General features: G+C 51.2%; 1 protein-coding gene across 4 annotated transcripts; it reads left to right on the forward strand.

The window, feature by feature from the left end:
• The first annotated feature begins 771 nt into the window (after nucleotides 1-771).
• RBM5 (RNA binding motif protein 5) lies at nucleotides 772-45,568 on the forward strand. 4 transcript variants are annotated; one of them, XM_075321691.1, is made up of 24 exons: nucleotides 772-876; nucleotides 3,667-3,736; nucleotides 36,430-36,595; nucleotides 36,703-36,867; nucleotides 39,468-39,537; nucleotides 40,047-40,120; nucleotides 41,355-41,438; nucleotides 41,527-41,587; nucleotides 41,733-41,798; nucleotides 42,183-42,361; nucleotides 42,436-42,533; nucleotides 42,709-42,796; nucleotides 42,908-42,979; nucleotides 43,048-43,185; nucleotides 43,297-43,396; nucleotides 43,476-43,567; nucleotides 43,642-43,821; nucleotides 43,902-44,048; nucleotides 44,128-44,208; nucleotides 44,314-44,496; nucleotides 44,581-44,655; nucleotides 44,736-44,833; nucleotides 44,910-45,039; nucleotides 45,173-45,568. In XM_075321691.1, the coding sequence occupies exons 2-24, from the start codon at nucleotides 3,720-3,722 to the stop codon at nucleotides 45,296-45,298; spliced, it is 2,490 nt and encodes an 829-aa protein (XP_075177806.1). In that variant the 5' UTR covers nucleotides 772-876; nucleotides 3,667-3,719; the 3' UTR covers nucleotides 45,299-45,568. The 4 variants fall into 4 exon arrangements, with proteins under 4 accessions (XP_075177806.1, XP_075177808.1, XP_075177807.1 ...); XM_075321693.1 differs by having other exon boundaries at nucleotides 42,201-42,361; XM_075321692.1 differs by having other exon boundaries at nucleotides 778-876; nucleotides 3,670-3,736.
• Nucleotides 45,569-71,196: the final 25,628 nt, after the last annotated feature.

A 71,196-nucleotide genomic window follows, 5' to 3' on the forward strand; every position in this document is an offset into this window, starting at 1 on the left:
TCTATAGTGGAGGGCCGGGATTTCCGCAGGTATTTCCGCAGAAATACTTGACATGCAATTACGTGCGGCTGTGTTACATCCGCAGCATATTCCACAGCCGCACATACCACAGCATGGACACAGACACTCCCCATGTCCCATAGGATAACATGGGGAGTGTCTGTACATGCTGAAACCTGCGGATTTATCTGGAAAATCCAGAAAATCCGCAGATTTTCAGCAGATAAATCCGCAGGTTTAATCTCACGTGGGCACATAGGTGTGTGTGTGTGTGTGTGTGTATGTATGTGTTTGTTTTTTTTTAATCTCTTTAAACAAACCCTGGAGCCGGCCCTGGTTACCAACATCTGGTGAGACATTCATGTTAATAGCACCTTTAGAAATATATGTATAAATTGGTGACTTGTTCAATAATTATTTCACCCACTGTATATACTAGAACTACAACTGCTGACTGAGGGGTTACACTGATGATTGGGGGGTATTGGGATTACATTGGTGACTTGTTATTTCACATGCTGTCGGTACACTACAGAATAGAAACACAATTAGTCAGCGCATCTAGCTAGTAGCTTGAAGTTTTGCAGCAGTGCAGATAAGTGGTTCCTGATATTTGCCGGCCCTGTGACCCCTGCAAGGCCGTGACCGCGGGAGCCGGCGCCATCACCCTCCAGCCTGACAGAAAACTCCATCTCCCATGATGCTCCGCGGAACTCAACCCTATTGTGAGCGGGTAGCGCAGGCGCGCCAAGTGTGGAATCTTCGAGGCGCTGAGCCGGACGCGCTGCACTCTGGGTAGGAGACGGGTGGAACCGCCGCCATTTCGTGCACACTGAAAGAAACTAGAAGACGCCGCTACCAAGGAGCGGCTTTATTGTGAGTGCGGCCCTGGTGGCTGTGTGCATGAAATACAGCTCTATACCGAGGTGTATAGTGCGGGGGGGGAGAAGTATATACTGAGGGGTATAATACTGGGGTGAGGAGGTATATGCTGAGGTGTATAGTGCGCGGGGAGAAGTATATGCTGAGGTGTATAATACTGGGGGGAGGAGGAGGTATATGCTGAGGGGTATAATACTGGGGGGGGGGAGGAGGTATATGCTGAGGTGTATAATACTGGGGGAGGAGGAGGTATATGCTGAGGTGTATAATACTGGGGGGAGGAGGAGGTATATGCTGAGGTGTATAATACTGGGGGGAGGAGGAGGTATATGCTGAGGTGTATAATACTGGGGGAGGAGGCGGTTAATACTGGGGGGGGAGGAGGTATATGCTGAGGTGTATAATACTGGGGGGAGGAGGCGGTATATGCTGAGGTGTATAATACTGGGGGGAGGAGGAGGTATATGCTGAGGTGTATAATACTGGGGGGGGAGGAGGTATATGCTGAGGTGTATAATACTGGGGGGGGAGGAGGTATATGCTGAGGTGTATAATACTGGGGGAGGAGGAGGTATATGCTGAGGTGTATAATACTGGGGGAGGAGGAGGTATATGCTGAGGTGTATAATACTGGGGGGAGGAGGAGGTATATGCTGAGGTGTATAATACTGGGGGGAGGAGGAGGTATATGCTGAGGTGTATAATACTGGGGGGGGAGGAGGTATATGCTGAGGTGTATAATACTGGGGGGGGAGGAGGTATATGCTGAGGTGTATAATACTGGGGGGGGAGGAGGTATATGCTGAGGTGTATAATACTGGGGGGGGAGGAGGTATATGCTGAGGTGTATAATACTGGGGGAGGAGGAGGTATATGCTGAGGTGTATAATACTGGGGGAGGAGGAGGTATATGCTGAGGTGTATAATACTGGGGGGAGGAGGAGGTATATGCTGAGGTGTATAATACTGGGGGGAGGAGGAGGTATATGCTGAGGTGTATAATACTGGGGGGAGGAGGTGGTATATGCTGAGGTGTATAATACTGGGGGGAGGAGGTGGTATATGCTGAGGTGTATAATACTGGGGGGGGAGGAGGTATATGCTGAGGTGTATAATACTGGGGGAGGAGGCGGTATATGCTGAGGTGTATAATACTGGGGGGGAGGCGGTATATGCTGAGGTGTATAATACTGAGGGGGGGAGGAGGTATATGCTGAGGTGTATAATACTGGGGGGGGAGGAGGTATATGCTGAGGTGTATAATACTGGGGGGGGAGGAGGTATATGCTGAGGTGTATAATACTGGGGGGGGAGGAGGTATATGCTGAGGTGTATAATACTGGGGGGGGGAGGAGGTATATGCTGAGGTGTATAATACTGGGGGGGGGAGGAGGTATATGCTGAGGTGTATAATACTGGGGGGGGGAGGAGGTATATGCTGAGGTGTATAATACTGGGGGGGGGAGGAGGTATATGCTGAGGTGTATAATACTGGGGGGGGAGGAGGTATATGCTGAGGTGTATAATACTGGGGGGGGAGGAGGTATATGCTGAGGTGTATAATACTGGGGGGGGAGGAGGTATATGCTGAGGTGTATAATACTGGGGGGGAGGAGGTATATGCTGAGGTGTATAATACTGGGGGGAGAGGAGGTATATGCTGAGGTGTATAATACTGGGGGGGAGGCGGTATATGCTGAGGTGTATAATACTGGGGGGGGGAGGAGGTATATGCTGAGGTGTATAATACTGGGGGGGGGGAGGAGGTATATGCTGAGGTGTATAATACTGGGGGGGGGAGGAGGTATATGCTGAGGTGTATAATACTGGGGGGGGAGGAGGTATATGCTGAGGTGTATAATACTGGGGGGGGAGGAGGTATATGCTGAGGTGTATAATACTGGGGGGGGGGGAGGAGGTATATGCTGAGGGTATAATACGGGGGGGGAGGAGGAGGTATATGCTGAGGTGTATACTGGGGAGGAGGAGGTATATGCTGAGGGGTATAATACTGGGGGGGGAGGAGGTATATGCTGAGGTGTATAATACTGGGGAGGAGGAGGTATATGCTGAGGTGTATAATACGGGGGGGAGGAGGAGGTATATGCTGAGGTGTATAATACTGGGGGGGAGGAGGTATATGCTGAGGTGTATAATACGGGGGGGGGAGAAGGAGGTATATGCTTAGGTGTATAATACTGGGGAGGAGGAGGTATATACTGGGGGGGAGGAGGTATATGCTGAGGTGTATAATACTGGGGGGAGGATGAGGTATTATTATTTATAGAACACCATTAATTCCATGGTGCTCTACACCATATGGTATGTATGGTATATGCTGAGGTGTATAGCACTGGGGGAGGCATATACTGAGGTGTATAGTGCTGTTGGGGGTGTGTGGTGCAGGATTATCTGTGCCTCGTGGAGCATAAAGTGCTGATTCCCCGCAGTCGCCTTTTCGGGGGAGTGAGCTGCGGTTGCTGCCATGTTGCATTGTCCTGCTGCTGCAGTGTTCTTCTGAGCAGCTCCAGGTTTATTGCCGGTGTCTGCCTCCGGATCTCAGGGCTGGCGTTCTTCATAGCTTCTTATGCAGGATGCTGACATATTGCAGACATTGCTCCCGAGTATAAGCTTGGCACAGTTTCCCCCCCCCCCCCTGTAGCATGCCACCTATATTCTGCTGTTGATGTGCGGCTTGTGACACGGTTGCTGATGCCACAACCACACGTGAATATGGAGTTGTGGAAAGTGACATGGGGCAATCTTCTTCTTTTTCATATTCAGTAGATCTGGTGATAACCCCGCTAGAATCCAGACTGGACACGTGGAGGCCTGCCATGGGCTCAGACAAGCGGTAAGTCGGATGCTGTGAAGCAATGTTAATTATGATCTTTAGCGACAGAGTATTTTCCATCACAGGACAATTCAGATATATTGATTGCTGGTGAATTTTATCCTCTTGTACTCTTCTGGTCTCCGGGCTGCAGCAACATTTGTGTATAGGCAAACCCTGGGTTATGAACTAGATAGGGGGTCTGTAGTTTTGTTCATAACCTGAATTTGTATGTAGGTTGCAATTGGGCCATGAGGGAAAAAAAAAAATACTCCTCTCTGGCCACCCTAGTGCTCTGTGTCACATGCCGCATCCCTAGCCTCGTCACTATAGGCCAGGCCTTCTCTCCAGAAGTCACTGTGCATGGTCAGTATTGGGATGCAGCATGTGACAGCTGAATGAAGAGGATTGGGAGGCGAGCAGTGAGGTGACTATTAATTTGTTTTTATTTATTTTTTATTTATTTTTTTAATCTCCACCATTCATATCTACGAGTTGCACATAGCTCGGATGTTTTAAAGTCGGGGCCAGCCTATCGTACAATAATAATTTATAGGGCCAAAATCATGCTGAGACCCATCAGTGCAGTACTTCATTGGTGACCTTCGATTGTGTGTGCTAAGTCGCTTTTGTAGGTTCTGGTAGTATGACCAGTAATGTCTGAAAACCCCATACAAAATTGCAAACAGCTAGACATCAAAAACTGGTCTCTAGGGCATCTGACCGGAGCTGGGATTTCTCTAGATAATTGGGTCATCATGGGGCACAATTTTTTTTCTTTTTAATTTTTTTTATTTACCCCTTTTTTTTTTCCGAGAACATAACTTTTGTTATTTTTCTATCGACACAGCCATTATAAAGGGGGCTTTACACGCAGCGATGTCGCTCGTGAAAGCACCCGCCCCCGTCGTTTCTGCGTCACGGGCAAATTGCTGCCCGTGGCGCACAATATCGCTAACACCCGTCACACATAGTTACCTGCCTAACGACATCGCTGTGGCCGGCAAACAGCCTCTTTTCTAAGGGGGCGGTTCGTGCAGCGTCACAGCGACGTCACACAGCATGCGTCCAATAGAAGCGGAGGGGCGGAGAGCAGCCGAAAGAAAGTGACGCCCACCTCGTTGCCGGTGGACGCAGGTACGGTGTTGTTCGTCGTTCCTGGGGTGTCACACGTAGCGATGTGTGCTGCCTCAGGAACGACGAACAACCTACGTCCTGCAACAGCAACAACAACATTTGGGAAATGAACGACGTGTCAACGATCAGGTGAGTATTTTTTATCGTTGGCGGTCGCTCGTAGGTGTCACACGCAACAACGTCGCTAACGAGGCCGGATGTGCGTCACGAATTCCGTGACCCCAACGACATCTCGTTAGCGATGTCGTTACGTGTAACGGGGCCTTAAGGGGCTTATATTTTGCACAAGTTGGATTTTTTTTTTTATTTTCTAGTATAATGAATGTTGTGAATAATTTATTGTAAAAAATAAATATATGGCTTGTCGCCATTTTCCAAGACTCATAACATTTATGTTGTGTCCATTGAGCTGCATGGGTTTTTTTTGTGTGTGCTGAGATTGACATTTTATTGATACCAATTTGCAAATCAAGATTTTAATTGTTTTTATTGCTTTCTTTAGTGAAGCAGTTTATGGCCAAAAACTGCAATTAATAACATGTCTGTTAATAGCAGAAAAAGGGGAGATTCAAATTTTATAGGGAATCTGTCACCAGGTTTTTGCGACCTAATCCAAGAGCAGCATAAGGCTATGTGCGCACTGGGCGTTTTTTGTGGCGTTTTTCGGGTGTGTTTTTAGGCTGAAAACTGCATGACTTTGCCTCCCCAGAAAAGTCTATGACTTTTCATTTTTGCTGCCCACACGCAGCTTTTTTTTTTTTTTTAGCTGCGTTTTTGAGCTTAAAAAAAATAATAAACATGTCAATTCTTTCCGGTGTTTTTCTGCTCCCCCCCCCCCCCCCCCATGCAATGCATTGGAAAAAACGTTTTTTTGCACGTTTTTGCCGCGGGTGCGTTTTTTCCATTTTTGTGCGTTTTTAGCAACTAAAAACGCAGCGTCAAAAAAACGCTAAGTGCGCATATAGCCTAACCTGATTCCAGTAATGTGTGGGCTTACTGGGCTGCTTACTGTAGTTTTGATCAAATCACTGTTTAATCAGCACTGTTTAATCAGCAGTAGATTATCATTAGAGGACTACGTGGCGTGCTGCAGGTAGTCCAGCATATTCATGAGCTCTGTATAACTGCTAGATCTGCAGCAGAGAGAACATTGATTTTTATCAACACGACAGCAAACAGCTCAGTAAGAGACACATCGCTAGAATCGGGGTCTCTGTCTCTACATTATGCTGCTCTCAGATGGAGTTGCAAAAACCTGGTGACAGATGCACATGACAGGTTCCCTTTAAAAGTGAAATATGCACCCAGAACCACGGGCAGTTCTGGGTGCATATTGCTAATTCCTGCCTAACCGTCCCTGTATACACTAGCACAGATAGAGACTATAGATAAAAAGTATTTCTAAAGATCCTTTGATATGCTAATGAGCGCAGGGACTAGTCGCAAGGGTGTTAGTTCCTGCGCTCATTCCGCCTTCTTAGCATGGTATCATTCCTACAGTGGCGTGCTACCATGCTATTCAATGCAGCGTCATCAGCGGTGATACGCGTCTGTGTCCGCTGTCACCGCTAAGCATAAGTCCTGGCACTTCCGGTCATGCACGCTATGAAGCCGGGTCTACGTCAGAGAGGTCTAGTGCGCATGACCGGAAGTGCCTGGACTTAAGCTCAGCAGTGACAGCGGACACAGGCACGCGCGTCACCACTGTTGTTGCTCCATTGAATAGCGTGTTAGCACGCCACGCTACGTACCACATTATTACAGTATATAGTGAAAGTGTCAGTCTACTACAGAGCTCGGACTGTGGCCGTGCTTGACAGGAGTACTAAGATGGCAGTGCTGGTGTCTTCAGCAGACCCCTATCTGCCATAGTCACTCCTCAGTGCTCTGCAGCCACATATGGGGGGCTGATGGGCGTTGTACACTCATTCGCTGTCCGTTTATCTGTTGCTGTCTGAGGTTGGCGGTGCCGTTTACATGTTTATCGGCAGCGATCAGAGCTCTTCTCCGGCCCTGCTGTTATACGCTCCTGAGCCCTCTTGCTTAATCATGCACACGATTTTGTGTTTGGGGATTTAGAAGAACAGAAAAGGTCGTGTGTGAGAGCCGCGGATTATATTCTGGTTCTATTCTTTGCTCCAGTTTGCTCTGTCACTGGATTAACACTAAAGGAGCTGGTAATCTTTCACTTTTTTTTTTTTTTTTTGCGCTTTCGCTTTTTCTCGTACGTTTTTTTTTTTCTTCTCTCCACCGCCATAATTGTAGGAGGCGATATTTAACCAAGAGAGGAGTATCTGGGTCACTCCCTGCGTGTGCTGTACCTGATGACATACGCTGGATACAGACATGAGTTAGCTGCATCATTTGACCTATACGGGAATGCTTCTCTCAGACCTGTGGTTTTGTGCTCTGAGTGAGCCGCTATGGGAGAGTAGGGATACCTCCACAAGCATTAGACAGTGGCCGATGCCACCAACATGCGAGCGTTTGGGTGACTTCTCTGTTGTGTACGGGGATTGACAGCATTTGCCTGGAAGAAGCGCGGTCTACAGCAAATGTTCAGGTAAATCTGTGCTGTCAATTGCCAGGGACAGCCTGGAGCCTGCAAATCCAGTGGCTGACATGGTGCTCAGAGCCTGTTGGTCTCACAAGACTGCACCAAGCACCATAATTAGCATATTTCATGAAAACTTCAATTTCTTCATTAGCTAAAATTGTACAATTTTTAGATTAGCTCTGTCCCCCACAAGGCTTGGTTTATACTATAAGATTGGCCTCAGTGATTCACTCACTGTCATATCACTGCTCGAGGATCGCAGCACAATGCTCGCACTGGCTGGCGGCTCTCCTCAACTGAGCATGACAGCTGCATAGAAAAACAGGCTGATACGCTCGGGTCAGAAGAGCCGCCAGCCAGTGCGAGCATTGCGCTGCGATCCTCGAGCAGTAATAGGACAGTGAATCACTGACCCCCAGCACAGAGGGGGAATATTCATTATTTCAATACCACAAGTTCCAATCTCTGATGCTGACAGAGGGGGTGGGCGGAATTATGGGTGGGGTTATTAAATATTTTTTTTATTAACAGGCTACCCAATCACTGATACCAATGCAAATATATAAGATTGTATTTTATTTTCGTGGAAACACGGGTATATATATATTTTATTTTTTTTATTTTTTCTTCGGCGCTCCATTGGGAGACCCAGACGATTGGGTGTATAGCTACTGCCTCCGGAGGCCACACAAAGCATTACACTAAAAAGTGTAAGGCCCCTCCCCTTCTGGCTATACACCCCCCGTGGGATCACGGGATGCTCAGTTTTCAAGCTTTGTGCGAAGGAGGTCAGACATCCACGCATAGCTCCACTGTTTAGTCAGCAGTAGCTGCTGACTATATCGGATGGAAGAAAATAGGGCCCATATAGGGTCCCCAGCATGCTCCCTTCTCACCCCACTTGCGGTTTGTTAAGGTTGAGGTACCCATTGCGGGTACGGAGGCTGGAGCCCACATGCTGCTTTCCTTCCCCATCCCCCTAAGGGGCTCTTTGGAAGTGGGATCTTACCGGCCCCCAAACCCTGAGGCCGGGCTCCATCCACAGACCCAGAGAACCTGCTGGAGGAGCTGAGTACCGTCAGGGACAAGGCCCTGCAACATTCAGGTACTCTGTGTCCCCGCACAGACAGGCCACGCACACTCCAGACTTGCTGGGTGTGCTAGTGCGCCGGGGGCACTAGCGCTGCGCGCTCGGGTTAGTCACTGCAGCTTAGCTGAGTGACTTTATGTGTTGGGAACTACCGCGCCGGCCGCTCCGGGAGCGGCGGCGCGGCTGGGACTTGTAGTGCACCGGGGACTCGCGCTGACCGCGCTTTTACGGCAGCAGCGCTCATAAATCTAGTCCCCGGCTTTTGCGGCCTAGCTCCGCTTCGTTCCCGCCCCCTCCCTGTCAATCAGGGAAAGGGAGAGACGCTGTTCTATAGTCAGCGCCGAGGGCTGGAGTCTTATTTACATACTCCAGCCCTCTCACTGGGCACAGTGGGGACGCAAGTTTCCCGCTCTTGGTCTAAACACGCCCAGGGCCCGCCCCTCTCCACAGGACGCCGGCAGCCATTCCTGCATGCAGTCTGGCTGGAGAACGGACACAGGCTCTGGGGGACTCAGACAAGGGACTCTGGCGACCACACACCCGCGTTTATGCGGGCGGTAAGCTGCACATAAGTGCTGGCCCCACTAGTGCCTCAGTGTTATTTGGTGCACTTTTCCCCTGTACCATATATATTTATATTGCACTGTACGGTCGCTTCTTGGCTTATACCCTATATTGCTCTGAGGAGACAACAACATGTCATCCGCAAAACGCAAGGGTGCCAAGGCACAGGCGGTATGCACTGCTTGTGTCGCATGTGGGGCTAATCTACCGGCAGGTTCCAATGACCCCCATTGTGTGCAATGTTCAATCCCTGTGCCACTTCGGCAGCCAGAGTCTATGGTAGTAGTGGCCCAGGCAGAGACGCCTGTGAACCCTGCCCCGGTGACGGGGACAGAATTTGCAATTTTTGCTGATAAGATGTCTGTGACTATGACAAAAATCCTGGAGACCTTGCAGTCCAGGCCAGTTTCTCAGACCATGGACACGGCTGTGTCTATGCTCCCCGGTCCCCCTCAGTTGGAACTAATCCGTACTTCAAGGGGGTCCCAGGCATCACAGGCTGAAGACTCTGACTCGGATGACAGTCCCAGGCAGCCTAAGCGAGCTCGCTGGGAAAGACCCTCGACGTCATCACACTGGTCAGGGTCTCAACGAGAAGAGTCTCTGTATGAGGAGACAGAGGTGGGTGATCAGGAGTCTAATCCTGACACCGCTCTCAATCTAGATACCCCTGATGGTGACGCAATGGTAAATGACCTTATAGCGGCCATCAATAGACTGTTGGATATTTCTCCCCCAGCCCCTTCAGCAGAGGAGGCAGCTGCTCAGCAGGAGAAGTTCCATTTTCGGTATCCCAAGCGTAAATTGAGTACTTTTCTGGACCACTCTGACTTCAGAGAATCAGTCCAGAAACATCATGCTTATCCAGACAAGCGTTTCTCCAAACGTCTTAAGGATACTCGTTATCCTTTTCCCCCTGACGTGGTCAAACGCTGGACCCAGTGTCCAAAGGTGGATCCCCCAATATCCAGGCTTGCGGCTAGATCCATAGTTGCAGTGGAGGATGGGGCTTCACTTAAAGATGCCAATGACAGACAGATGGACCTGTGGTTGAAATCTGTCTATGAAGCTATCGGCGCGTCGTTTGCTCCAGCATTCGCGGCCGTGTGGGCACTCCAAGCTATTTCCGCTGGTCTGGCACAGGTGGACTCTATCATACGTCCAGCAGTGCCGCAGGTTGCGTCCTTAACTACGCAAATGTCTGCGTTTGCGACATACGCTATCAATGCAGTACTGGACTCTACGAGCCGTACCTCAATGGCGTCCGCCAACTCTGTGGTTTTGCGCAGAGCCTTGTGGTTAAAGGAATGGAAAGCAGATTCTGCTTCCAAGAAATGTTTAACCAGCTTGCCGCTATCTGGAGACAGACTGTTTGGTGAGCAATTAGCTGAAATCATTAAACAGTCCAAGGGTAAGGACTCCTCCTTACCCCAGCCCAGATCAAGCAAACCTCAACAGAGGAAGTGGCAGTCGAGGTTTCGGTCCTTTCGAGGCTCGGGCAAGCCCCAATTCTCCTCGTCCAAAGGGACTCAGAAGGAGCAAAGGAGCTCAGATGCCTGGCGGGCTCACTCACGCCCCAAGAAAGCAACCGGAGGACCCGCTTCCAAGCCGGCTGCCTCATGACTTTCGGCCTCCTCTCTCCGCATCCTCGGTCGGTGGCAGGCTCTCCCGCTTTTGCGACATTTGGCTGCCACAGGTCAAGGACCGGTGGGTAACAGACATTTTGTCTCACGGGTACAGGATAGAGTTCAGTTCTCGTCCTCCGCCTCGGTTCTTCAGAACTTCCCCACATCCCGACCGAGCAGATGCCCTTCTGCAGGCGGTGGGCTCTCTAAGAGCAGAAGGAGTGGTGATCCCTGTCCCTCTTCAGGAACAAGGGCAAGGTTTTTACTCCAATCTCTTTGTGGTGCCAAAAAAGGACGGCTCATTCCGTCCTGTTCTGGACCTAAAACTGCTCAACAAGCATGTGAACGCCAGGCGGTTCCGGATGGAATCCCTCCGCTCCGTCATTGCCTCAATGTCTCAAGGAGATTTCCTTGCATCAATAGACATCAAAGATGCTTATCTCCACGTGCCGATTGCTACAGAGCACCAACGCTTTCTACGTTTCGTGATAGGAGACGACCATCTACAATTCGTAGCTCTGCCATTTGGTCTGGCGACAGCCCCACGGGTTTTCACCAAGGTCATGGCGGCAGTGGTAGCAATCTTGCACTCTCAGGGACACTCGGTGATCCCTTACTTAGACGATCTGCTTGTCAAAGCACCCTCTCAAGAGGCATGCCAACTCAGCCTGAATGTTGCGCTGGAGACTCTCCAGACTTTCGGGTGGATCATCAACTTTTCAAAGTCCAATCTGTCACCGACCCAATCACTAACGTATCTTGGCATGGAGTTTCATACTCTCTCAGCGATAGTGAAGCTTCCGCTGGACAAGCAGCGGTCACTGCAGACAGGGGTGCAGTCTCTCCTTCAAGGTCAGTCGCACCCCTTAAGGCGCCTCATGCACTTCCTAGGGAAGATGGTGGCAGCAATGGAGGCAGTCCCGTTTGCGCAGTTTCATCTGCGCCCACTTCAGTGGGACATTCTCCGCCAATGGGACGGGAAGTCAACATCCCTGGACAGGGAAGTCTCCCTTTCCCAGACGACCAAGGACTCTTTGCAGTGGTGGCTTCTTCCCACCTCTGTATCACAGGGAAGATCCTTCCTACCCCCATCCTGGGCAGTAGTCACGACGGACGCGAGTCTGTCAGGGTGGGGAGCAGTTTTTCTCCACCACAGGGCTCAGGGTACGTGGACTCAGCAGGAGTCCACCCTTCAGATCAATGTTCTGGAAATCAGGGCAGTGTATCTGGCCCTACTAGCCTTCCAGCAGTGGCTGGAAGGAAAGCAGATCCGAATTCAGTCGGACAACTCCACAGCGGTGGCATACATCAACCACCAAGGAGGGACACGCAGTCGGCAAGCCTTCCAGGAAGTCCGGCGGATTCTGATGTGGGTGGAGGACAGAGCATCCACCATATCCGCGGTTCACATCCCGGGCGTGGAAAACTGGGAAGCAGACTTCCTAAGTCGCCAGGGTATGGACGCAGGGGAGTGGTCCCTTCACCCAGACGTGTTTCAGGAAATCTGTCACCGCTGGGGGGTGCCGGATGTCGACCTAATGGCGTCTCGGCACAACAACAAGGTCCCGACCTTCATGGCGCGGTCTCGCGATCAAAGAGCTCTGGCGGTAGACGCCTTGGTGCAAGATTGGTCGCAGTTCCGGCTCCCTTATGTGTTTCCACCTCTGGCACTCTTGCCCAGAGTGCTACGCAAGATCAGATCCGATTGCAGCCGCGTCATACTCGTCGCCCCAGACTGGCCGAGGAGGTCGTGGTACCCGGATCTGTGGCATCTCACGGTCGGCCAACCGTGGGCACTACCAGACCGACCAGACTTACTGTCCCAAGGGCCGTTTTTCCATCGGAATTCTGCGGCCCTGAACCTGACTGTGTGGCCATTGAGTCCTGGATCCTAGCGTCTTCAGGATTATCCCAAGGGGTCGTTGCCACCATGAGACAGGCTAGGAAGCCCACGTCTGCTAAGATATACCACAGAACGTGGAAGATATTCTTATCCTGGTGCTCGGCTCAGGGAGTGTCTCCCTGGCCATTTGCATTGCCTACTTTTCTTTCTTTCCTGCAATCTGGGTTAGAAAAAGGTTTGTCGCTCGGCTCCCTTAAAGGGCAAGTCTCGGCGCTATCCGTCTTTTTTCAGAAGCGTCTAGCACGACTTTCTAAGGTGCGCACGTTCCTGCAGGGGGTTTGTCATATCGTACCCCCGTACAAGCGGCCGTTAGATCCATGGGATCTGAACAGGGTACTAGTTGCCCTCCAGAAGCCGCCCTTCGAGCCTCTGAGGGATGTTTCACTTTCTCGACTATCACAGAAAGTGGCTTTTCTGGTAGCGATCACATCTCTTCGGAGAGTGTCTGAGCTAGCAGCGCTGTCATCCAAGGCTCCTTTCCTGGTCTTCCACCAGGACAAGGTAGTGCTGCGCCCCATTCAGGAGTTTCTCCCGAAGGTGGTATCCTCTTTTCATCTAAATCAGGATATCTCATTGCCTTCCTTTTGTCCTCATGCAGTTCATCGGTATGAGAAGGATTTACATTTGTTAGATCTGGTGAGAGCACTCAGAATCTACATTTCCCGCACGGCGCCTCTGCGCCGCTCGGATGCACTCTTTGTCCTTGTCGCTGGTAAGCGCAAAGGGTCGCAGGCTTCCAAAGCCACCCTGGCTCGATGGATCAAACAACCAATTCTTGAAGCCTACCGTTCTGCTGGGCTTCCGGTTCCTTCAGGGCTAAAGGCCCACTCAACCAGAGCCGTGGGTGCGTCCTGGGCATTACGACACCAGGCTACGGCTCAACAGGTGTGCCAGGCAGCTACCTGGTCGAGTCTGCACACTTTCACCAAACATTATCAGGTGCATACCTATGCTTCGGCGGACGCCAGCCTAGGTAGAAGAGTCCTGCAGGCGGCAGTTGCCTCCCCGTAGGGGAGGGCTGTCTTTGCAGCTCTAACATGAGGTATTTCTTTACCCACCCAGGGACAGCTTTTGGACGTCCCAATCGTCTGGGTCTCCCAATGGAGCGCCGAAGAAGGGAATTTTGTTACTTACCGTAAATTCCTTTTCTTCTAGCTCCTATTGGGAGACCCAGCACCCGCCCTGTTGTCCTTCGGGATTTTTGGTTTTTTCGGGTACACATGTTGTTCATGTTGAACGGTTTTCAGTTCTCCGATGTTACTCGGAGTGAATTTGTTTAAACCAGTTATTGGCTTTCCTCCTTCTTGCTTTAGCACTAAAACTGAGCATCCCGTGATCCCACGGGGGGTGTATAGCCAGAAGGGGAGGGGCCTTACACTTTTTAGTGTAATGCTTTGTGTGGCCTCCGAAGGCAGTAGCTATACACCCAATCGTCTGGGTCTCCCAATAGGAGCTAGAAGAAAAGGAATTTACGGTAAGTAACAAAATTCCCTTCTTTTTATACAAGATAATTGGCCAAGTGTCATCAGAGTTTGGTCAGTTTCATCTGTTAAGTAAGAATGTTTTTTCCAACTTCTCTGTCTGAAAAACTGATGGCAAAAAAAGGCTTCGGAGTACTACAAATTTTTATTTAATTTTTCATGGACCCAAACACGTTCATTGCCAAGTGTGATCCGACACTCAGATGATTGGAGATGTCTCTGCGATTTATGAGGGACCACTTAGTCATTAAAAGATCACAGACATGTGAACAGCCCATAGACTATCATGGGTATGAGTGCTGTCAGTGACAATCATGGATAGAACTTATACACGAAAAACTGATGTGTGAATGAGCCCAAGGAGTAGATTGTATACATAGATGTAGCAGAGCTGAGCTTGACATTTGTCACTTATGACATTTCAGCTCTACCACATCTCTACTCTGCTTTACATGGGACTGCAGAGAATTCCCACTACCTTATCCTAACTCATCATATAGAAAAAGTTGACAAATTCGACGCTACATCTGTGCACACTATTGTTTTATATTTGTGCTTTTCTCTAAGACTGCAGCATAAACCCAACTCTGCTACATCTTTACAATATGAGATTGTGCTTTAGTCTTTTATAAAACCACAGACAAAATTGTCCAATTCGGAGTGCATTGATGTAGCAGAATTAAGTGTGGTCTATTCCTGGGTGAAACCAGAAATATTGTAAAATCATAGTGTGCCCAGATGCAGCTGAGCTGTAGCACACTCGGAGCTGTAGCACACTCAGCTCTGCTACATCTATACACACTTTGGTTTTACGTATTTTATCTCATACATAACGTGCTGATGTCGGTGTGGCGCAGAGCTCGGTTTCATCAATAGGTTTAAATGCAGTCCTATGTAAAGCCGCAGATGATATATTGTGTTATGAAGTTTTCAGCTCTGTGGCTTTACAGGACATCCTACTGTATTCCAATGCACAGAATAAACAGATAACTGTCTCTGCTGTTGTGTCTGCACGGGGTAGTGTCGTATCTTCTCTCATGTTGTCTTCCATGCTCCCTGTACAGCAGGAGAGCGGAGGAGGGGCTGGGGCTAGTAGGGCTGTGTCTTGTGATGGGAGTAGAAAAAGGGCAATAAGCAGCAGGCCGCACGCTGATGTCTCCTTTAGGGTACGCTCACACGAGCGTATAACTCACATGAGTATCGGACCGCATCACTCGGTGCGGCCGCACACTCTCCGGACAGGAGCATGTCAGCCGCATAGAAATACATGCAGCTGAGCCGCTCCTGTAAGCAGAGAAGCTAGCCGCGCCGGGTGATGCGGTCCGATACTCATGCGAGTTATACGCTCGTGTGAGCGTACCCTTACACTGGTATTTGCATCCTTTGGATTGCAGATACTGATGAATGTAATGGTAGAGGAGGGGGCCGTTGGCCCAGTCTTCCACCATTGTCTGTGTGACTGTCTCAGTGGAGCAGGCTCAATGACCTCATTAGATCGCGCCTGCTGTGGAGCCTCCATGATCAGAGCAAGGACTAAAGCAGCGTGCCTGGGACAAGGGGAGTAGTGTGTTTTTTAATTTGTAATTTGCTTGTGTGGGGGTCGTCGTTCCTCATTTGGGCACTGTAGGGGATCATACTGTGAGGGTGGGGCTCCGGCTACTGTATACTGTGTGGAGGCTTTGTGACCATGGTATTATTAGGGGCTTTGGAGACATCATACTGTTTTTGGGTGACTGTTTATCACAGGTACAAGGGCTGAATGACAGCAGCGAGATTTACTGATTTTTATAAACTTTGTAAATATCAGTAAATTCTGTGGCTCTGATCTGCTCAATAATAAGTGATAAAATTAATATATAATGTTAATATTGAGCAGCATTAATTTCTTTGTCGCTCCTAATTGGGAGACCCAGACAATTGGGTGTATAGCTACTGCCTCCGGAGGCCACACAAAGTATTACACTTAAAAGTGTAAGGCCCCTCCCCTTCTGGCTATACACCCTCCCGTGGGATCACGGGTTCCTCAGTTTTCATGCTTTGTGCGAAGGAGGCACACATACATGCATAGCTCCACTGTTTAGTCAGCAGCAGCTGCTGACTATGTCGGATGGAAGAAAAGAGGGCCCATACTAGGGCCCCCAGCATGCTCCCTTCTCACCCCACTCTTTGTCGGCGGTGTTTGTTAAGGTTGAGGTACCCATTGCGGGTACGGAGGCTGGAGCCCACATGCTGCATCCTTCCCCATCCCCCTTCGGGCTCTGGGTGAAGTGGGATTTTACCGGTCTCCAGGCACTGAGACCGAGCTCCATCCACAGCCCCTGGAGACTCTGCTGGATATGGAGCTGAGTATCGTCAGGGACAGGCCCTGCTACGTCAAGGTACTCTGTGTCCCCGTATATATCGCGCCCACACCGCAGCATTGCTGGGTGTGTTAGTGCGCCGGGGACAACAGCGCTGCGCGCTGGTGCCATTCCTATCTACAGCTCTGCTGAGAGGGGACATGTATTGAAACTGCCGCGCGGCCGCTGTTGTCAGTTTTTAGCGCTGCGGCGCGGCTGGGAGCCGGGGACTTCCGCGCTGGCCGTGCATATATGACGGCCGCGCTTATTACTCGAGTCCCCGGCTTTTTGCGGCCTAGTTTCGTTTCGTTCCCGCCCCCAGGCCTGCCAGTCAGGGGAAGGGCGGGACGCTGTACAGAATGTCAGCGCAGAGGGCTGGAGTCTGCTTTGCATACTCCAGCCCTCACACTGGGCACAGTGGGACGCCAGTTTCCCGCACTTTGTTTGAGGCACGCCCACGGTCCGCCCCTCTTCACAGGACGCCGGCAGCCATTCCTGTGTGCAGTCTAAGCTGGAGAGAGGAGACTGGGAGACCCAGACACGGGATTCTGGTGCCCACACACCCGCTTTTTAGCGGGCGGTAAGCTGCCCTCAAGGGCTGACCCCCACTGGTGCCGAAGTGTATATTTGTATTTTATGCTTGCAGCTATACATTGCACTGTACGGTCGCGGTGATTCTCTCCTATATACCCTCCTAGATTACTCAGAGGATACAACAGCATGTCGACCGCAAAAAGCAAAGGTGCCAAGGCACAGGCTTTCTATGCTGCTTGTACCGCATGTGGGGCTGTTCTACCGGCAGGTTCCACTGATCCCCACTGTGTGCAGTGCTCGGCCCCTGTGGCACTTGCTCGGCCGGGGCCTCTCCTGGAGGTGACCCAGGCAGAACCTCCTGTGAATACTGTCCAGGTGACAGGGACGGAGTTTGCAGTTTTTGCTGACAGGTTGTCTGTGACTATGACTAAAATTCTTGAAACATTGCAGTCTAGACCAGTAACTCAGGCCATGGGCACTGTTAACTCATTGCTCCCTGGTCCCCCTCAGTTGGAACAGCTCCGGGATCCGGGGGTGTCACTTACATCCCAGGGTGATGGCTCTGACACGGACGACAGTCCCAGACAGCCTAAACGAGCTCGCTATGAGCGGCCCTCGACTTCATCTCACTGGTCAGGGTCCCAGCAGGGCTCTCTGTATGATGAGGCGGAGGTAGCTGATCAAGATTCTGATCCTGAGACCGCTCTCAATTTGGATACACCTGACGGTGACGCCATAGTGAATGATCTTATAGCGTCCATCAATAAAATGTTGGACATTTCTCCCCCTGCTCCTCTTGTGGAGGAGACAGCTTCACAGCAGGAGAAATTCCATTTCAGGTATCACAAGCGTAAATTAAGTGTATTTCTGGACCACTCTGACTTTAGAGAGGCAATCCAGAAGCACCACGCTTATCCGGATAAGCGTTTTTCCAAAAGGCTTAAGGATACACGTTATCCTTTTCCCCCTGACGTGGTCAAGGGCTGGACCCAGTGTCCCAAAGTGGATCCTCCAATCTCCAGGCTTGCAGCCAGATCCTTAGTTGCAGTGGAAGATGGGGCGGCACTTAAGGATGCCACTGATAGGCAGATGGAGCTCTGGTTGAAGTCCATCTATGAAGCTATCTATCGGCGCGTCGTTTGCTCCAGCATTCGCAGCCGTATGGGCACTCCAAGCTATTTCAGCTGGTCTTACACAGATTGACACGGTCACACGTACATCTGCTCCGCAGGTGGCACCCTTAACCTCTCAAATGTCTGCATTTGCGTCTTACGCGATTAATGCTGTCCTAGACTCTACGAGCCGTACGGCAGTGGCGTCCGCCAACTCCGTGGTTTTACGCAGAGCCTTGTGGTTAAGAGAATGGAAGGCAGATTCTGCTTCCAAAAAGTGTTTAACCAGTTTGCCTTTTTCTCGTGACCGACTGTTTGGTGAGCGCTTGGATGAAATCATTAAACACTCCAAGGGTAAAGATTCATCCTTACCTCAGCCCAGACAAAACAAACCCCAACAGAGGAGAGGACAGTCGGGGTTTCGGTCCTTTCGAGGCTCAGGCAGGTCCCAATTCTCCTCGTCCAAAAGGACTCAAAAGGATCAGAGGAGCTCAGATTCTTGGCGGACTCAGTCACGCCCAAAAAAGACAGCCGGAAGACCCGCTACCAAGGCGGCTTCCTCATGACTTTCGGCCTCCTCTCTCCGCATCCTCGGTCGGTGGCAGGCTCTCCCGCTTTGGCGACGTTTGGCTGCCACAGGTCACAGACCGTTGGGTGAGAGACATTCTGTCTCACGGGTACAGGATAGAGTTCAGCTCTCGTCCTCCAACTCGCTTCTTCAGAACTTCTCCACCTCCCGACCGAGTCGATGCTCTGCTGCTAGCGGTGTCCACTCTAAAAGCGGAAGGAGTGGTGACCCCCGTCCCTCTGCAGGAACAGGGTCACGGTTTTTACTCCAACTTGTTTGTGGTGCCAAAAAAGGACGGGTCATTCCGTCCCGTTCTGGATCTAAAACTGCTCAACAAGCACGTAAAAACCAGGAAGTTCCGAATGGAATCCCTTCGCTCCGTCATCGCCTCAATGTCTCAAGGAGATTTCCTAGCATCTATAGACATCAAGGATGCTTATCTCCACGTGCCGATTGCTCCAGAGCACCAGCGTTTTCTACGCTTCGTTATAGGAGACGAACACCTTCAGTTCGTAGCTCTGCCTTTCGGGCTGGCGACAGCCCCACGTGTCTTCACCAAGGTCATGGCAGCAGTAGTAGCAGTCCTGCACTCGCAAGGTCACTCTGTGATCCCGTATTTGGACGATCTACTTGTCAAGGCACCCTCTCAAGAGGCATGCCAACACAGCCTGAACGTTGCGCTGGAGACTCTCCAGAGTTTCGGGTGGATCATCAACTTTTCAAAGTCAAATCTAACCCCGACCCAATCGCTAACATATCTTGGCATGGAGTTTCATACTCTCTCAGCGATAGTGAAACTTCCGCTGGACAAACAGCGTTCACTACAGACAGGAGTGCAATCTCTCCTTCAAGGCCAGTCACACCCCTTGAGACGCCTCATGCACTTCCTAGGGAAGATGGTAGCAGCAATGGAAGCAATCCCTTTCGCGCAGTGTCATCTCCGCCCACTACAATGGGACATTCTCCGCCAATGGGACGGGAAGTCGACGTCCCTCGACAGAGACGTCTCCCTTTCTCAGGCGGCCAAGGAATCTCTTCGGTGGTGGCTTCTTCCCACCGCTTTGTCGAAAGGAAAGTCATTTCTACCACCATCCTGGGAGGTAGTCACGACAGACGCGAGTCTATCGGGGTGGGGAGCAGTGTTTCTCCACCACAGGGCTCAAGGGACGTGGACTCAGGAAGAGTCCACCCTTCAGATCAATGTTCTGGAAATCAGAGCAGTGTATCTTGCCCTACAAGCCTTCCAGCAGTGGCTGGAAGGCAAGCAGATCCGAATTCAGTCGGACAACTCCACAGCGGTAGCGTACATCAACCACCAAGGTGGAACACGCAGTCGGCAAGCCTTCCAGGAAGTCCGGCGGATTCTGACGTGGGTGGAAGACACAGCATCCACCATATCCGCAGTTCACATCCCAGGCGTGGAAAACTGGGAAGCAGACTTCCTCAGTCGCCAGGGTATGGACCCAGGGGAATGGTCCCTTCACCAGGACGTGTTTCAGGAGATCTGTTGCCGCTGGGGGATGCCGGACGTCGACCTGATGGCGTCACGGCACAACAACAAGGTCCCGGCTTTCATGGCACGGTCTCACGATCACCGAGCTCTGGCGGCAGACGCCTTAGTTCAAGATTGGTCACAGTTCCGGCTACCTTATGTGTTCCCACCTCTGGCATTGTTACCCAGAGTGCTGCGCAAGATCAGGGCCGACTGCCGCCGCGCCATCCTCGTCGCTCCAGACTGGCCGAGGAGATCGTGGTACCCAGATCTGTGGCACCTCACGGTGGGCCAACCATGGGCACTACCAGAACGACCAGACTTGCTGTCTCAAGGGCCGTTTTTCCATCTGAATTCTGCGGCCCTGAACCTGACTGTGTGGCCATTGAGTCCTGGATCCTAGCGTCTTCAGGATTATCTCGAAAGGTTATTGCCACCATGAGACAGGCTAGAAAACCATCCTCCGCCAAGATCTACCACAGGACGTGGAAGATATTCTTATCTTGGTGCGCTGCTCAGGGAGTTTCTCCCTGGCCTTTTGCATTGCCTACTTTTCTTTCCTTCCTGCAATCCGGGTTGGCAAAAGGTTTGTCGCTCAGCTCCCTTAAGGGACAAGTCTCAGCGCTATCTGTATTTTTTCAGAAACGCCTAGCACGACTTACTCAGGTACGAATGTTCCTGCAAGGAGTTTGTCATATCGTCCCTCCTTACAAGCGGCCGTTAGAGCCCTGGGATCTGAACAAGGTTCTAATTGCTCTCCAGAAGCCGCCTTTCGAGCCTATGAAGGATGTTTCCCTTTCTCGTCTTTCACAGAAAGTGGCCTTTCTAGTAGCGGTCACGTCTCTTCGGAGAGTGTCCGAGCTAGCGGCGCTGTCATGCAAATCTCCCTTCCTGGTGTTTCACCAGGACAAGGTGGTTCTACGTCCGATTCCTGAGTTTCTCCCTAAGGTGGTATCCCCCTTTCATCTCAATCAGGATGTCACATTACCTTCCTTGTGTCCTCATCCAGTCCATCAATTTGAGAAAGGTTTGCATTTGTTGGATCTGGTCAGAGCACTCAGGATCTACATTTCCCGCACGGCGCCCTTTCGCCGCTCGGATGCACTCTTTGTCCTTGTCGCTGGTCAGCGTAAAGGGTCGCAAGCTTCCAAATCCACCCTGGCTCGGTGGATCAAGGAACCAATTCTTGAAACCTACCGTTCTGCGGGGCTTCCGGTTCCTTCAGGGCTGAAGGCCCATTCTACCAGAGCCGTGGGTGCGTCCTGGGCATTACGGCACCAGGCTACGGCTCAGCAGGTGTGCCAGGCGGCTACCTGGTCGAGTCTGCACACCTTTACCAAGCATTATCAGGTGCATACCTATGCTTCGGCGGACGCCAGCCTAGGTAGACAAGTCCTTCAGGCGGCGGTTGCCCACCTGTAGGACAGGGCCGTTTGATGGCCCTATCACGAGATATTCTTTTACCCACCCAGGGACTGCTTTTGGACGTCCCAATTGTCTGGGTCTCCCAATTAGGAGCGACAAAGAAGAAGGGAATTTTGTTTACTTACCGTAAATTCCTTTTCTTCTAGCTCCAATTGGGAGACCCAGCACCCGCCCTGTTTTCTTAGGGATTTTTGGTTTTTTCGGGTACACATGTTGTTCATGTTGAATGGTTTCAGTTCTCCGAGGTTTCTTCGGATTGAATTTGTCTTTAAACCTGTTTTCTTTTTCGCTCCTAATTGGGAGACCCAGACAATTGGGTGTATAGCTACTGCCTCCGGAGGCCGCACAAAGTACTACACTTAAAAGTGTAAGGCCCCTCCCCTTCTGGCTATACACCCTCCCGTGGGAGCACGGTTCCCTCAGTTTTTTGCTTTGTGCGAAGGAGGTCAGACACGCACGCATAGCTCCACTGTTTAGTCAGCAGCAGCTGCTGACTATGTCGGATGGAAGAAAAGAGGGCCCATACAGGGTCCCCAGCATGCTCCCTTCTCACCCCACTTTCTGTCGGCGGTGTTTGTTAAGGTTGAGGTACCCATTGCGGGTACGGAGGCTGGAGCCCACATGCTGATTCCTTCTCCATCCCCATTAGGGCTCTGGCTGAAGTGGGATTTTACCGGTCTCCAGGCACTGAGACCGTGCTCCATCCGCAGCCCCTGGAGAAGCCGCTGGATATGGAGCTGAGTATCGTCAGGGACAGGGCCCTGCTCCGTCAAGGTACTCTGTGTCCCCGTGCATACGCGCGCACACCGCAGCATTGCTGGGTGTGTTAGTGCGCCGGGGACATCAGCGCTGCTGCGCTTGTGCCATTTCCTCACTACAGCTCAGCTGAGTGGGTAGACTAGGGCGAACGGTCGCGCCAGGCCGCTGGGGTCAGTCGCACTGCGACACTGCTGTGACTTGTGGTGCGCCGGGGACTTCCGCGCTGGCCGTGCATATATCACGGCCGCGCTTATTACTACAGTCCCCGGCTTTTGCGACCTAGTTTGTCTCGTTCCCGCCTCCGCACCTGCCAGTCAGGAGGAGGGCGGGACGCTGTATAGAGCATCAGCGCTGAGGGCTGGAGTCTTTTTTACATACTCCAGCCCTCACACTAGGCACAGGGGGACGCAGTTTCCCGCACTTTTGTTTGGGCACGCCCACGGTCCGCCCCTCTGCACACAACGCCGGCAGCCATTCCTGCCTGCACGCTGAGCTGCAGAGGGAAGACTGGGAGACCCAGACACGGGATTCTACGGCCTCATACCCGCTGTTCAGCGGGCGGTAAGCAGCCCTCAAGGGCTCACCCCCACTTGTGCCGTTTGTGTACTTGGTATTTTGTGTTTGCAAATACTTTGCACTGTGCGGTCGCTGGTGTTTTTCTCGGCTATATACCCTCCTAGATTACAAGGAGGCAACAGCATGTCGTCCGCAAAACGCAAGGGTGCCAAGGCACAGACGTTATATGCTGCCTGTACCGCATGTGGGGCTGCTCTACCGGCAGGTTCCGCTGACCCCCATTGTGTGCAGTGCTCGGCCCCTGTGACACTTGCACAGCCGGGGCCTCTGCTAGACGTGACCCAGGGGGTACCACCTGTGAATGCTGTCCAGGTGACAGGAACAGAGTTTGCAGCTTTTGCTGACAGATTGTCTATGACTATGTCTAAAATTCTTGAAACATTACAGTCTAGACCAGTTACTCAGACCATGGACACTGTTGAATCATTGCTCCCTGGTCCCCCTCAGCTGGAACACTTCCGTGCTCCAGGGGTGTCACACGCACCCCAGGGTGACGACTCTGACTCGGACGACAGTCCCAGACAACCTAAACGGGCTCGCTATGAGGGGCCCTCAACTTCGTCTCAATGGTCAGGATCCCAGCGGGATGAATCTATGTGTGATGAGGCGGATGTAACTGATCAGGATTCTGATCCTGGGACCGCTCTCAATCTAGATACACCGGATGGTGACGCCATAGTGAATGATCTTATAGCGTCCATCAATAAGATGTTAGATATTTCTCCGCCAGCTCCTTCTGCGGAGGAGTCAGCTTCACAGCATGAGAAATTCCATTTCAGATATCCCAAGCGTAAATTAAGCTCTTTTCTGGACCACGCTGACTTCAGAGACGCAATCCAGAAACACCACGCTTATCCTGATAAGCGGTTTTCCAATAGGCTTAAAGATACACGCTATCTTTTCCCCCCTGACGTTGTCAAGGGCTGGACCCAGTGTCCCAAGGTGGATCCTCCAATCTCCAGGCTTGCGGCTAGATCCTTAGTTGCAGTAGAAGATGGAGCGGCACTTAAAGATGCCACCGATAGACAGATGGAGCTCTGGTTGAAATCCATCTATGAAGCTATTGGAGCGTCGTTGGCGCCAGCATTCGCAGCCGTATGGGCACTCCAAGCTATTTCAGCTGGTCTTACACAGATTGACACGGTCACACGTACATCTGCTCCGCAGGTGGCACCATTGACCTCTCAGATGTCTGCATTCGCGTCTTACGCGATTAATGCTGTCCTAGACTCTACGAGCCGTACGGCGGTGGCGTCAGCCAACTCCGTGGTTTTACGCAGAGCCCTGTGGTTGAGAGAATGGAAGGCAGATTCTGCTTCCAAGAAGTGCTTAACCAGTTTGCCTTTTTCTCGTGACCAACTGTTTGGTGAGCGTTTGGATGAAATCATTAAACAGTCCAAGGGTAAGGATTCATCCTTACCTCAACACAGACAAAACAAACCCCAACAAAGGAGGGGTCAGTCTAGTTTTCGGTCCTTTCGAGGCTCAGGTAGGTCCCAATTCTCCTCGTCCAAGAGGACTCAAAAGGATCAGAGAGGCTCAGATTCTTGGCGGACTCAATCACGCCCAAAAAAGCCAGCAGGAAGAACCGTTACCAAGACGGCTTCCTCATGACTCTCAGTCTCCTCTTTCCGCATCCTCGGTCGGTGGCAGGCTCTCCCGCTTTGGCGACATTTGGCTGTCACAGGTCAAAGACCGTTGGGTGAGGGACATTCAGTCTCACGGGTACAGGATAGAGTTCAGCTCTCGTCCTCCAACTCGTTTCTTCAGAACTTCTCCACCGCCCGACCGGGCCGATGCTCTGCTGCAGGCGGTGGCCGCTCTAAAGGCGGAAGGCGTGGTGACTTCTGTTCCTCTTCAAGAACAAGGTCACGGTTTTTACTCCAATTTGTTTGTGGTACCAAAAAAGGACGGATCGTTTCGTCCCGTCCTGGATCTAAAGTTGCTCAACAAACACGTAAAAACCAGGAGATTCCGGATGGAATCTCTCCGCTCCGTCATCGCCTCAATGTCTCAAGGAGAGTTCCTAGCATCAATAGACATCAAAGATGCTTATCTCCACGTGCCGATTGCGCCAGAGCATCAGCGTTTTCTACGCTTCGTTATAGGAAGCGAACACCTGCAGTTCGTAGCGCTACCTTTCGGGCTGGCAACAGCCCCTCGGGTCTTCACCAAGGTCATGGCAGCAGTAGTAGCAGTCCTGCACTCGCAGGGTCACTCTGTGATCCCGTATCTGGACGATCTACTGATAAAGGCACCCTCTCAAGAGGCATGCCAACACAGTCTGAACGTGGCACTGAAGACTCTCCAGAGGTTCGGGTGGATTATCAACTTTTCAAAGTCAAATCTAACCCCGACCCAATCACTAACATATCTTGGCATGGAGTTTCATACTCTCTCAGCGATAGTGAAACTTCCACTGGACAAGCAGTGCTCGCTGCAGACAGGGGTGCAATCTCTCCTTCAGAGCCAGTCGCACTCCTTGAGGCGCCTCATGCATTTCCTAGGGAAAATGGTGGCAGCAATGGAAGCGGTCCCTTTCGCGCAGTTTCATCTGCGCCCCCTACAATGGGACATTCTCCGCCAATGGGACGGGAAATCGACGTCCCTCGACAGAGACGTCTCCCTCTCTCAGACAGCCAAGGACTCTCTCCGGTGGTGGCTTCTTCCCACCTCATTGTCAACAGGAAGGTCGTTTCTACCCCCATCCTGGGCGGTGGTCACGACAGATGCGAGCCTATCAGGGTGGGGAGCAGTGTTTCTTCACCACAGGGCTCAGGGTACGTGGACTCAGAGAGAGTCCACCCTTCAGATCAATGTTCTGGAAATCAGAGCAGTCTATCTTGCCCTGCGAGCCTTCCAACAGTGGCTGGAAGGCAAGCAGATCCGGATTCAGTCGGACAATTCCACAGCGGTGGCGTACATCAACCACCAAGGGGGAACACGCAGTCGGCAAGCCTTCCAGGAAGTCCGGCGGATTCTAACGTGGGTGGAGAACACAGCATCCACCATATCCGCAGTTCACATCCCAGGCGTGGAAAACTGGGAAGCAGACTTTCTCAGTCGCCAGGGCATGGACGCAGGGGAATGGTCCCTCCACCCGGACGTGTTTCAGGAGTTCTGTCGCCGCTGGGGGACGCCGGACGTCGACCTGATGGCGTCACGGCACAACAACAAAGCTCCGGTTTTCATGGCACGGTCTCACGATCACCGAGCTCTGGCGGCAGACGCCCTAGTTCAAGATTGGTCGCAGTTCCGGCTACCTTATGTTTTCCCACCTCTGGCATTGTTGCCCAGAGTGCTCCGCAAAATCAGGTCCGACTGCCGCCGCGCCATTCTCGTCGCTCCAGACTGGCCAAGGAGGTCGTGGTACCCGGATCTGTGGCATCTCACGGTAGGCCAACTATGGGCGCTACCAGACCGTCCAGACTTGCTGTCTCAAGGGCCGTTTTTCCATCTGAATTCTGCGGCCCTGAACCTGACTGTGTGGCCATTGAGTCCTGGATCCTAGGGACCTCAGGTTTTGTCTCATGAAGTTGTTGCCACCATGAGACAGGCTAGGAAACCATCCTCCGCCAAAATCTACCACAGGACGTGGAAGATATTCCTATCGTGGTGCTCTGCTCAGGGAGTTTCTCCCTGGCCATTTGCATTGCCTATTTTTCTTTCCTTCCTGCAGTCTGGGTTGGAAAAAGGTTTGTCGCTTAGCTCTCTTAAAGGTCAAGTCTCCGCGCTATCCGTATTTTTTCAGAAACGCCTAGCGCGACTTCCTAAAGTACGCACGTTCATGCAAGGGGTTTGTCATATTGTCCCCCCTTACAAGCGGCCATTGGAACCCTGGGATCTGAACAAGGTTCTAATTGCTCTCCAGAAGCCGCCTTTCGAGCCTATGAAAGAGATTTCCTTTTCTCGGCTTTCTCAGAAAGTGGCTTTTCTAGTGGCGGTCACGTCTCTTCGGAGAGTGTCAGAGCTGGCGGCGTTATCTTGCAAATCTCCCTTCCTGGTGTTTCACCAAGACAAGGTAGTTCTGCGTCCAATTCCAGAGTTTCTTCCCAAGGTGGTATCTTCCTTTCATCTCAATCAGGATATCACTTTACCATCTTTGTGTCCGCATCCAGTTCACCAATTTGAAAAGGGTTTACATCTGTTGGACCTGGTGAGGGCACTCAGGATCTACATTTCCCGCACGGCGCCTCTGCGCCGTTCGGATGCACTCTTTATCCTGGTCGCTGGTCAGCATAAAGGGTCGCAAGCTTCCAAATCCACCCTTGCGCGGTGGATCAAGGAACCAATTCTTCACGCCTACCGTTCTGCTGGGCTTCCGATTCCTTCTGGACTGAAGGCCCATTCTACCAGAGCCGTAGGTGCGTCCTGGGCATTACGGCATCAGGCTACGGCTCAGCAGGTGTGCCAGGCGGCTACCTGGTCGAGTCTGCACACTTTTACCAAGCATTATCAGGTGCATACCTACGCTTCGGCAGATGCCAGCCTAGGTAGACAAGTCCTTCAGGCGGCGGTGGCCCACCTGTAAGAAAGGGCTGCTTGACAGCCCTATCACGAGGTATTCTTTTACCCACCCAGGGACTGCTTTTGGACGTCCCAATTGTCTGGGTCTCCCAATTAGGAGCGAAAAAGAAGGGAATTTTGTTTACTTACCGTAAATTCCTTTTCTTCTAGCTCCAATTGGGAGACCCAGCACCCGCCCTGTTTTTCTTAGGGTATTGGTTTTTCGGGTGCACATGTTGTTCATGTTGATAAGTTCTGTTCTCCGATATTGTCTATCGGATTGAATTTGTTTTTGAAACAGTTATTGGCTTTCCTCCTTCTTGCTTTTGCACTAAAACTGAGGGACCCGTGCTCCCACGGGAGGGTGTATAGCCAGAAGGGGAGGGGCCTTACACTTTTAAGTGTAGTACTTTGTGCGGCCTCCGGAGGCAGTAGCTATACACCCAATTGTCTGGGTCTCCCAATTGGAGCTAGAAGAAAAGGAATTTACGGTAAGTAAACATTCCCTTCTTCAGCCTCTTGGTTCGGCCTTCCACATCAGTCATGATCTCTCATGTGGCCCTTCAGGATTTTAGTTCGCCATCTGTGGCATATGATGTTTCAATTGCTTTTTATTGCCCCTTTTGCAATTTTCCCATTCCATGGTTCCCATCTTCCCCAGTTTGACACTTACCCTGTGGGATATATACCGTATTTTTCGGATTATAAGACACACTTTTCCTCCCAAAAATTTGGGAGGAAAATGAGGGGCGCGTCTTAAAATCCGAATATAGCTTACCGGGGGGAGGGGCTGTCTGCATGGCGACTGGGTGCGTGCGGGCGACCGGGTGCCTGTCGGTGCCGGCTGCCTCTCTGTCCTGGAGGCCGGCTGCCTCGCTGTGCGGCAGGTGTCAGTGTATTCGCGGTCCCAGTTTCAAATGATGGCGCCGAGAGTGAGCACATGCGCAGATGGAGCCCTTGGATGAGAGCACCATCTGTGCATGCGCTGCTCCAGGCGCCATCATTTGAACCGGGACCACAGACAGACTGGGACACTCGCCGCACCCGCCTGCTCCACCACGGACCCGCCGCAACCTCTGCCTCCTGTGACCCTGCCTCACCACCACTGCTGCTCCCCTCCGGTAAGACAACACCGGAGTATTAGACGGACCTCATTTTTATTTTATTTTTCTCTAAATTTGGTGTGCGTCTTATAATCCGGTGCGTCTTATAAAACGAAAAATACAGTATGTAAATATCTTATTAGGATATATATGGCCATTTCTTGCAATTTCGGACTTGGAAATACTGAAAGTTTTTTTTTTTTTTTGTTTTTTTTTTTTAATTTATATCGCCAATGGTTTGTAATGAGCATTATTCCTTATGGGAGCCACAGCTTTCAGTCACCGCTCTATATACTGAGCAGCGTCTGTAAGGCCGGCACTGATTGACAGCTCGCTCTGCAGTGTATCAGTCGTGCTGGTATGACTGACAGCCACCGCTGTCTAAAGGTGCGTTCCTACGATCAGTGTTTCTTCGGCGCTCCATTGGGAGACCCAGACGATTGGGTGTATAGCTACTGCCTCCGGAGGCCACACAAAGCATTACACTAAAAAGTGTAAGGCCCCTCCCCTTCTGGCTATACACCCCCCGTGGGATCACGGGATGCTCAGTTTTCAAGCTTTGTGCGAAGGAGGTCAGACATCCACGCATAGCTCCACTGTTTAGTCAGCAGTAGCTGCTGACTATATCGGATGGAAGAAAAGAGGGCCCATATAGGGTCCCCAGCATGCTCCCTTCTCACCCCACTTGCGGTTTGTTAAGGTTGAGGTACCCATTGCGGGTACGGAGGCTGGAGCCCACATGCTGCTTTCCTTCCCCATCCCCCTAAGGGGCTCTGTGGAAGTGGGATCTTACCGGCCCCTAAACCGTGAGGCCGGGCTCCATCCACAGACCCAGAGAACCTGCTGGAGGAGCTGAGTACCGTCAGGGACAAGGCCCTGCAACATTCAGGTACTCTGTGTCCCCGCACAGACAGGCCACGCACACTCCAGACTTGCTGGGTGTGCTAGTGCGCCGGGGGCACTAGCGCTGCGCGCTTGGGTTAGTCACTGCAGCTTAGCTGAGTGACTTTATGTGTTGGGAACTACCGCGCCGGCCGCTCCGGGAGCGGCGGCGCGGCTGGGACTTGTAGTGCGCCGGGGACTCGCGCTGACCGCGCTTTTACGGCGGCAGCGCTCATAAATCTAGTCCCCGGCTTTTGCGGCCTAGCTCCGCTTCGTTCCCGCCCCCTCCCTGTCAATCAGGGAAAGGGAGAGACGCTGTTCTATAGTCAGCGCCGAGGGCTGGAGTCTTATTTACATACTCCAGCCCTCTCACTGGGCACTGTGGGACGCAAGTTTCCCGCTCTTGGTCTAAACACGCCCAGGGCCCGCCCCTCTCCACAGGACGCCGGCAGCCATTCCTGCATGCAGTCTGGCTGGAGAACGGACACAGGCTCTGGGGGACTCAGACAAGGGACTCTGGCGTCCACACACCCGCGTTTATGCGGGCGGTAAGCTGCACATAAGTGCTGGCCCCACTAGTGCCTCAGTGTTATTTGGTGCACTTTTTCCCTGTACCATATATATATTGATATTGCACTGTACGGTCGCTTCTTGGCTTATACCCTATATTGCTCTGAGGAGACAACAACATGTCATCCGCAAAACGCAAGGGTGCCAAGGCACAGGCGGTATGCACTGCTTGTGTCGCATGTGGGGCTAATCTACCGGCAGGTTCCAATGACCCCCATTGTGTGCAATGTTCAATCCCTGTGCCACTTCGGCAGCCAGAGTCTATGGTAGTAGTGGCCCAGGCAGAGACGCCTGTGAACCCTGCCCCGGTGACGGGGACAGAATTTGCAATTTTTGCTGATAAGATGTCTGTGACTATGACAAAAATCCTGGAGACCTTGCAGTCCAGGCCAGTTTCTCAGACCATGGACACGGCTGTGTCTATGCTCCCCGGTCCCCCTCAGTTGGAACTAATCCGTACTTCAAGGGGGTCCCAGGCATCACAGGCTGAAGACTCTGACTCGGATGACAGTCCCAGGCAGCCTAAGCGAGCTCGCTGGGAAAGACCCTCGACGTCATCACACTGGTCAGGGTCTCAACGAGAAGAGTCTCTGTATGAGGAGACAGAAGTGGGTGATCAGGAGTCTAATCCTGACACCGCTCTCAATCTAGATACCCCTGATGGTGACGCAATGGTAAATGACCTTATAGCGGCCATCAATAGACTGTTGGATATTTCTCCCCCAGCCCCTTCAGCAGAGGAGGCAGCTGCACAGCAGGAGAAGTTCCATTTTCGGTATCCCAAGCGTAAATTGAGTACTTTTCTGGACCACTCTGACTTCAGAGAATCAGTCCAGAAACATCATGCTTATCCAGACAAGCGTTTCTCCAAACGTCTTAAGGATACCCGTTATCCCTTTCCCCCTGACGTGGTCAAACGCTGGACCCAGTGTCCAAAGGTGGATCCCCCAATATCCAGGCTTGCGGCTAGATCCATAGTTGCAGTGGAGGATGGGGCTTCACTTAAAGATGCCAATGACAGACTGATGGACCTGTGGTTGAAATCTGTCTATGAAGCTATCGGCGCGTCGTTTGCTCCAGCATTCGCGGCCGTGTGGGCACTCCAAGCTATTTCAGCTGGTCTGGCGCAGGTGGACTCTCTCATACGTCCAGCAGTGCCGCAAGTGGCGTCCTTAACTACGCAAATGACTGCGTTTGCGACATACGCTATCAATGCAGTACTGGACTCTACGAGCCGTACCTCAATGGCGTCCGCCAACTCTGTGGTTTTGCGCAGAGCCTTGTGGTTAAAGGAATGGAAAGCAGATTCTGCTTCCAAGAAATGTTTAACCAGCTTGCCGCTATCTGGAGACAGACTGTTTGGTGAGCAATTGGCTGAAATCATTAAACAGTCCAAGGGTAAGGACTCCTCCTTACCCCAGCCCAGATCAAGCAAACCTCAACAGAGGAAGTGGCAGTCGAGGTTTCGGTCCTTTCGAGGCTCGGGCAAGCCCCAATTCTCCTCGTCCAAAGGGACTCAGAAGGAGCAAAGGAGCTCAGATGCCTGGCGGGCTCACTCACGCCCCAAGAAAGCAACCGGAGGAACCGCTTCCAAGCCGGCTGCCTCATGACTTTCGGCCTCCTCTCTCCGCATCCTCGGTCGGTGGCAGGCTCTCCCGCTTTTGCGACATTTGGCTGCCACAGGTCAAGGACCGGTGGGTAACAGACATTTTGTCTCACGGGTACAGGATAGAGTTCAGTTCTCGTCCTCCGCCTCGGTTCTTCAGAACTTCCCCACATCCCGACCGAGCAGATGCCCTTCTGCAGGCGGTGGGCTCTCTAAGAGCAGAAGGAGTGGTGATCCCTGTCCCTCTTCAGGAACAAGGGCAAGGTTTTTACTCCAATCTCTTTGTGGTGCCAAAAAAGGACGGCTCATTCCGTCCTGTTCTGGACCTAAAACTGCTCAACAAGCATGTGAACGCCAGGCGGTTCCGGATGGAATCCCTCCGCTCCGTCATTGCCTCAATGTCTCAAGGAGATTTCCTTGCATCAATAGACATCAAAGATGCTTATCTCCACGTGCCGATTGCTACAGAGCACCAACGCTTTCTACGTTTCGTGATAGGAGACGACCATCTTCAATTCGTAGCTCTGCCATTTGGTCTGGCGACAGCCCCACGGGTTTTCACCAAGGTCATGGCGGCAGTGGTAGCAATCTTGCACTCTCAGGGACACTCGGTGATCCCTTACTTAGACGATCTGCTTGTCAAAGCACCCTCTCAAGACGCATGCCAACTCAGCCTGAATGTTGCGCTGGAGACTCTCCAGACTTTCGGGTGGATCATCAACTTTTCAAAGTCCAATCTGTCACCGACCCAATCACTAACGTATCTTGGCATGGAGTTTCATACTCTCTCAGCGATAGTGAAGCTTCCGCTAGACAAGCAGCGGTCACTGCAGACAGGGGTGCAGTCTCTCCTTCAAGGTCAGTCGCACCCCTTAAGGCGCCTCATGCACTTCCTAGGGAAGATGGTGGCAGCAATGGAGGCAGTCCCGTTTGCGCAGTTTCATCTGCGCCCACTTCAGTGGGACATTCTCCGCCAATGGGACGGGAAGTCAACATCCCTGGACAGGGAAGTCTCCCTTTCCCAGACGACCAAGGACTCTTTGCAGTGGTGGCTTCTTCCCACCTCTGTATCACAGGGAAGATCCTTCCTACCCCCATCCTGGGCAGTAGTCACGACGGACGCGAGTCTGTCAGGGTGGGGAGCAGTTTTTCTCCACCACAGGGCTCAGGGTACGTGGACTCAGCAGGAGTCCACCCTTCAGATCAATGTTCTGGAAATCAGGGCAGTGTATCTGGCCCTACTAGCCTTCCAGCAGTGGCTGGAAGGAAAGCAGATCCGAATTCAGTCGGACAACTCCACAGCGGTGGCATACATCAACCACCAAGGAGGGACACGCAGTCGGCAAGCCTTCCAGGAAGTCCAGCGGATTCTGATGTGGGTGGAGGACAGAGCATCCACCATATCCGCGGTTCACATCCCGGGCGTGGAAAACTGGGAAGCAGACTTCCTAAGTCGCCAGGGTATGGACGCAGGGGAGTGGTCCCTTCACCCAGACGCGTTTCAGGAAATCTGTCACCGCTGGGGGGTGCCGGATGTCGACCTAATGGCGTCTCGGCACAACAACAAGGTCCCGACCTTCATGGCGCGGTCTCGCGATCAAAGAGCTCTGGCGGTAGACGCCTTGGTGCAAGATTGGTCGCAGTTCCGGCTCCCTTATGTGTTTCCACCTCTGGCACTCTTGCCCAGAGTGCTACGCAAGATCAGATCCGATTGCAGCCGCGTCATACTCGTCGCCCCAGACTGGCCGAGGAGGTCGTGGTACCCGGATCTGTGGCATCTCACGGTCGGCCAACCGTGGGCACTACCAGACCGACCAGACTTACTGTCCCAAGGGCCGTTTTTCCATCGGAATTCTGCGGCCCTGAACCTGACTGTGTGGCCATTGAGTCCTGGATCCTAGCGTCTTCAGGATTATCCCAAGGGGTCGTTGCCACCATGAGACAGGCTAGGAAGCCCACGTCTGCTAAGATATACCACAGAACGTGGAAGATATTCTTATCCTGGTGCTCGGCTCAGGGAGTGTCTCCCTGGCCATTTGCATTGCCTACTTTTCTTTCTTTCCTGCAATCTGGGTTAGAAAAAGGTTTGTCGCTCGGCTCCCTTAAAGGGCAAGTCTCGGCGCTATCCGTCTTTTTTCAGAAGCGTCTAGCACGACTTTCTAAGGTGCGCACGTTCCTGCAGGGGGTTTGTCATATCGTACCCCCGTACAAGCGGCCGTTAGATCCATGGGATCTGAACAGGGTGCTGGTTGCCCTCCAGAAGCCGCCCTTCGAGCCTCTGAGGGATGTTTCACTTTCTCGACTATCACAGAAAGTGGCTTTTCTGGTAGCGATCACATCTCTTCGGAGAGTGTCTGAGCTAGCAGCGCTGTCATCCAAGGCTCCTTTCCTGGTCTTCCACCAGGACAAGGTAGTGCTGCGCCCCATTCAGGAGTTTCTCCCTAAGGTGGTATCCTCTTTTCATCTAAATCAGGATATCTCATTGCCTTCCTTTTGTCCTCATGCAGTTCATCGGTATGAGAAGGATTTACATTTGTTAGATCTGGTGAGAGCACTCAGAATCTACATTTCCCGCACGGCGCCCCTGCGCCGCGCCGATGCACTCTTTGTCCTTGTCGCTGGTAAGCGCAAAGGGTCGCAGGCTTCCAAAGCCACCCTGGCTCGATGGATCAAAGAACCAATTCTTGAAGCCTACCGTTCTGCTGGGCTTCCGGTTCCTTCAGGGCTAAAGGCCCACTCAACCAGAGCCGTGGGTGCGTCCTGGGCATTACGACACCAGGCTATGGCTCAACAGGTGTGCCAGGCAGCCACCTGGTCGAGTCTGCACACTTTCACCAAACATTATCAGGTGCATACCTATGCTTCGGCGGACGCCAGCCTAGGTAGAAGAGTCCTGCAGGCGGCAGTTGTCTCCCCGTAGGGGAGGGCTGTCTTTGCAGCTCTAACATGAGGTATTTCTTTACCCACCCAGGGACTGCTTTTGGACGTCCCAATCGTCTGGGTCTCCCAATGGAGCGCCGAAGAAGAAGGGAATTTTGTTACTTACCGTAAATTCCTTTTCTTCTAGCTCCTATTGGGAGACCCAGCACCCACCCTGTTGTCCTTCGGGATTTTTGGTTTTTTCGGGTACACATGTTGTTCATGTTGAACGGTTTTCAGTTCTCCGATGTTACTCGGAGTGAATTTGTTTAAACCAGTTATTTGCTTTCCTCCTTCTTGCTTTAGCACTAAAACTGAGCATCCCGTGATCCCACGGGGGGTGTATAGCCAGAAGGGGAGGGGCCTTACACTTTTTAGTGTAATGCTTTGTGTGGCCTCCGGAGGCAGTAGCTATACACCCAATCGTCTGGGTCTCCCAATAGGAGCTAGAAGAAAAGGAATTTACGGTAAGTAACAAAATTCCCTTCTTTGTTCAGCTGTGTCCGAAATGCTGCGATGTACAGTGCAAGCACAGTGGATGGGATTTCTAGAAATCCCGTGTCCACTGTGCATGTACAGCCCGCAGTGTATACTGCCACGCAGTGCGGTTCTCAGAGCTTGAAGCATGTCAATTCTTTGCTGTGGAGACGCAAGCATCCTTCACAGGAAGAATAGAAGAGAGACCGCAGCACCCGAACCCTGATTGTGGACACAGGCAGCTGTGGTCTCCTGCAAAGGAGACCAGGACCCATTGCATCCAGCATGCAGCGGGTCCTGATCATGGGCACGTACCTTAACATTATTAACCTCCACATTAACACCGTATCTGCTGCGCAGTTGCTCCTTGGGGGACATGATTGGCTCCTTTTAAACTATATACTCTTTGGGGACTGTGAACATACGGTCACTTAATCTATATGGTAATGTTGTGAAATGAATCTTCTACAGCTGAACGTACTCTCTTTATGGCAGGTACGGAAGCCTTCATTAGGCTTTGTTCACACACGGCTTTTTTTGGTAAGCTATTGCTGCGTTTTTTAGCTGCAGATTTGTCTTGGTTTTATGCAAATCCATGCTAATAAAATGCTGCTTTTTACAGTCCCAGCAAAGTCTGAGATTTTTTAAACCAATTTTTTTTTCTAGACTGTTTTGTCAAATACCTGCATTTTTGGTCAGGTTTTTAAAGAATGAGCATGTCAATTCTTTGCTGCAGACTTGCTGCGTTTTTTCATTGATAAAACCCATTTTGTAGAAAAAAAAACCAGCAAATCCGCACCAGATCTGCAGCAAAAATGCAGATGACTCAAAGGAGATTTCCTGCCACAAAATCAGGTTTTTTTGTCAGGGAAAAAAAACTTCCCAAAAAAAAGTCCTGTGTGAACATAGCCTCACACTCCCAACTCCTGTGGCATCCTGTCAGCTCCCCATAATAGTGTCAGGTTGATAGGCGCCAAATGGCAACTGAAATGTTTATTCCCTTTAAATGCCACAGTCATGCTGTCTAGAAGCATTTAATAGGTTAACCTATGTGATCAGAGCTAGGTGCGATAGCATCAGTAACTCTCGGGCGCTGGTAATGTTCCCATTTGAGACTTAGCCCATATACCCGGCGCAGACTGCGCATGTCAAATTAAGCTGCAGGTTTTTTTTCTTGACATGTCGCTTGTGCAAAGCTGGAGAGATATAGCTCTGGGCAGCCTGCCCTATGGCTTTGTGCGCACATCTTGTTGATGAGTTTTTTGAGAGGAGACTGATCAGAACCTCTGTCTGTAAAGAGTTTGGCATTTTTAAGTATTCAAAAGTTTCCTCCCAGTTTCTGCTTGAAAAACTCGACAAAAAAAAGTGTGCACAAAGCCTTGCAGTGCTGTGTAGTTTTATCAGCTGTAATATCTGAAGTACAGCAGTGTTGGTGGTGGTTATTTTATTTTTTCCATGGCGGTATTTACTGTGTCCTGTGTTTTTGCAGCGTGAGCCGCAGTGAGCGCAGTGGTAGATACGGGTCAGCGTTTGAAAGAGACGATCGTGATGACAGGGTGTCCAGAAACAGGCGCCGGGACTCCAACGACTACAAAAGATACCGGGATGACAGGGACGATAGATACGATGATTACCGGGATTACGACAGTCCTGAAGTAAGTGCTGCAAGTATATCTCCTATCAGTATGGACCCTGCACCTGCCTGTTATGTCTCCAGATTGCAGAATTTTCTGCAGAATAATCTAACCTCTGTTCCTCACAGCGCGATCGAGATCGTGAGCGAAGGAACAGCGACCGCTCAGAAGATGGTTACCATTCAGACGGTGACTACACGGACCATGACTATCGCAATGATTACTATATGGATGAGAAGGAGAGCAAAACCATCATGCTGAGAGGTCTCCCTATAAACATCAGTGAGAGCGATGTGAGTGTACACAATGTACTCTGTACAGAACAGACTCAGGACTCGCTCTGTTGCCTCTGCGGCATAAATTGGCATCGGGCGATGTTCTCTGCGGCCTGTGCTTGGGATTTCTTACATGCAATTAGTCATTCGATTCTTGTGACCCAAGTCATGGGCTGGATGAATCAGGAAGCAGCTTATATTGGAGAGATGAACGTTGTCCGGCTCTGGCTGACTTTCATCTTTGCATCACTTTAACCCCTTAATGACCGCAGGCAGTAATATTATGTCCTAGCGGTCATAGTATTACTGCCCGCGGTCTGCTGCCGGCAGCTTGCCGCGATCGGCGCACATCTCAGCTGATTATCACAGCTGAGATACCTGCCTGCTAGGCAAGAGCAGAATCGTTATTTGCTCGTGCCGGTTTTAACCCCTTAAATGGCGCTGTCAATATGTGACGGCGCCATTATAACTGCATCGGCGGTAAACATTTACTTACCGGCTGATACCGGAAGTCACGTGACGTGATCACGTGACTTCCTGTGGTTGTCATGGTAGCCCAGGGTCATGTGATGACTCCTGTAGCTCACATGAATTACTTTCGGTTCACCCGGCCCGGAGCTGAGTGAGGTAGAAAATTAGCATATCTGCTGTATACAGCTGTATTACTGTGATCAGCAGATATGGCAGAGCGATCGGATTGTTGATCCATATAGCCCTCTAGGGGGACAAGTAAAATAAAAAAAAATGTTAAAAAAAAAAACTAAGTTCAAATCACCACCCTTTCGCCCCATTGAAAATTAAAGGGTTAAAAAAAAAAATATATACACACATCTGGTATCGCCGCGTTCAGAAATGCCCGATCTATCAAAATATAAAATCAATCTAATTGGTAAACAGCGTAGCGGCAAAAAAAATTCCAACCGCCAAAATTGTTTTTTTTGGTCGCCACAAATTTTGCGCAAAATGCAATAACAGGCGATAAAAAACGTAACATCTGCGCAAAAATTGTACCTTTAGAAACGTCAGCCTGAGATGCAAAAAATAAGCCGTCACTGCGATATAGATCCCGAAAAATGAGAACGCTAAGGGTCACGGAATATGGCGTAAATCGTGCGCCACTTTTTTCGGACAAACTTTTGATTTTAATTTAATTTTATTTTTTTTAACCCCTTCTATAAAAGTAAACCTATACATGTTTGACGTCTACAAACTCGCACTGACCTCAGGCAGCACACCCACACATCAGTTTTAACATATAGTGGATACAGTATCTCAAAAACTTTTTTTTATTTTTGCAATTTTTTTCCGCATTTGGATTTATTTTTGCCGTTTTCCAGTACGTTATATGGTAAAACTTATGGTTTCATTTAAAAGTACAGCTCGTTCCGCAAAAAAATAATCCCTCACATGACCATATTGACTGAAAAATAAAAAAAGTTACGTGTCTCGGAAAAATAATAGCGAAAAAAACAAACGGAAAGCGAAAAGTCGGCCAGTCGTGAAGGGGTTAATTGATTGACCAAGGTCACCTGTTATACACTCGAGAGCGACCTGTCAATCAAATAAGGAGATGCGTGGGGGGAAGCCAGCAAGGGCAGCGCTGGATTAGTCAGGTTTCCGGGCAAATCTTGAAACGTTTTGTTCTGACGTGTAGAAGTGTATCAGATATCACCGGGCTGCAGCTGTGTTTTGGGCACCATGAATCCAATGACAAGTTCCCTTTTCGTCTCGGACACAAAGCTGGTATTATGCAACGTAGAAGATTTTCTAGAAAATCCGTCGAAAGCCATGGAAAATCCGCTGTGCATGCGCTGAAGGAATGTGCAACGACATTTGTTGGTGTCGTTTGTCCTAGACGAAGATTTCCTTTATTGTAGTGTTGTCTGACAAGTCTTCTTTCTGTCTAGTGATGGCTGAGCTGGGTTGTCAGGGCTGTGGGCACATTGTTGGATGGAGGGATCACCTCGGTTGTCTAGTGATGGCTGAGCTGGGTTGTCAGGGCTGTGGGCACATTGTTGGATGGAGGGATCACCTCATCTGTCTAGTGATGGCTGAGCTGTGTTGTCAGGGCTGTGGGCACATTGTTGAATGGAGGGATCACCTCGTCTGTCTGGTGATGGCTGAGCTGGGTTGTCGGGGCTTTGGGGACATTGTTGGATGGAGGGATCACCTCATCTGTCTGGTGATGGCTGAGCTGGGTTGTCGGGGCTTTGGGGACATTGTTGGATGGAGGGATCACCTCGTCTGTCTGGTGATGGCTGAGCTGGGTTGTCAGGGCTGTGGGCACATTGTTGGATGGAGGGATCACCTCATCTGTCTAGTGACGGAGCGGAGTTGTCAGGGCTGTGGGCACATTGTTGGATGGAGGGATCACCTCGTCTGTCTGGTGATGGCTGAGCTGGGTTGTCGGGGCTTTGGGGACATTGTTGGATGGAGGGATCACCTCGTCTGTCTAGTGATGGAGCTGAGTTGTCAGGGCTTTGGGGACATTGTTGTCCTATGTGACTGGATGGAAGGATCCCCTCATCTGGGCTCTGGGCTTCTGTTGTCGGTGGCCTTGTGATGTCTACGGCCATGTTTTCCTTTATTCATCCTTTGCTTTGCTGCTGCCTTTATAGATTCGAGAATTGGTGGATTCCTTTGAAGGCCCCCAGCCTGCAGACGTGAGGCTGATGAAGAGAAAGACAGGTGAGATTGTATCCGGCGTGATGTGGCGCACTCCCACATGTCTTATGTTCCCACCTTTTGAGATTGCTTTCCCTGGGGACTAGCCCCCTCTTCACCCCATACACCATCAGGTACTGATTGGACTTGCCATGGCTAAGGAACCTCTTCTATGTATTGTCGGCATCATTTCTTGTGTGGGGGTTAGATATTTTGGGGTGTATTGTTTTGCGCATGACTCTTTCACCACCCTATTGTCTGCTGACAACCTCGGCTACTGCAGCTTTGTCTCCAGCATGTGGATTGCTGCCTTCCCATAGCCGCTCAGTCCAGGTGGTGAAATGTGTAGTTTGCTGAGGCTCCTTTTCATGGCAACCCATGTAAGACAGATAACAGGACTGCAGCCATGGAAGCCATGCCATAAAGCACTGCTAGAACCATGGGCTTTGTCAGGTGGAGAGATGCAGCTTTGTTTTCTGTAAAAGGAAGTGACTAACACTAGTATCCCGTCTATATCTGAATGCTGTCTCTAGGTTTAAGCCGCGGTTTCGCCTTCGTGGAGTTTTATCACTTGCAAGATGCTACCAGCTGGATGGAAGCCAATCAGGTTGCTTCACTCGCCAAGTCTAGAATACTCCTGAGAAATGGCACATGACATATGTCTGTAACCGAGATCGAAAAGCAGGAGGCGGCTGGGGGGAGGGGGTGAAGGGAGAGGCTCAGGATTCAGGTGATCACGGGGACGCGCTCTCTGTACATTAAAGCTGTGGCCCTTGCCCATTGCTATGTAGATGTTTTCCTCTGATCAGCTGCCGCCTCTCATGAGGGCTGCGTATTACAGATGGGACCTGGCTGCAGTAAACTGGAAGCAGACGCCCAAAATGTCACCTTACTGGTCTGCACTATAGAAGCCTATGCCTGGACATGCGGGGTCCAGCAGACGAGCAGCCCTTTAATGTATGCAGAGCCTTAGTGTATGGTCGGCATGATGTGCAGGTCCCCCCTCTCCCTGGGTTACTGCTGAGTACATCTGACAGACACATGTTCTGTAATAACTCCACATGGGCCGCACAGCTAGCTACTGCTGGTACCACGCAATGGGCTCACTAGCAGCCAACATAGATGGGCATATATATACGGGACACATGACAGGAGCCAATGATAAGCCCCTCCCCGGCTCCAATAGTCTGTAAGGAATGTAATATCTGACATGAAGAGACTATTTGCCGTGTGTAATCGCACAGCCCTAGTAACATCAGGGATCCTCCATGGATTTCAGGGCTGTGACTCCAAACATTTCAAGATAACGTGCAAAGCAAACCTGAAGCCCCACATTGTATCCCAATTTCAGGGCCGGGGGTAGCGGGGAGGTGATGTTTATGGTATAAGAATATGATTTGTGCACCCAAAATAAGCTTTTCATGGTTTCCTCACCTTGACCCTTCCTGTGGCAGAAGAGGCGGCCTATTGCGCCCTGTGGCCTTGAGAAGTGGTTGGGCATGAGGGGATCGTCTCTGATAATCATGTGTACTTACAGATGCCATGCTCAGATTGGGAATACTGCGTGCAGTATTAAGACTTTCATCTGGAGCCCCACGCCCTTGACTTTACCTGCAACCCCACTCTTTCTGTTTCTTCCATCGGCAGCTCTGTGCGCCTCTGAATCCCTTTCCTCTATCCGCCCCTTGTGGTGGGGGCTGGCAAAGCCGTTAGTTGGCAGTGGGTGGTCCTTCCCCACATGGTCGTCCATTTTAGTCGGGAGATCATTCCCCTCCGCCAGGGGATAATGTCTGCTCATCACGATGCTGGGAGTAACATGACCCTTTTTTATGTTCTTGCAGAAAAAGCTGGTGATCCAGGGGAAGACCATCGCCATGCATTACAGCAACCCCCGCCCCAAGTTTGAGGACTGGCTGTGTAACAAGGTGAGGGCATGAGGTTACAGAGTATACATGGGAGTGTTGGGGGCAATAGAACAGCAAACATTAAGTGCAAAGCTCTCTGGTTTTATAGTGCGGCCTCTACAACTTTCGAAGAAGACTAAAATGCTTCCGCTGTGGAGCAGCCAAGACCGGTGAGTGTCTGAGCCGTGCCGGGCACCTCTGTGTTATCTGCGCTATTTCTCTGCTGTGCTGATGTGGAGCACATGTTCAGTAATGCCGATCTGCGGACCACCACTTGTTTTCCATGCGCTGAAGCTGCTCTTTCTCTTCCGCCAGAGTCTGATGTTGAGGCGCCTTCTGGAGCATCGGAAGCCCCTCAGTCGGTGGATTACTACAGTGACAGTAAGTGTTTGTACCAGTTTTTGTAGCGTATTGTGCACCCCCGGTAGATCAGACCGGCAGATATCAGAGCCACGCTGCTATCCCTACCCTTTTACCAATCCCATGTGCCCCTTTCAGTATTAATGTGTCTTAAGCCATTTTACATCCAGTAAACACTATGTGAGAGGGCCCTGTACCCCATTATTTACACCCGAGTGACTACCATGGCAATAATCTAATGAGCTGTTGGAGCCGTCTGGCCGTGCGGCCCGCTCTGCAGGGAGGTGTAAGCGTCCGTAGTGTCTAGTAATCCATGCTATGACTGATCAGTTGTTACCTGTGTGGGGGGTTTGGTGGAATTTCTGGTCTCCCCTTTTAATAAACAGCTGGGTGTAACCTTATTAGGTGGCTATGTATCCTCAGCCATTATCCTGCGTAACATCGGGCCACACACAGTGGTGGACTCTATACTGTCGGCCCTGGCTCCTTATGTATCACTGGTGGTGAGCAATATCCGACTGATCAAAGACAAGCAGACTCAGCAGAACCGCGGCTTTGCCTTCATACAGCTGCCCTCCTCGCTGGTAAGTGCCGGTGTTGCATATTCTTCCAAAATACTGGCGGCTACATGGGATAACGCATCATTCGTCCCCTACAGGAAGCGTCGCAGCTGCTGCAGATCCTCCAGACTCTTCACCCTCCTCTAAAAATTGATGGGAAAACAATTGGCGTTGATTTTGCCAAGAGTGCAAGAAAGTGAGTTCAAGAGTACGAAAAGTAAAATGTCCTCCTCTCCCACCCATAGCCCCCTCCTCTCCCACCCATTCGTATATGGAAATTTCATCCAGTCCCTAAACATAGAAACCCCCCGTGCTGTTGGGTCGGTGCCCCAGTGATGGGCTGGGAGAATAATCTCTCCGTTGTTCCTCAGGGATCTTGTGCTGCTGGATGGGAACAGGGTCAGTGCGTTCTCTGTAGCGAGCACGGCGATAGCGGCGGCTCAGTGGTCGTCCACACAGGTAATCCCCGGACTAGGAATCAGCAGATACCTGAGTGCACGGTACAGACGCGATATCGGCAGTGATGGATGCTCTTTATAATCGATTGTCACTTTATACTTTTTATTTTAGGCTCAGCAGAGCGGGGACAGTGCAGAATATGGATATTCGCAACAAGGGCAGGAGGGGTATCAGTACGGACAGGTAGGCACTGCTCCAGCCTGAGCCCTCTGTGTAGTTCATAATGGCGCTAATGAGGGTTGTCTTTACAGTATTCCCAGGAATATCAGCAGGCGTACCAGGGTGGAGAGCAGGGAGCCTCTGCAGAAGGCAGCACACAAGCAACCACTACCACGACGGCAGCCGTGGTGTGCCAGAGTCCGCAGCTTTACCAGCAACCTGGATCTCCGGTGAGTGTCGGGCCGGGGAAGAGGTACCCACTGAACATTGAGGCCTCAACTAGTGTTCACACATGATCACTGAGAAATGTTGGCTGTAGCAATCTTGTATCTCCATTCTAGACACAGCCAAGCACCAGTGCTACCACCAGCGCAGCCCCTACAACGCCCACTACAGAAGAAACGCCTGCTGCAAACACCATAATCCCGGGTGTGAAATACGGTATGTGTACTACCGTTGCGGCACACCTGGATGTGCCTGCAGTGCTGGGTGTAATAGTTTGTCACCATGTGTTCGGCAGCTGTTCCAGACACCTCCACCTACCAGTATGACGAATCGTCGGGGTACTACTACGACCCTCAGACTGGTCTGTACTACGATCCCAATTCTCAGGTAAGGAAGTTTTTCACACTATCAGATGCCTGAAATGCGTAGGGTCGTGTACAAGTCCTGTCCTCTCTCCATAGTATTACTACAACTCTGCGTCCCAGCAATACCTGTACTGGGATGGGGAGAAGCAGACGTATCTGCCTGCCCCAGAGGGCACCGGACAGGGCACCGCACCGGCCAACGGGGCAGCGGCCGCCGCAGCAAACAAGGAGGGCAAGGAGAAGAAAGAAAAGCCAAAAAGCAAAACTGCCCAGCAGGTATCCGTGACCCGACCTACTCTCCTTTGCCTCTTGCCCATATCCCCGTATGTATGACTCAGGAGCTTGGTTTCCCTCAGATTGCGAAAGACATGGAGCGTTGGGCAAAGAGCCTAAATAAGCAGAAGGAAAACTTCAAGAACAGCTTCCAGCCACTGAGTGCCCGGGACGAGGAGCGAAAGGAGTCTGCAGCTGCGGATGCGGGGTTTGCCTTGTTTGAGAAGAAGGTGCATAATTTTCTCTCCTTTTCCTGGTGATGAATATTCACCTGTGTTTTCAATACTAACCAGCTTCTTCTCCCCTCAGCAAGGAGCATTGTTAGAGAGGCAGTTTCTGCCAGACGTGATGATGATGGTGGCGACTACGGAGGAGGAGAAGCCGCCCAAGGTGACAACCCGAGTCTTCTCTGGAGTAGCCTGCCCTTGCTCTGGGGGTGGCTAGTGCTTTGTGTGTATGTTGCCTGCTCTCTAAATGGCTGTGATGTTGGCACAGCGGGCGCTGGTTGCAGCTTACAGCGGTGACAGTGATAATGAAGAGGAAGCAGATCGGCTTCAGGGAATTCTGGATGAGGAAAAGCTAACGGATTGGAAGAAGCTGGCGTGCTTACTGTGCCGCAGACAGTTTCCAAATAAAGACGCCCTGACGAGGCATCAGCAGCTGTCAGATCTCCACAAGGTGAGTGCCGGATCCTCCGCTTCCCTTTATCACCGGCCCTGAACTGCCAAGCAAATACCAGATAATGACTTCTTTATCAAACAGCAAAACCTGGATGTATATAGGAGATCGCGCCTGTCCGATCAAGACCTGGAAGCCCTGGAGCAGCGAGATAGAGAGGTAACGGCGCCATCTGCCGGAGCAATTAAATGGTGTGACGGGGGATGATGTGGTGGTAATTGTGGTTTCCGGATTCACAGGCAAAATACCGGGACCGTGCGGCAGAGAGGAGGGAGAAGTACGGCATTCCTGAGCCACCAGAGCCCAAGCGCAAGAAGCAATATGATGCCGGTGTAGTGTGAGTGCCAGGAGCAAAGGAGCGCGCCAGAGACTGCACCAGGATCTGCCGCCACTCACTCCGCTCTGTTTTCCAGGAACTATGAGCAGCCAACTAAAGACGGGATCGATACTAGCAACATCGGCAACAAGATGCTGCAGGCCATGGGCTGGAAGGAGGGATCAGGGCTGGGCCGAAAGAGTCAGGGAATCACTGCCCCCATCCAGGTGAGGGGGCTGGAGGACGAGGCACTCTTCTTCCGTCTGATCATCACCTGAAACGTTTCCCTCTGTTTCTGGACTGCACCAGAGGGTCACCTCTGTCTAATTTCCACGTAATAACTGTCCCATTTGTTTGCAGGCGCAGGTAAGGATGAGGGGCGCAGGGCTCGGAGCCAAAGGAAGCTCCTATGGTGTCAACACATCAGATTCTTACAAAGATGCCGTCAGGAAAGCCATGTTCGCACGGTTCACAGAAATGGAATGAATGGAGCAGAGGCCGGATGGATTAATAAATATAAACTTTCCCCTCAGGGGCGGTGGTGGTCAGTGGAGCGAGCAGGACAGACCCTGCCGTAATGTAGATATGTACTATACCTCTGTACAGTGTAAATATCTATGTTTTGTGCGATGTTTGTATGTTAGGGGTGTGCGTGACCCGTGTCCCCTCAGTAATAGAGGCTCATCACCCACCCTTTCTACATTTGTACATTTCTCTTTTCCCAAAGAAATAAATTTCGGAGCAAAATTTTGTTAATTCAACGTGCGCTGTGGTTTCTGAAGGTGTGCTGTGCAATCTGCGAAGTGGCCACCAGGTGGCAGCAAAGCCCCACGGATTAAGGCTGCATTACTCTTAGGCTATGTGCGCACTAGTCGTTTTTGCCGCGTTTTTAGCGGCGTTTTTTACCGCGTTTTTGTGCTGAAAACGCAGTGACATTGCTTCCCCAGCAATGTCAATGGGTTTTCATAAGTGCTGTCCCCACACAGCATTTTTTTTTAGCTGCGTTTTTGTGGTGACCACAAAAACGCAGCATGTCAATTATTTCTGCGTTTTTCACTGCGTTTTTCACTCATTGAATTCAATGAGATGTTAAAAACGCAATGAAAAACGCATATAGCCGCGTTTCTATGACTAAAAACGCAGCTATACACGCAAGGGGTGGGCACTACAGTGACGTGTACAGGAAGAGGATTCCTTCTGTTGGTAAACACAGAAGCATGAATCCTCCCGGTACCGTCACCGCTGCGTCCACCTCCCGTCCTGTCCATGTCAGCTCCGTGCGGCGCCATGTCTGGGCGGGAGGTGGAGGCAGCGGCGAAAACCAAAGTGAACACTAGAAAAATAAAAAAATGTCATATATACTCACCTGTCTGCAGGGTCCGGTGCAATGCCCGCTCCCATCTCCTCCCGGTACCGCCGCTCTGGCTGTGTGCAGTCTCCCCGGCCGGCAGGACCTTGCTTGCAGGACCTGGCGAGGGATCACCTGATGCAGTCACCTGACGCATCAGCTGATCGTAGTCTCGCCGGCTTTTTCCTGCCCGGCCGGCTATCAGCTGATCCTGCCGTCAGGGGACTTCATCAGCTGGATCAGCTGATTACCGGCAGCTGCTGCAGCGATCGGACGGGATCAGACTCCTGTCCAATCGATCGCTCCAGGAGCTGCCGGTCATCAGCACATAAGTGAGTATTATTATTTTTTTTTTTCTACTGATGCATCAGCTGATTGTATAACCGGCTTTTATACAATCAGCTGATGTGTTATGTGATTCAGGCACTTGATCCTAACACATCACCTGATCGCTTTGCCTTCCAGCAAACCGATCAGATGATATTGGATCCGGATTGGACGGCGCGGGACCCTGACCCAGGATTACTGCGGAGGGGGGTTAATTTCAATAAAGATGGAGTCACTAATTGTGTTGTGTTTTATTTCTAATAAAAATATTTTTCTGTGTGTTGTGTTTTTTTTTTATCATTACTAGAAATTCATGGTGGCCATGTCTAATATTGGCGTGACACCATGAATTTCGGGCTTAGGGCTAGCTGATAATATACAGCTAGCCCTAACTCCATTATTACCTAGCTAGCCACCCGGCATCAGGGCAGCTAGAAGAGTTGGATACAGCGCCAGAAGATGGCGCTTCTATGAAAGCGCCATTTTCTGGGGTGGCTGCGGACTGCAATTCGCAGTGGGGGTGCCCAGAAAGCATGGGCACCCTGCACTGTGGATTCCAATCCCCAGCTGCCTAGTTGTACCCGGCTGGACTCAAAAATTAGGCGAAGCCCACGTCATTTTTTTTTTTTTAATTATTTCATGAAATAATTAAAAAAAAAGGGCTTCTCTATATATTTGGTTCCCAGCCGGGTACAAATAGGCAGCTGGGGGTTGGGGGCAGCCCGTATCTGCCTGCTGTACCCGGCTAGCATAGAAAAATATGGCGAAGCCCACGTCATTTTTTTTTTCTTTTTGGGCAAAAAACTGCATACAGTCCTGGATGGAGGATGCTGAGCCTTGTAGTTCTGCAGCTGCTGTCTGCTCTCCTGCATACACTAGTGAATGGAGGATGCTGAGACTTGTAGTTCTGCAGCTGCTGTCTGCTCTCCTGCATACACTAGTGAATGGAGGATGCTGAGACTTGTAGTTCTGCAGCTGCTGTCTGCTCTCCTGCATACACTAGTGAATGGAGGATGCTGAGACTTGTAGTTCTACAGCTGCTGTCTGCTCTCCTGCATACACTAGTGAATGGAGGATGCTGAGACTTGTAGTTCTGCAGCTGCTGTCTGCTCTCCTGCATACACTAGTGAATGGAGGATGCTGAGACTTGTAGTTCTACAGCTGCTGTCTGCTCTCCTGCATACACTAGTGAATGGAGGATGCTGAGACTTGTAGTTCTGCAGCTGCTGTCTGCTCTCCTGCATACACTAGTGAATGGAGGATGCTGAGACTTGTAGTTCTGCAGCTGCTGTCTGCTCTCCTGCATACACTAGTGAATGGAGGATGCTGAGACTTGTAGTTCTACAGCTGCTGTCTGCTCTCCTGCATACACTAGTGAATGGAGGATGCTGAGACTTGTAGTTCTGCAGCTGCTGTCTGCTCTCCTGCATACAATGAACATTTTGAAGAAGGAAATGACATCAGACCTTTTTTTTTTTTTTTTTTTTTCATCAACAATCTTTAATGGCATTGTGCACTGATTAAAAACGCAGCAAAAAACGCACCAAATCGCGGCAAAAACGCATGCGTTTTTGCCGCGTTTTTTTAGCCGCGGGTGCGTTTTTTAGACAAAAACGCACATAAAAACGCAGCGTGAAAAAAACGCCTAGTGCGCACATAGCCTTACTCCTCCAATAGAGGGGAAGACAGTAAATGGACTCAAGCTCGGGGTTGCCTGTAGGTCTGATCCAAACGGTGTACAAGGTCTGGGGCTGTGATGGGCTGCACCCAGGAGAACTCGCAGAGCTGTTTTCAGTTACTTCTGCGCCCTGGTACTCTGACATGTATAGGGACTGGCACATGACATATCTGGCCCATTAACCGGCAATTGTGGGGCTCGTAAGAGGTGATGTATGGTATTCTGGGTGAATATCATATGTGGTGGGACAAACCAACCTGTGCAATGTAAACCCTCCTTTCCATGTGAGGTGAACAAAAAGACTTCTTTCTCCAGAGGATTTGCAGCTTTTATATATTCATAGCAGGAACCCATTCTCTACTGTAAGAGCTGTAGGTTTGTCATCTCAGGCTAGTTCTTTACTGTTCGAGCTGTAAATCTGTGGTATAATCCCTGCAGGTAGCACTGAATGTGGAGCATTTGGGCACAATAGTAGTAAACCTTAAAAGCACCCTGTCAGCACACGATGACTGTTCAAACCAAGTACAGGCGCTTGGTGCATCATTGTGAGGCCAAATATTTAAATTCACCTGATTTATTTTTTCCATTTATCTCTTTATGAAGCCAAGGCTGTCAATCAAAGGAGAGGGGAAGTGAAGATGGAGGGAAAGCAAGTAGGTGGGAAGGTGAATTTAAATGATTGGCAGCGCCATGATGCACCGAGTGACTACACTTGGTTTGAACAGTCATTCTGTGCTGACAAGTCTCTAATGATTGCTGCGGTTTCTGGCTCCACCTTTTGTTGCCATAAAAATCTGTAATGTCAAACAGCAATTGTGAAATTCTCCTATAAGGAGTAAAGCAGATGAGATGATGAAAGCGCCAGCATACATTTGCTTAAGATATGTAAGATTGACACTATGCTTTTAAAGCACCTTGTGGATTGGCTGCTTCTGAGTATGATCAGCTGCAGTGGTCACTGGGCCCCTAGGACTGAAGCTACTGAGTGATGCCTGGTGTTGAGAAGAACCTGGATCTGCAGTAGGTCAAAGATGTGCACAGATTATAATCCTTATTTTCACTGACATGGGCTAGCCAGCAGATAATCTACACCGTGTGCAGAATTATTAGGCAAGTTGTACTTTAGAGGATTTTTTTTATTATTGATCAACAACTATGTTCTCAATCAACTCTAAAGACTCAAACATCAAAGCTTAATATTTTTGGAAGTTGGAGTGTTTTTTTTTTTTTTTTTTTTTAGATTTGGCTATCTTAGGAGGATATCTGTTTTGTGCCGGTAACTATTACTGTGCAGAATTATTAGGCAACTTAATAAAAACCAAATATATTCCCATCTCACTTGTATATTTTCACCAGGTAAACCAATATAACTGCACAAAATTTAGAAATAAACATTTCTGACATGCAAAAACAAACCCCCGAAAAATTAGTGACTAATATAGCCACCTTTCTTTATGATGACACTCAGCAGCCGACCATCCATAGATTCTATCATTGATCTGTTTACGATCAACATTGCGTGCAGCAGCCACCACAGCCTCCAGACACTGGTCCCAGAGGTGGACTGTTTTCCCTCCCTGTAGATCTCATATTTTATGAGGGACCACAGGTTCTCTATGGGGTTCAGATCAGGTGAACAAGGGGGGCCATGTCATTATTTTTTCATCTTTTAGACCTTTACTGGCCAGCCACGCTGTGGAGTAGTTGGATGCATGTGATGGAGAATTGTCCTTTGTCCTGCATGAAAATCATGTGTTTCTTGAATGATACCGATTTCTTCCTGTACCACTGCTTGCAGAAGTTGTCTTCCAGAAACTGGCACTAGGTCTGGGAGTTGAGCTTCACTCCATCCTCAACCCGGAAAGGTCCCACAAGTTGATCTTTGATGATCCCAGCCCATACCAGTCCCCACCTCCACCTTGCTGGCGTCTGAGTCAGAGTGGCGCTCTCTGCCCTTTACTGATCCAGTCTCTGGCCCATCCATCTGGCCCATCAAGAGTTACTCTCATTTCATCAGTCCATAAAACCTTTGAAAAATCAGTCTTAAAGATATTTCTTGGCCCAGTCTTGATGTTTTATCTTATGTTTCTTGTTCAGAGGTGGTGGTTTTTCAGCCTTCCTTACCTTGGCCATGCCCCTGAGTATGGCACACCTTGTGCTTTTTGATACTTAAGTAACGTTGCAGCTCTGAAATATGGCCAAACTGGTGGCAAATGGCATCTTGGCAGCTTCACGCTTTATTTTCCTCAATTCATGGGCAGTTATTTTTGCACCATTTTTGCCCAACACACTTCTTGCGACCCTGTTGGCTATTTGCCATGAAACGCTTGATTGTTTGGTGATCACGCTTCAAACGTTTGGCAATTTCAAGACTGCTGCATCCCTCTGCAAGACATCTCACAATTTTGGACTTTTTCAGAGCCTGTCAAGTCTCTCTTCTGACCCATTTTGCCAAAGGAAAGGAAGTTGCCGAATAATTAAGCACAACTTATATAGGGTGTTGATGTCATTACACCGCACCCCTCCTCATTACAGAGAGGCACATCACCTGATTTACTGAATTAGTAGTTGGCTCTCAGCCTATACAGCTTGGAGTAGGACATGTATAAAAGGCATCATGTGATCAAAATACTCATTTGCCTAATAATTCTGCACACAGTGTACATTCAGCACTAATATGACATCATATGAGTTATCAGGCTCTCTTATAATGCTCCGGTACTGATAACGCCCAGACATTACTTCATACAGTGGGGAAAATAAGTATTTGATACACTGCTGATTTTTTCAAGTCTTCACCCCTGCAAAGATTGGAGAGGTCTGTAATTTTTATAGTAGGTACACTTCAACTGTGACAGAATCCCCCCCCCCCTCCCCCACACACAAAAAATTAACTCCAAAAAAATCACATTGTATAGTTTGTAAATATTTCCTGCAATAAAATGCAAATTAATTATTTGATCACTTACCAACCAGCAATAATTCTGGCTCTCACACACCTGTTAATTTTTTCTTTAAGAAGCCCTACTCTGCACTCATTACCTGTATAAATTGCACCTGTTTGAACCCGTTACCTGTATAAAAAGACACTTGTCCTCAGAGTCAGACTCCAACCTCTCCACCATGGCCAAGACCAAAGGACACCAGGAACGACACTGCACAAGCTGGGATGAGCTACAGGACAATAGGCAAGCAGCTTAGTGAGAAGGCAACAACTGTTGGCGCAATGATTAGAAAATGAAATAAACACAAGATGACTCAATCTTATTCATGATGGGGCTCCTAACAAGATCTCTCCTCATGGGGTACGGATGATTCTGAGAACGGTCAGAAATCAACCCACAACTACATAGAAGGACATGGTCAATGACCTGAAGAGAACTCGACCCACAGTCTCAAAGATTACACTTAGTAACACACTATGCCGTCATGGAATAAAGTCCTGCAGGGCACGCAAGGTCTCCCAGCACCACTCGCAGTGTTTGGAAGAAGGAGTATGAGGGTCTGCTGATAAGTCTTTGGCTTTGTGATCTTTTTTTGTTTCTATGGTAACGAATGTTACATCACATGAAAGCCTTATGTGTCTAATATATGTTTTCTTTGTCGCTCCATTGGGAGACCCAGACAATTGGGTGTATAGGCTATGCCTCCGGAGGCCGCACAAAGTATTACACTTAAAAGTGTTAAGCCCCTCCCCTTCTGCCTATACACCCCCCGTGCTCCCACGGGCTCCTCAGTTTTTTGCTTTGTGCGAAGGAGGTCAGACACGCACGCACAGCTCCACAGATTGGTCAGCAGCAGCTGCTGACCATGTCGGATGGAAGAAAAGTGGGCCCATATAGAGCCCCCAGCATGCTCCCTTCTCACCCCACTCTTGTCGGTGGTGTTGTAAGGTTGAGGTATCCATTGCGGGTACGGAGGCTGGAGCCCACATGCTGTTTTCCTTCCCCATCTCCCTCAGGGCTCTGGGTGAAGTGGGATCCTATCGGTCTCCAGGCACTGAGACCGTGCTTCATCCACAACTCCTGTGGAGCCTGCTGGATAGGAGCCGGGTATCGTTCAGGGACATGGCCCTGCTACTTGGAGGTACTCTGTATCCCTGTGGGGACAGCGCACAGCAACACTCCAGCTTTGCTGGGTGTGCTAGTGCACCGGGGACCACGGCGCTTACCGGGTTAATATGTGCCATTACACACTCAGCGTTGCTGAGTGTGTTTATGTATAGGGACTGCCGCACTGACCGCCGCGGCCATGGAAACACTGCGGCGCGGCTGGGACTTGTAGGGCGCCGGGGACTTTCACGCCGGCCGCGCTTTTACGGCGGCCGCGTTTATTACTAGAGTCCCCGGCTTTTTGCGGCCTAGTTTCCTTTCCTCCCGCCCACAGCCCTGACAGGCAGGGGAAGGGCGGGACGCTGCACAGAACGAGCAGCACTGAGGGCTGGAGCATGCTTTGCATACTCCACCCCTCTCACTGTGCACAGTGCGGGCACCAGTTCCCGCTCTTTCTGGGTCACGCCCACGGCTCCCTCCTCTCCTCAGGACGCCGGCAGCCATTCCTGTCAGCTCTTCGGACGCTGCAGAGGGGGACAAAGTCTGGGAGACCCAGGCAGGGACTCTGGTGGCCTCACAACCGCTTTAGGCGGGTGGTAAGCAGCACCTGTGGTGCTAGCCCCATTGTGCAGTAGTGTAACATTATATGTTTATGGTATATATGTTTTACACTGTATGGTGCACAGTTGATTTCTGGCTATATACCCTATTGTGTTACTCAGGGAAGATAATAGCATGGCACCCACGAAAGGCAGGGGTGCCAAAACACAGGCTTCTTATGTTGCCTGCGCCGCATGTACGACCCCGCTACCGGCAGGTTCCACTGACCCTCATTGTGTGCACTGTTCGGCCCCTGTGGCACTTACTCAGCCGGAGCCTCTGCTAAGAGGGACCCAGGGGGAGCCACCTGCTAACACTGTTCAGGTGACGGGGACGGAGTTTGCAAAACTCTCTGAGACTATGGCTAGGATACTAGAAGCCTTGCAGTCCAGGCCGGTATCTCAGCACAGGGACTCTGTTGAATCTTTGTTCCCTGGCCCACCTCAGCTGGACCAACAATGTCCTCCCGGGGTATCTCATGGATCCCAGGCTGAGGGTTCTGACACAGACCCCAGCCCCAGACCGACTAAGCGAGCTCGCTTAGATTTTCCCTCGACATCATCATATTGTGCAGAGTCTCAGAGGGGGGAATCTCTGGTTGATGATGCGGAGACAGCTGATCAGGATTCTGATCCTGAGGCCGCTCTCAATCTTGATACTCCGGACGGGGACGCCATAGTGAACGACCTTATTGCGTCCATCAATCGTATGTTGGATATTTCTCCTTCAGCTCCTCCGGTGGAGGAGTCAGCTTCTCAGCAGGAGAAATTCCGTTTCAGGTTTCCCAAGCGTACACAGAGTATGTTTCTGGACCACTCTGATTTCAGAGAGGCAGTCCAGAATCACCATGCTTGTCCAGATAAGCGTTTTTCTAAGCGCCTTAAGGATACACGTTATCCTTTTCCCCCTGACGTGGTCAAAAGTTGGGCTCAGTGTCCCAAAGTGGATCCTCCAATCTCCAGACTGGCAGCTAGATCCATACTTGCAGTGGAAGATGGGGCTTCACTCAAAGATGCCACTGACAGGCAGATGGAACTCTGGTTGAAATCCATCTATGAAGCTATCGGCGCTTCTTTTGCCCCAGCGTTCGCAGCCGTATGGGCGCTACAAGCTATCTCAGCAGGTCAAGCGCAAATTGACGCAGCCACACGCACGTCCGCGCCACAGGTGGCGTCCATAACCACTCAGACGTCGGCATTTGCGTCTTACGCTATTAATGCTGTCCTGGACTCTGCGAGCCGTACGGCGGTTGCAGCCGCCAATTCGGTGGTACTCCGCAGGGCCTTGTGGCTACGGGAATGGAAGGCAGATTCTGTTTCCAAAAAGCGCTTAACCAGTTTGCCAATTTCTGGCGACCGATTGTTTGGCGAGCGTTTGGATGAAATCATCAAACAATCCAAGGGAAAGGATACATCCTTACCCCAGCCCAAACCGAACATACCCCAACAGAGGAAGGGGCAGTCGAGGTTTCGGTCCTTTCGGGGCGCGGGCAGGTCCCAGTTCTCCTCGTCCAAAAGGCCTCAGAAAGATCAAAGAAACTCTGACGCATGGCGGTCTAAGTCACGTCCTAAAAAGGCCACCGGAGGTGCCGCTACCAAAGCGGCGTCCTCATGACTTTCGGCCTCCTCACTCCGCATCTTCGGTCGGTGGCAGGCTCTCCCGCTTTTGCGACGCCTGGCTGCCACGGGTAAAAGACCGTTGGGTGAGAGACATTCTGTCTCACGGTTACAAGATAGAGTTCACCTCTCGTCCCCCGACTCGATTCTTCAGGTCATCCCCGCCTCCCGAGCGAGCCGAGGCTCTTGTGCAGGCGCTGGGCACTCTGAAGGCATAAGGAGTGGTGGTCCCTGTTCCTCTTCAGCAACAGGGCCACGGTTTTTACTCCAACTTGTTTGTGGTCCCAAAGAAGGACGGGTCTTTCCGTCCTGTCCTGGACCTGAAACTTCTCAACAAACACGTAACGACCAGGCGGTTCCGGATGGAATCCCTCCGCTCCGTCATCGCCTCAATGTCCCAAGGAGATTTCCTTGCATCGATCGATATCAAAGATGCTTATCTCCACGTACCGATTGCTCCAGAGCACCAGCGCTTCTTGCGCTTCGCCATAGAAGACGAACACCTGCAGTTCGTGGCACTGCCGTTCGGCCTGGCAACAGCCCCACGGGTTTTCACCAAGGTTATGGCTACTGTAGTAGCGGTCCTCCACTCTCAGGGTCACTCGGTGATCCCTTACTTGGACGATCTCCTGATCAAGGCACCCTCTCAAGAGGCATGCCAACACAGCCTCGACGCTACCCTGGAGACTCTCCAGAGTTTCGGGTGGATCATCAATTTTCCAAAGTCAAATCTGACACCGGCCCAATTGCTCACATACCTTGGCATGGAGTTTCATACCCTCTCAGCGATAGTGAAGCTTCCGCTGATCAAGCAGCGGTCACTACAGACAGGGGTACAATCTCTCCTTCAAGGCCAGTCACACCCCTTGAGGCGCCTCATGCACTTCCTGGGGAAGATGGTGGCAGCAATGGAGGCAGTTCCTTTTGCGCAGTTTCACCTGCGTCCTCTTCAATGGGACATCCTACGCAAATGGGACAGGAAGCCGACGTCCCTCGACAGGAACGTCTCCCTCTCTCAGGCGACCAAAGCTTCCCTTCGGTGGTGGCTTCTTCCCACTTCATTATCGAAGGGGAAATCCTTCCTACCCCCATCCTGGGAGGTGGTCACGACGGACGCGAGTCTGTCAGGGTGGGGAGCGGTTTTTCTCCACCACAGGGCTCAGGGTACGTGGACCCAGCAAGAGTCCTCGCTTCAGATCAATGTTCTGGAAATACGGGCAGTGTATCTTGCCCTGAAAGCGTTCCAGCAGTGGCTGGAAGGCAAGCAGATCAGAATTCAGTCGGACAATTCCACAGCGGTGGCATACATCAACCACCAAGGCGGCACGCGCAGTCGGCAAGCCTTCCAGGAAGTCCGGCGGATTTTGATGTGGGTGGATGCCACGGCCTCCACCATCTCTGCAGTTCACATTCCAGGCGTGGAAAACTGGGAAGCAGATTATCTCAGTCGCCAGGGCATGGACGCAGGGGAATGGTCCCTTCACCCGGACGTGTTTCAGGAGATCTGTTGCCGCTGGGGGGTGCCGGACGTCGACCTCCTGGCGTCCCGGCACAACAACAAGGTACCGACGTTCATGGCACGGTCTCAAGATCCCAGAGCTCTGGCGGCAGACGCCTTAGTTCAGGATTGGTCGCAGTTTCAGCTCCCTTATGTGTTTCCTCCGCTGGCACTGTTGCCCAGAGTGTTACGCAAGATCAGGGCCGACTGCCGCCGCGTCATCCTCGTCGCTCCAGACTGGCCGAGGAGGTCGTGGTACCCGGATCTGTGGCATCTCACGGTCGGCCAACCGTGGGCACTACCAGACCGACCAGACTTGCTATCTCAAGGGCCGTTTTTCCATCTGAATTCTGCGGCCCTCAACCTGACTGTGTGGCCATTGAGTCCTGGATCCTAGCGTCTTCAGGGTTATCTCAAGACGTCATTGCCACTATGAGACAGGCTAGGAAACCAACGTCCGCCAAGATCTACCACAGGACGTGGAAAATTTTCCTGTCGTGGTGCGCTGCTCAGGGTTTTTCTCCCTGGCCTTTTGCCTTGCCCACTTTTCTGTCCTTCCTTCAATCTGGACTGGAAAAGGGTTTGTCGCTCGGCTCCCTTAAGGGACAAGTCTCAGCGCTCTCTGTGTTTTTCCAGAAGCGCCTAGCCAGACTTCCACAGGTACGCACGTTCCTGCAGGGGGTTTGTCACATCGTTCCTCCTTACAAGCGGCCGTTAGAACCCTGGGATCTGAACAGGGTGCTGCTGGTTCTTCAGAAACCACCATTCGAGCCAATGAGAGATATTTCTCTCTCACGCCTTTCGCAGAAAGTGGTTTTTCTAGTAGCAGTCACTTCACTTCGGAGAGTGTCTGAGCTAGCAGCGCTGTCATGCAAAGCCCCTTTCCTGGTTTTTCACCAGGACAAGGTGGTTCTGCGTCCGGTTCCGGACTTTCTCCCTAAGGTGGTATCCCCCTTTCAGCTCAATCAGGATATCTCCTTACCTTCTTTTTGTCCTCATCCAGTTCACCAATGTGAAAAGGATTTGCACTTGTTAGATCTGGTGAGAGCACTCAGACTCTACATTTCTCGTACGGCGCCCCTGCGCCGCTCGGATGCACTCTTTGTCCTTGTCGCTGGCCAGCGTAAAGGGTCACAGGCTTCCAAATCAACCTTGGCTCGGTGGATCAAGGAGCCAATTCTCGAAGCCTACCGATCGGCTGGGCTTCCGGTTCCCTCAGGGCTGAAGGCCCATTCTACCAGAGCCGTGGGCGCGTCCTGGGCTTTGAGGCACCAGGCTACGGCTCAGCAGGTGTGTCAGGCGGCTACCTGGTCGAGCCTGCACACTTTCACGAAACACTATCAGGTGCATACCTATGCTTCGGCGGATGCCAGCCTAGGTAGACGAGTCCTTCAGGCGGCGGTTGCCCACCTGTAGGAAGAGGCCGTTTTACGGCTCTCTTACAAGGTATTATTTTACCCACCCAGGGACTGCTTTTGGACGTCCCAATTGTCTGGGTCTCCCAATGGAGCGACAAAGAAGAAGGGAATTTTGTTTACTTACCGTAAATTCCTTTTCTTCTAGCTCCAATTGGGAGACCCAGCGCCCGCCCGTGTTTTTTTTTTTGTGTACACGTTGTTCATGTTGAATGGTTTCAGTTCTCCGATATTCCTTCGGATTGAAGTTACTTTAAACCAGTTTATAATTCTTTTTCCTCCTTCTTGCTTTTGCACCAAAACTGAGGAGCCCGTGGGAGCACGGGGGGTGTATAGGCAGAAGGGGAGGGGCTTAACACTTTTAAGTGTAATACTTTGTGCGGCCTCCGGAGGCATAGCCTATACACCCAATTGTCTGGGTCTCCCAATTGGAGCTAGAAGAAAAGGAATTTACGGTAAGTAAACAAAATTCCCTTCTTCAAAATTGTGTTTGTTGCTTATGGCAACAGTGTTCTACGCTCGCAGGAAAACAAAATTGCAGAGTCTAATGCGATATTCAAAGCAACTGAGAGCAGAGGAGTGATAAATTCTTGTTTCTGCAAGGAAAGTCCGAGAAGGATATCCATGGTGATGTGTCGCAGACATTGGGGGATCAATGCCCTTCATATTCCACAGTTAAGAACTGGGTTGCCAAGTTTAACACTGGCCACTTCAGCACCAATGGTGAGGAACATCATGGACAACCGAGAGTGGTGGTTGTTCTGGAGATCATCAATGCTGTGCACAACCTCATACTGGAGAATCGATGAATTTCACATAAAGCAATAGCAGACATCATGGGGATTTCCCGTGAACCTGTTTGTGTCAGCTTCCTCATGTCCAAATGTTTATGGATAATATCTGCAAAGTGGGTCCCCAAATGTTTGACAACAGATCAGAGAAGCATGCGAGAGAACTTCCCGATCCATTTGTCAGCATTTCCAGATTGAGAAGAACTTCCTCGATCAACTGGTCACTATGGATGAGACCTGGATTTATTTGTATGACCCTGAAAACAAGGAGCAGTCAAAAGAATGGAAGGTACAGTGGTTGTGGTTCTCCTCATCCAAAGAAGTTCAGGGTGCAAAAATCAGCACTAAGGTGATGGCGGCTGTGTTCTAGGATAAGGAGGGTGTGCTGCGAGTGGACTTCAAAAGGGTTCCACCATCAATGCAAGGTATTACATTGAACTTTTGGACCAATTGAAGGCCAAAAGGCGCGGCATGCTGTTCAAAGGAAGCTTGTTCCTTCAAGACAATGCCTCCGCTCACACTGCTCAAGCGACCACGGCAAAACTGGCAGAGCTGAGCTTCCAGCTGGTTGATCACCGACCTTATTCACCAGATCTCGCTCCCTCCGACTATCATCTGTTTCCAAACCTGAAGAAACACCTCAAGGGCACCAAATTTCACACCATTTCTGATGCCATGGCTGCGACGGATGCCTGGTTTGAGGCACAACCGAAATCTTTCTTTTTGCTAGGCTTACAGAACTTGGAATACCGATGTAATAAGTGTGACATCAGTGGAGAGTATGTATAAGAAATGTAAAGTTTCATCATCCTAGCTTGTTTCTTTCTGGGTAAAGCCAAAGACTTATCAGCAGTCCCTCGTACAACCCTAAGAACACCGTCCCAACTGTGCCGCATGGGGTTAGAAACATCATACTTTTCTGCAAAGGAAACATAATGACTGCACTATATTGAAGGGAGGAAGGAAGGGGGCATGTATCGCGAGATTTTGGCCAACAACCTCCTCTCAGTAAGAGCATTGAAGATTGGTCTTGGCTGGATCCTCAGCATCACAATGACCCAAAACACACAGCCAGGGCAACAAAGTAGCGGCTCCATAAGAAGCATTTCAAGGTCCTGGAGTGGCCTAGCCCGTCTGCAGATCTCAGCCCAATAGAAAATCTTTGGAGGGAGCAAAAACTCAATATTGCCCAGTGACAGACCCAAAACTTGAAAGTTCTGGAGATCTGTATGGACGAGACGGAGAAAATCCTCGCTGCAGTGTGTGCAAACCTGGTCAACACATAGAAGTACACTGCACACTCAATAAAGTAAATAATGTATCAATTTATTGAAAGTTCAAAAAAGCCATGCAAAGGAAAATGAACTAAAAAGACAGAAAATTGCTCTGCCGTCCCATACAGCCAAGGCACGTGACCGCCGGCGTCCACACAGGCTCGGAGAATATGCCCTAGGCGTTCCTGATACCCCATTCATACCATGTATGCAATCTCTCTACTATTCTATTGATACAGCATTCTCCCTGGAATACAGAACTATTAGTGACAGCAGACTCTGTGAACAAGGCCCTGTGGCCGCAACGTCAGAGCAATTTTCTGTCTTTTTAGTTCATTTTCCTTTGCATGGCTTTTTTGAACTTTCAATAAATTGATACATTATTTACTTTATTGAGTGTGCAGTGTACTTCTATGTGTATACTAAAGGGGTCCTCCCATTTACTAGCACCTCACTCTCAATTTAGTGTGCACGCCCCTTTTTTCTATTGTCCAAACCTGGTCAACAACTACAGGAAACGTCTGACCTCTAATTGCAAACAAAGGTTTCTACCAAATATTAAGTTCTGTTTTTATATGGTATCTAATACTTATTTCTTCGGCGCTCTATTGGGAGACCCAGACGATTGGGGTGTATAGCACTGCCTCCGGAGGCCACACAAAGCAATTACACTAAAAAGTGTAAGGCCCCTCCCCTTCTGGCTATACACCCCCAGTGGGATCACTGGCTCACCAGTTTTCTGCTTTGTGCGAAGGAGGTCAGACATCCACGCATAGCTCCACTGTTTGTAGTCAGCAGTAGCTGCTGGCTATATCGGATGGAAGAAAAGAGGGCCCATATGGGGCCCCCAGCATGCTCCCTTCTCACCCGCGGTGGTGCTTGTAAGGTTGAGGTACCTATTGCTGGTACAGAGGCTGGAGCCCACATGCTGTTTTCCTTCCACATCCCCTGGAGGGCTCTGTGGAAGTGGGATCTTGCCGGCCCCCAAGCCCTGGGGCCGGGCTCCATCCACAGACCCAGAGAACCTGCTGGATTTGGAGCGGGAGTGCCGTTCAGGGACAAGGCCCTGCAACTTTCAGGTACTCTGTGTCCCCGGCAGGCACGGACATTCTCAAGGCTTGCTGAGCGTTATAGTGCGCCGGGGACAGTAGCGCTGGGGTTAGGTCACTGCAGCTTTGCTGAGTGACGTTACATGTTGGGAACTACTGCGCCGACCGCTACTGGAGCGGCGGCGCAGCTGCGACTTGTGGTGCGCCGGGGACTTTGCGCCGACCGCGCTTTTACGGCGGCGGCGCTTCTAACTTTAGCCCCCGGCTTCTGCGGCCTAGCGCCGCTTCGTTCCCGCCCCCACCCTGTCAATCAGGGTAGGGGAGAGACGCTGCTCAATTGGCAGCGCCGAGGGCTGGAGCTTTATTTACATGCTCCAGCCCTCTCACTAGGCACAGTGGGAAGCAGGCTTCCCGCTCTTCGTCTGTATACGCCCAGGGCCCGCCCCCCCTCTCCACAAGGACGCCGGCAGCCATTACACATGCGGTCTGGCTGGGGAGAGGCAGCAGGCTCTGGGAGACCCAGACTAAAGGGATTTCGGCGACCACACACCCGCTCCTTAGCGGGCGGTAAGCTGCACTTTAGTGCTGGCCCCACTAGTGCCTCAGTGTTATATTAGTGTACTTTTTTCTTGGTACCATATATATATATATAGTTGCACTGTAAGGTCGCTTCTTGGCTGGACACCCTGTACTGCTCTGAGGAGGCAGCAACATGTCATCCGCAAAACGCAAGGGTGCCAAGGCACGGGCTGTGTACACTGTTTGTACAGCATGTGGGGCTAATCTACCAGCAGGCTCCAACGACTCTCATTGTGTGCAATGTTCAGTCCCAGTGGCACTTCGTCAGCCAGAGCCTATGGTGGTAGTGGCCCAGGCAGAGACGCCTGTGAACCCTGCCCCGGTGACGGGGACAGACTTTGCAGTTTTTGCTGATAAAATGTCTGTGACTATGGCAAAAATCCTGGAGACCTTGCAGTCCAGGCCAGTTGCTCAGACCATGGACACTGCTGTGTCTATGCTCTCCGGTCCCCCTCAGTTGGAACTAATCCGTACTTCAGGGGGGTCTCAAGCATCACAGGCTGAAGTCTCTGACTCAGATGACAGTCCCAGGCAGCCTAAGCGAGCTCGCTGGGAAAGACCCTCCACGTCATCACACTGCTCAGGGTCTCAGCGACAAGAGTCTCTCTGTGATGAGACTGAGGACGGTGATCAGGATTCTAATCCTGAGGCCCCTCTCAATCTGGATGCCCCTGATGGTGACGCCATGGTTAATGACCTTATATCGGCAATTAATAGACTGTTGGATATTTCTCCCCCTGCTCCTTCAGCAGAGGAGGCAGCTGCACAGCAGGAGAAGTTCCATTTCCTGTATCCCAAGCGTAAATTAAGTGCTTTTTTGGACCACTCTGACTTCAGAGAATCGATCCAGAAACACGACACTCATCCAGACAAGCGTTTCTCTAAACGTTCTAAGGATACCCGTTATCCTTTTCCAGTGTCCAAAGGTGGATCCCCCAATTTCCAAGCTTGCGGCTAGATCCATAGTCGCAGTAGAGGATGGCGCCTCACTTAAAGATGCCAACGACAGACAGATGGACCTTTGGTTGAAATCTGTCTATGAATCTATCGGCGCGTCGTTTGCTCCAGCATTCGCGGCCGTGTGGGCACTCCAAGCTATTTCAGCTGGTTTAGCACAGGTGGATGCTTTCATACATCCAGCAGTGCCGCAAGTGGCGTCCCTAACTTCGCAAATGTCTGCGTTTGCGACCTATGCTATCAATGCTGTCCTAGAATCTACGAGCCGTACCGCTATGGCGTCCGCCAATTCTGTGGTTTTGCGCAGAGCCTTGTGGTTAAAGGACTGGAAAGCAGATGCTGGTTCTAAAAAATGCTTAACCAGCTTGCCATTATCTAGAGACAGACTGTTTGGTGAGCCATTGGCTGAAATCATAAAACAGTCCAAGGGTAAGGACTCTTCCTTACCACAGCCCAGAGCAAGTAAACCTCAACAGAAAAAGTGGCAGTCGAGGTTTCGGTCCTTTCGAGGCTCGGGCAAGGCCCAATTCTCCTCGTCCAAAAGGACTCAGAAAGAACAAGGGAGCTCAGATTCCTGGCGGGCTCACTCACGCCCCAGGAAAGCAAATGGAGGAACCGCTTCCAAAGCGGCTACCTCATGACTTTCGGCCTCCTCCCTCCGCATCCTCGGTCGGTGGCAGGCTCTCCCGCTTTTGCGACATTTGGCTGTCACAGGTCAAAGACCGGTGGGTAACAGACATTCTGTCTCGCGGGTACAGAATCGAGTTCAGTTCTCGGCCTCCACTTCGGTTCTTCAGAACCTCCCCACACCCCAACCGAGCAGATGCCCTGCTGCAGGCGGTGGACTCTCTAAGAGCAGAAGGAGTCGTGATCCCTGTCCCCCCTCAGGAACGGGGGCGAGGATTTTACTCCAATCTCTTTGTGGTTCCAAAAAAGGACGGCTCCTTCCGTCCGGTTCTGGACCTAAAACTGCTCAACAAGCATGTGAACGCCAGGCGGTTCCGGATGGAATCCCTCCGCTCAGTCATTGCCTCAATGTCTCAAGGAGATTTCCTAGCATCAATAGACATCAAAGATGCTTATCTCCACGTGCCGATTGCTACAGAGCACCAATGCTTTCTACGCTTCGTGATAGGAGACGACCACCTTCAGTTCGTAGCTCTGCCATTTGGTCTGGCGACAGCCCCTCGGGTGTTCACCAAGATCATGGCGGCAGTGGTAGCAGTCTTGCACTCTCACGGACACTCTGTGATCCCTTACTTGGACGATCTACTGGTCAAGGCACCCTCTCAAGAGGCATGCCAACTCAGCCTGACTGTTGCACTGGAGACTCTCCAGGCGTTCGGGTGGATCATCAACTTCCCAAAGTCAAATCTGTCACCGACCCAATCACTAACGTATCTTGGCATGGAGTTTCATACTCTCTCAGCGATAGTGAAGCTTCCGCTGGACAAGCAGCGGTCTCTACAGACTGGGGTGCAGGCTCTCCTTCAAAGTCAGCCGCACTCCTTAAGACGCCTCATGCACTTCCTCGAGAAGATGGTGGCGGCAATAGAGGCGGTTCCGTTTGCGCAGTTTCATCTGCGTCCACTTCAATGGGACATTCTCCGCCAATGGGACGGGAAGTCAACATCCCTGGACAGGAAAGTCTCCCTTTCCCAGACGGCCAAAGACTCTCTGCAGTGGTGGCTTCTTCCCACCTCATTATCACAGGGAAGATCCTTCCTACCACCGTCTTGGGCGGTGGTCACGACAGACGCGAGTCTGTCAGGGTGGGGAGCAGTCTTCCTCCACCACAGGGCTCAGGGTACGTGGTCTCAGCAGGAGTCCACCCTTCAGATCAATGTTCTGGAAATCAGAGCAGTGTATCTTGCCCTACTAGCCTTCCAGCAGTGGCTGGAAGGAAGGCAGATCCGAATTCAGTCGGACAACTCCACAGCGGTGGCATACATCAACCACCAAGGGGGGACACGCAGTCGGCAAGCCTTCCAGGAAGTCCGGCGGATTCTGATGTGGGTGGAAGCCACAGCCTCCACCATATCCGCAGTTCACATCCCCGGCGTAGAAAACTGGGAAGCGGACTTCCTCAGTCGCCAGGGCATGGACGCAGGGGAATGGTCCCTTCACCCAGACGTGTTTCAGGAAATCTGTCGCCGCTGTGGGGTGCCGGACGTCGACCTAATGGCGTCACGGCACAACAACAAGGTCCCAACCTTCATGGCACGGTCTCGCGATCAAAGAGCGCTGGCGGCAGACGCCCTAGTGCAAGATTGGTCGCAGTTCCGGCTCCCTTATGTGTTTCCACCTCTGGCACTCTTGCCCAGAGTGCTACGCAAGATCAGATCCGATTGCAGCCGCGTCATACTTGTCGCCCCAGACTGGCCGAGGAGGGCGTGGTATCCGGATCTGTGGCAGCTCACGGTCGACCAACCGTGGGCACTCCCAGACCGACCAGACTTACTGTCCCAAGGGCCGTTTTTCCATCGGAATTCTGCGGCCCTGAACCTGACTGTGTGGCCATTGAGTCCTGGATCCTAACGTCTTCAGGATTGTCCCAAGGGGTCGTTGCCACCATGAGACAGGCTAGGAAGCCCACGTCCGCTAAGATCTACCACAGAACGTGGAGGATATTTTTATCCTGGTGCTCTGCTCAGGGAGTGTCTCCCTGGCCATTTGCATTGCCTACCTTTCTTTCTTTCCTGCAATCTGGGTTAGAAAAAGGTTTGTCGCTCGGCTCCCTTAAAGGTCAGGTCTCGGCGCTATCCGTCTTTTTTCAGAGGCGTTTGGCACGCCTTCCTAAGGTGCGCACGTTCCTACAGGGGGTTTGCCATATCGTACCCCCGTACAAGCGGCCGTTAGATCCATGGGATCTGAACAGGGTACTAGTTGCCCTCCAGAAGCCGCCCTTCGAGCCTCTGAAGGAGGTTTCACTTTCTAGACTATCACAGAAAGTGGCTTTTCTGGTAGCGATCACATCTCTTCGGAGAGTGTCTGAGCTGGCAGCACTATCATCCCAGGCTCCCTTCCTGGTCTTCCACCAGGACAAGGTTGTGCTGCGCCCTATTCAGGAGTTTCTCCCGAAGGTGGTATCCTCTTTTCATCTTAATCAGGATATCTGTTTGCCTTCGTTTTGTCCTCATGCAGTTCATCGGTATGAGAAGGATTTACATTTGTTAGATCTGGTGAGAGCACTCAGAATCTACATTTCCCGCACGGCGCCCTTGCGCCGTTCGGATGCACTCTTTGTCCTGGTCGCTGGTAAGCGCAAAGGGTCGCAGGCTTCTAAGGCCACCCTGGCTCGATGGATCAAAGAACCAATTCTTGAAGCCTACCGTTCTGCTGGGCTTCCGGTTCCATCAGGGCTGAAGGCCCATTCTACCAGAGCCGTGGGTGCATCCTGGGCATTACGACACCAGGCTACGGCTCAACAGGTGTGCCAGGCAGCTACCTGGTCGAGTCTGCACACTTTCACCAAACATTATCAGGTGCATACCTATGCTTCGGCGGACGCCAGCCTAGGTAGAAGAGTCCTGCAGGCGGCAGTTGCCTCCCCGTAGGGGAGGGCTGTCTTGCAGCTCTAACATGAGGTATTTCTTTACCCACCCAGGGACAGCTTTTGGACGTCCCAATCGTCTGGGTCTCCCAATAGAGCGCCGAAGAAGAAGGGAATTTTGTTACTTACCGTAAATTCCTTTTCTTCTAGCTCTTATTGGGAGACCCAGCACCCGCCCTGTTGTCCTTCGGGATTGTTGGTTTGTTTGCGGGTACACATGTTGGTCATGTTGAACGGTTTTCAGTTCCCCGATGTTACTCGGAGAGAATTTGTTTAAACCAGTTATTGGCTTTCCTCCTTCTTGCTTTTGCACTAAAACTGGTGAGCCAGTGATCCCACTGGGGGTGTATAGCCAGAAGGGGAGGGGCCTTACACTTTTTAGTGTAATTGCTTTGTGTGGCCTCCGGAGGCAGTGCTATACACCCCAATCGTCTGGGTCTCCCAATAAGAGCTAGAAGAAAAGGAATTTACGGTAAGTAACAAAATTCCCTTCTTCTTTGTCGCTCCATTGGGAGACCCAGACAATTGGTGTATAGCTTCTGCCTCCGGAGGCCACACAAAGTATTACACTTAAAAGTGTAAAGCCCCTCCCCTTCTGCCTATACACCCCCCGTGCATCACGGGCTCCTCAGTTTTTATGCTTTGTGCGAAGGAGGCATACATCCACGCATAGCTCCACATCTTAGTCAGCAGCAGCTGCTGACTATGTCGGATGGAAGAAAAGAGGGCCCATAACAGGGCCCCCAGCATGCTCCCTTCTCACCCCACTCTGGTCGGCGGTGTTTGTTAAGGTTGAGGTACCCATTGCGGGTACATAGGCAGGAGCCACATGCTGTTTTCCTTCCCCATCCCTTAAGGGCTCTGGGTGAAGTGGGATCCTAATCGGTCTCCAGGCACTGGGACCGTGCTCCCTCCGCAGCTCCTGGGGAATCTGCTGGACAGGAGCCGGGTATCGTCAGGGACAAGGCCCTGCTACTGTGAGGTACTCTGTGTCCCCTTGGGGACCGCGCATGGAGCGCTTGTGCCAATACACACTGCAGCACTGCTGGGTGTGTTAGTGCGCCGGGGACTACCGCGCCGACCGCGCTTATTTGCCGGCCGCGCTTATAACTTTAGTCCCCGGCTTTTGCGGCCTAGTATCGCATATTCCCGCCCCCAGGCCTGCCAGTCAGGGGAAGGGTGGGACGCTGCACAGGACGTCAGCGCTGAGGGCTGGAGCATACTTTGTATCCTCCTCCCCCCTCACTGAGCACCGTGGGGCACCAGATTCCCGCACTTTCTAGGGCACGCCCACGGCCCCCTCCTCACAGAATGCCGGCAGCCATTCCTGTCATCACTTCTGACGCTGGAGAGGAGAGACAACACGGCTCTGGGAGGCCCAGGCAGGGAATCTGGTGATCACACAACCGCTTTGAGCGGTCGGTAAGCAGCACCTGAGGTGCTGGCCCCACTGAGTGCCGAAGTGTACATATATATATATGCTTATATGCTATACATTTACACTGTACGGTCGCACTGTTGATTTTTGGCTATATACCCTCCTGGATTGTACTCAGAGGAGACAACAGCATGTCGTCCGCAAAAAGCAAGGGTGCCAAAGCACAGGCTTACTTTGCAACCTGTACCTCATGTGCGGCTATACTACCGGCAGGTTCCACCGACCCTCATTGTGTGCAATGCTCGGCCCCTGTGGCACTTACTCAGCCGGAGCCTCTGCTACTGGTGGCCCAGGTGGAACCACCTGCTACCACTGTCCAGGTGACAGGGACGGAGTTTGCAGTATTTGCTGACAAACTTTCTGAGAGTATGGATAAATGGTCTGCTAAGATACTAGAAGCCTTACAGTCCAGACCGGTGATTCAGGCCACGGGCACTGTTGAATCATTGACCCCAGGCCCCCCTCAGTTGGAGCAGCAAAGTGCTCCTGGGGTGACTCATAGGTCCCAGGGTGAGGTCTCTGACACGGACCGCAGTCCCAGGCCGCCTAAGCGGGCTCGCTGGGAAATTCCCTCGACTTCATCACACTGCTCAGGGTCTCAGCAGGAGGACTCTCTGGATGATGAAGCGGAGGTAGCAGATCAGGATTCTGATCCTGAGGCCGCTCTCAACCTAGATACACCTGAAGGTGACGCCATAGTGAATGACCTTATAGCGACCATCAATCAGGTGTTGGATCTTTCTCCCCCAGCTCCTCCAATTGAGGAGTCAGCTTCTCAGCAGGAGAAATTCCGTTTCAGGTTTCCCAAGCGTACAATGAGTACGTTTCTGGATCACTCTGACTTCAGAGAGGCAGTCCAGAAACACCGAGCTTGTCCAGATAAGCGTTTTTCCAAGCGCCTTAAGGACACACGTTATCCCTTCCCCCCTGACGTTGTCAAGGGCTGGGCTCAGTGTCCCAAGGTGGATCCTCCAGTCTCCAGACTGGCGGCTTGATCCATAGTTGCAGTGGAAGATGGGGCTTCACTCAAAGATGCCACTGACAGACAGATGGAGCTCTGGTTGAAATCCATCTATGAAGCTATCGGCGCGTCTTTTGCTCCAGCATTCGCAGCCGTATGGGCACTCCAAGCTATCTCAGCTTGTCACGCGCAGATTAATGCAGTCACACGTACGTCTGCTCCGCAAGTGGTGTCCTTAACCTCTCAGGCATCGGCGTTTGCGTCCTACGCCATTAATGCTGTCCTGGACTCTGCGAGCCGTACGGCGGTAGCATCCGCCAATTCGGTGGCAGTACGCAGGGCCATGTGGCTACGTGAATGGAAGGCAGACTCTGCTTCCAAAAAGTTCTTAACCGGTTTGCCATTTTCTGGCGACCGCCTGTTTGGTGAGCGATTGGATGAAATCATTAAACAATCTAAGGGAAAGGACTCATCCTTTACCCCAGTCCAAACCAAACAGACCTCAACAACGGAAGGTACAATCGAGGTTTCGGTCCTTTCGGTCCGCGGGCAGGTCTCAATTCTCCTCGTCCAAAAGGCCTCAGAAGGATCAGAGGAACTCCGATTCATGGCGGTCTAAGTCACGTCCTAAAAAGACCGCCGGAGGAACTGCTCCCAAAGCGGCCTCCTCATGACTTTCGGCCTCCCCAAACCGCATCCTCGGTCGGTGGCAGGCTCTCCCGCTTTTGCGACGCCTGGCTGCCACAGGTAAAAGACCGTTGGGTGAGAGACATTCTGTCTCACGGTTACAGGATAGAGTTCAGCTCTCGTCCTCCGACTCGATTCTTCAGAACATCTCCGCCCCCCGAGCGAGCCGATGCTCTTCTTCAGGCGGTGTGCACTCTGAAGGCAGAAGGAGTGGTGATCCCTGTTCCTTTTCAGCAACAGGGTCACGGTTTTTACTCCAACTTGTTCGTGGTGCCGAAAAAGGACGGATCCTTCCGTCCTGTTCTGGACCTAAAACTGCTCAACAAACACGTAAAAACCAGGCGGTTCCGGATGGAATCGCTCCGCTCCGTCATCGCCTCAATGTCCCAAGGAGATTTCCTAGCATCAATCGACATCAAAGATGCTTATCTCCACGTACCGATTGCACCAGAGCATCAGCGCTTCCTGCGTTTCGCCATAGGGGACGAACACCTTCAGTTCGTGGCACTGCCTTTCGGCCTGGCGACAGCCCCACGGGTCTTCACCAAGGTCATGGCAACAGTAGTAGCAGTTCTGCACTCTCAGGGACACTCGGTGATCCCTTACTTAGACGATCTGCTTGTCAAGGCACCCTCTCAAGTGGCATGCCAACACAGCCTGAACATTGCTCTGGAGACTCTCCAGAGTTTCGGGTGGATCATCAATTTTCCAAAGTCAAATCTGACACCGGCCCAATCACTGACATATCTCAGCATGGAGTTTCATACTCTCTCAGCGATAGTGAAGCTTCCGCTGGACAAACAGCGTTCACTACAGACAGGGTTGCAATCTCTCCTTCAAGGTCAGTCACACCCCTTGAGGCGCCTCATGCACTTCCTAGGGAAGATGGTAGCAGCAATGGAGGCAGTTCCTTTTGCGCAGTTTCATCTGCGTCCACTTCAATGGGACATTCTCCGCAAATGGGACAGGAAGTCGACGTCCCTCGACAGGAACGTCTCCCTTTCTCAGGCAGCCAAAACTTCCCTTCGGTGGTGGCTTCTTCCCACTTCATTGTCGAAGGGGAAATCCTTCCTACCCCCATCCTGGGCGGTGGTCACGACGGACGCGAGTCTTTCAGGGTGGGGAGCGGTCTTTCTCCACCACAGGGCTCAGGGTACTTGGACTCAGCCAGAGTCCTCCCTTCAGATCAATGTTCTGGAGATAAGGGCAGTGTATCTTGCCCTAAAGGCGTTTCAGCCGTGGCTGGAAGGCAAGCAGATCCGAATTCAGTCGGACAACTCCACAGCGGTGGCATACATCAACCACCAAGGCGGAACACGCAGTCGGCAAGCCTTCCAGGAAGTCCGGCGGATTCTGCTATGGGTGGAAGCCACAGCCTCCACCATATCCGCAGTTCACATCCCGGGCGTAGAAAACTGGGAAGCAGACTTTCTCAGTCGCCAGGGCATGGACGCAGGGGAATGGTCCCTTCACCCGGACGTGTTTCAAGAGATCTGTTGCCGCTGGGGGATGCCGGACGTCGACCTAATGGCGTCCCGGCACAACAACAAGGTCCCGACATTCATGGCACGGTCTCAAGATCACAGAGCTCTGGCGGCAGACGCCTTAGTTCAGGATTGGTCACAGTTTCAACTCCCTTATGTGTTTCCTCCTCTGGCACTGTTGCCCAGAGTGTTACGCAAGATCAGGTCCGACTGCCGCCGCGCCATCCTCGTCGCTCCAGACTGGCCGAGGAGGTCGTGGTACCCGGATCTGTGGCATCTCACGGTGGGCCAACCGTGGGCACTACCAGACCGACCAGACTTGCTGTCTCAAGGGCCGTTTTTCCATCTGAATTCTGCGGCCCTCAACCTGACTGTGTGGCCATTGAGTCCTGGATCCTAGCGTCTTCAGGGTTATCTCAAGAGGTCATTGCCACTATGAGACAGGCTAGGAAACCAACGTCCGCCAAGATCTACCACAGGACGTGGAGGATATTCTTATCCTGGTGCTCTGATCAGGGTTTTACTCCCTGGCCATTTGCCTTGCCCACTTTTCTTTCCTTCCTTCAATCCGGATTGGAAAAAGGTTTGTCGCTCGGCTCCCTTAAGGGACAAGTCTCAGCGCTCTCTGTGTTTTTTCAGAAGCGCCTAGCCAGACTTCCACAGGTACGCACGTTCCTGCAGGGGGTTTGTCACATAGTCCCTCCTTACAAGCGGCCGTTAGAACCCTGGGATCTGAACAGGGTGTTGATGGCTCTTCAGAAACCACCTTTCGAGCCAATGAAGGATATTTCTCTCTCACGCCTTTCACAGAAAGTGGTCTTCCTAGTAGCAGTCACATCACTTCGGAGAGTGTCTGAGCTAGCAGCGCTGTCATGCAAAGCCCCTTTCCTGGTGTTTCACCAGGACAAGGTGGTTCTGCGTCCAGTTCCGGAATTTCTCCCTAAGGTGGTATCCCCCTTTCATCTCAATCAGGATATCTCCTTACCCTCTTTTTGTCCTCATCCAGTTCACCAATGTGAAAGGGATTTGCACTTGTTAGATCTGGTGAGAGCACTCAGACTCTACATTTCTCGTACG

The sequence above is a fragment of the Anomaloglossus baeobatrachus genome, chromosome 8 (genome assembly GCF_048569485.1).
Source record: "Anomaloglossus baeobatrachus isolate aAnoBae1 chromosome 8, aAnoBae1.hap1, whole genome shotgun sequence".
Taxonomy (NCBI): domain Eukaryota; kingdom Metazoa; phylum Chordata; class Amphibia; order Anura; family Aromobatidae; genus Anomaloglossus; species Anomaloglossus baeobatrachus.

Excerpts from the sequence above, each read along its gene's own strand:
- RBM5 (XM_075321691.1), top strand. Across the intron at positions 41,588-41,732 it reads CTGTGGAGCAGCCAAGACCG|AGTCTGATGTTGAGGCGCCT; the intron begins GTGAGTGTCTGA and ends CTCTTCCGCCAG. Across the intron at positions 43,822-43,901 it reads AAAGCAAAACTGCCCAGCAG|ATTGCGAAAGACATGGAGCG; the intron begins GTATCCGTGACC and ends GGTTTCCCTCAG.